This window comes from Rutilus rutilus (genome assembly GCF_951802725.1).
Source record: "Rutilus rutilus genome assembly, chromosome: 6".
Lineage (NCBI taxonomy): Eukaryota > Metazoa > Chordata > Actinopteri > Cypriniformes > Leuciscidae > Rutilus > Rutilus rutilus.
In genome coordinates this window covers 5,345,797-5,417,885 of record NC_140214.1, presented here as the reverse complement: position 1 = coordinate 5,417,885, position 72,089 = coordinate 5,345,797, and the positions used below count along the sequence as shown (strand labels likewise).

Below are 72,089 nucleotides of genomic sequence, written 5' to 3'. Positions count from 1 at the left end.
CTCAACTTCAAACTCACTTGTCATCCAACAACCTTTATGAATGTTTTCAATCTGGTTTTCAATCTGGCACCCTTCACAGCACTGAGACTGCACTTCTTAGGGTTGTTAATGATCTCCTTGTGGCCACTGACTCCGGCTCCACCAGTATTCTAATTCTCCTAGACATTTCCTCTGCATTTGATACAATCTCTCATAGTATTCTCATTTCACAACTGTCTGCTCTTGGTATTTCTGGAACTGCCCTATCCTGGTTCACCTCCTACCTGTCTGATCGCCAGCATTACATCTCCATCCGCCAGTCAAAGTCCACTTCTGCCTCTGTCCCGCACGGTGTTCCTCAGGGTTCTGTTCTTGGGCCTCTTCTCTTCATTATCTACATGCTTCCACTAGGTGATATCATCCGTCATCATGGCTTCAAATTCCACTGTTATGCAGACGATACCCAACTATACATCCATTCCCAACGCAATGCTCCTTTCCCAACGCTTTCCATATCAGCTTGTATTGATGAAATAAATGCTTGGATGACAAGTAATTTTCTCAAACTCAACACAGACAAAACAGATTTACTTCTTATTGGTTCACCTCATACTACATCCCGGGTCTGTGTTGACAATTTCAATATTGCTGGAGTTCCGGTTAAACCTTCCACCACTGTCAAAAACCTGGGTATAATCTTTGATTCCTCTCTTTCCTTTCTTCCTCACATCTCCTCTCTCACTAAATCTGCCTTCTTCCACCTTCGCAATATTGCACGCTTACGTCCATTTCTTACCATCAGTGATGCTGAGACCCTAGTTCATGCTTTCATCAGTTCACGGCTTGACTACTGCAATTCTCTTTTCTATGGTCTACCAAACTCATCATTAAATAAAATTCAATACATCCAGAACTCTGCCGCTAGAGTCCTCACTTACACTAAGAAATCTTCCCACATTACTCCCATCTTACGCAGTCTACATTGGTTACCCATCCGCTATCGCATTCAGTACAAGATACTCCTTATTACATTCAAAGCACTCCATGGTCTTGCCCCAAACTATATCTCTGACCTCATCCATACATACACACCTGTCCGCACACTTAGATCATCTGATACCGGTCTGTTGACAATCCCACGGCACAAACTATCTACATTTGGTGGAAGGGCTTTTTGCACCGCTGCACCAACTCTTTGGAATTCAATTCCACAACAAATCCGCAATCTCTCATCACTACAAGACTTCAAAACCCACATTAAAACACATCTTTTTGTCACTTGTTTCCCTGACCCCTGAATGTTCTGATTCTATATGTACTATACCTCTACTATGTTATCCTTCACAGTTTATATGTATAATGTCATGTTTCTATGTTATGTGTAATTGTAATTATTGTAAAGCGACCTTGAGTTCTCAGAAAGGCGCTATATAAAATAAACATATTATTATTATTATTTATTATTATTTATAACGCTATTTATAGCTTCATTATTTCACATTTATATTATATTTTAATAAATTGCATTGTCAGAAAAAAAACTGTAATTCGTAAATCGTAATTTGGAAAGAAGTTTTTTACCTGATTGTACCGTCAGATACAAATAATAACCAGCGTCTACAGTGCCAGAGCCACCAATCTCCACAGCGCACCAGTAATATCCAGAGTCGGAGATCTTCAGTTTGTCCCATCGCACTGTAAAAATACTCTGGTCTGGATAATCAGTGATGGAATATTTTCCTGTCTTTCCTGCATATATACGGCAAGTGCCCCAATCTCTCCCCCAACACAAATATTTGCGGTTTTCTTTATGTTGTTTATCATACACACATGGAATAATGCCAGATGATCCAGATTTCACTGCTATATTAAGTTCCAGTGTATTAACTCTAGCAGCACCTGTAGACAAGAATAAACGTAGGGGAGAAAACATAAAACACAAACTGCATATGATGTATATAGAAGAATTTGAACTTAAACCATTTTAAAAATTTAACAACAGACTGTACAATGGTTTAGTAATACTTTAAACAAAATTATATATATATATATATATATATTTTTTTTTTAACCTGAGATGTAAAGTAAAATCCCAGAGAGAATCAGAAGGTAAATCATGTCTATAGCGGAGTGTGTGTGCTATAGTGGAGTGTGTGTGTGCATGAGAGGAGCTGGTCACTTCTTGAACTGTCTCTGTTTCCTCCTGTTTCCGTTTCAGAGCAGAAATATCGCCTGAAACCACATAAGCGTCAGCAAGTGAGCAAAGTAGCAGCAGCAAACTCAAACTAGCCACAACAACAATCAACATTTTACTATGGCTAATTTGATTTGTGAACAGGTTAAAGCATGTTAAAAGATACTGTAGTAGTAGTATAATCTGAATAATCAGATTCTCTTGTTCAGTTTGATATAAAACATTTACTCAAAAATACTAAATAAAACAGTTTCTTCACCCACAATTACTGAACAAAATGTTACATTATTCAAGTCACCATTTTGACAAAACTGTGAAAGTGATTAACACAAACTGTTATGTTTAATTGCTATTTAGTTTTTTAAAGGAGAACTCCGGTCAATTTTAACATTGAGCTCATTTTTTTGTAAATTTGGAGTGCTGTCAGTACAAAGAACAACGACAAAAATCGGTGTTGCCTACACCTTGTTATCCTCTTTTTAAAATTTGCACCCTGTTGACTTCAATGGGGCAAGTTTTAAACCTGCTTTTAGCCTCTTAACATCCTTGATGTGTCATTACAAGTGCCCAGCCATGTGAGTGATTCCTTCAGAGTGAACACGGTGAATCTGACTGCAGTAGATGTGAAAGATAAAGTGATGTTAATTCAGCCAGCGCACATACCTGTATTTTCTTCCTGTTTTCGGTCGAAGTCCACATTAATCGCTTGTCGAGTTCACGCGGGTGTTCATAGGTAACTAAACCGTAGACTACTTAAGACGTGCTTATTGCTCGTGAGCATCCCTATGCCCTACTCCCTTGAAGTGGGGACTTTGGAGTGAGACACTTGTGTGCCATTATGTAGCGGTGCCACTTGGCGAAGTGAGCAACGAAAGACAACGTAATTTCCTCATTATTTTCACCTGGGATGTTCCTATGACAACGCAGACGGTGTCCATCAGCTGAATAGGCTGTTCTTACAACAGAAATTTCTTATTATTGCTGTTAACATTACTGTTGCAAATATACATTTTATATTTTCTTTATGCTTTGGACCCTGCATTACCTAACATTTCTTATGAAACTTGTTTAAACATAACATGACAAAATTTGTATAATGTAACTGATGTAATATCTTACCCTGATGTTCTATTTCTCTATCTTTTTTATTTCAGCTCATTGTTAACTATTTTTTTCATTTGTGTTTTGATGACATTGAACATTGTTAATATACAGTGGGGAGAACTGCCAATTTTGCAGGTTTTCCCACTTACAAAGCATGTAGAAGTCTGTAATTTTTATCATAGGTACTCTTCAACTGTGAGTGATGGAATCTAAAACAAAAATCCAGAAAATCACATTGTATGATTTGCATTTTATTGCATGACATAAGTATTTGATCACCTACTAACCAGTAAGAATTTCGACTCTCACAGACTTGTTAGTTTTTCTTTAAGAAGCCCTGCTGTTCTCCACTCATTACCTGTATTAACTGCACCTGTTTGAACTTGTTACCTGTATAAAAGACACCTGTCCACACACTCAATCAAACAGACTCCAACCTCTCCACAATGGCCAAGACCAGAGAGCTGTGTAAGGACATCAGGGATAAAATTGTAGACCTGCACAAGGCTGGGATGAGCTACAGGACAATAGGCAAGCACCTTGGTGAGAAGGCAACAACTGTTGGCGCAATTATTAGAAAATGGAAGAAGTTCAAGATGACGGTCAATCTCCCTCGGTGTGGGGCACCATACAAGATCTCACCTCGTGGGGAATCAATGATCATGAGGAAGGTGAGGGATCAGCCCAGAACTACACGGCAGGACCTGGTCAATGACCTGAAGAGAGCTGGGACCACAGTCTCAAAGAAAACCATTAGTAACACACTACGCCGTCATGGATTAAAATCCTGCAGCGCATGCAAGGTCCCCCTGCTCAAGCCAGCGCATGTCCATGCCCGTCTGAAGTTTGCCAATGACCATCTGGATGATTCAGAGAAGGAATGGGAGATGGTCATGTGGTCTGATGAGACAGAAATAGAGCTTTTTGGTCTAAACTCCACTCGCCGTGTTTGGATGAAGAAGGATGAGTACAACCTCAAGAACACCATCCCAACCGTGAAGCATGGAGGGGGAAACAGCATTCTTTGGGGATGCTTTTCTGCAAAGGGGAGAGGATGACTGCACCGTATTGAGGGGAGGATGGATGGGGCCATGTATCGCGAGATCTTGGCCAACAACCTCCTTCCCTCAGTAAGAGCATTGAAGATGGGTGGTGGCTGGGTCTTCCAGCATGACACCGACCCGAAACACATAGCCAGGGCAACTAAGGAGTGGCTCCGTAAGAAGCATCTCAAGGTCCTGGAGTGGCCTAGCCAGTCTCCAGACCTGAACCCAATAGAAAATCTTTGGAGGGAGCTGAAAGTCCCTATTGCCCAGCGACAGCCCTGAAACCTGAAGGATCTGTAGAAGGTCTGTATGGAGGAGTGGGCCAAAATCCCTGCTGCAGTGTGTGCAAACCTGGTAAAGAACTACAGGAAACGTATGATCTCTGTAATTGCAAACAAAGGTTTCTGTACCAAATATTAAGTTCTGCTTTTCTGATGTATCAAATACTTATGTCATGCAATAAAATGCTAATTAATTACTTAAAAATCATACAATGTGATTTTCTGGATTTTTGTTTTAGATTTTGTCACCCACAGTTGAAGAGTACCTATGATAAAAATTACAGACTTCTACATGCTTTGTAAGTTTGAAAACCTGCAAAATCGGCAGTGTATCCAATACTTGTTCTCCCCACTGTATTTTGTATATTGTATACAAAGTTGTATGTCATAAACATGTCATCTCTGTATGTTATGCAAAAAAAGAAAAGAAAAAGAAAGAAAAGAAAAGTAGACTTTGAGCTATAAGCATGTCCCAGCACTTTTTTCACTCCTCCCCTCACTGTAGCCGCATAGCCTACTCTTGCCTATATTTCAGGTGAGGCGCATCTCAAACTAGCCTTATGACTTTACGAGTCGGTTCTTTTGATTAAGTTAAAAGGCTTGTTCACACTGAAGCGGCGCTGCACAGACCGATCGGTGTATGACATGAATGTACAGCGAGAGCGATTAGCAGACGACACTGTATGCTTTTGAATCGCTCTCGCGGTACTTTGATGACATACACCGATCGGTCTGTGCAGCGCCGCTTCAAGTCGAACAAGCCTAAAACATACAGCAGAACCAATGTTGTCCGATTCCCAAACGGTTCTTTTTGCTGCTTCTTGCGACCATAGAACTTGCGACCATAGTTGGCTAACCACGGCTGTGTCCCAATTCAAAGGCTGGATCATTCGAAGGACTGAACGTTGTTAAATGGGACGGTCTAGCCTACGGAGGATTGTTCTTGTCGCCAATTGTGACAGCTGTCGTTGATGAGTGGCAGTAGCGTTTGTACTGGACTTTTTGAAAGTTATATTAAACTCTCTTAAAGGGGTTCACAAACTGTCTACATATGTTCGCCATGGTCCATTTCTATGATAAAGAGTATAAACTACATAATCTTATAAATCTGTATAAACTAACTAATTGCATCTTAGTAGTCAAAATTGGAATCACTTTGAATATTTAAAAAAAGTATTTTTTACATAAGTATCATTAGATATTTGAGTAAGTTGAAACCCAATACTTTAAAGGTGTAATTCGGTTTACTTGTGTGTACAGAAATACATATTATAACCCAACTGTCACAAATCAGCACAGAACAGACAGGTAAGTTGCAAGGATGTTTATTAACACAAAGCACAGTCACGGCAGGTGAGTTTGATGAGTAGTGAAATATTCTAGCAGAGTTTATGGATGCGGTGGATCTGACAAAGTCTCTTATCTGTTTCAGGTTGTAGATGACTGGATGAGGTTTGACGATCGGGAGCGGGATAGCTGAAGCAGACGGAGGATCCGGAGAACAGGCTGACGGCAGGTAAGTAGCTGAAGAAGGTAAGTAGCGTATTTGAGTTTGCATGAGAGAGTCAGAATGTTGAGTAGGTTTCAACGAGACCTGACAAGGGACTGAGGGAACTGGAGGTGAATGTAAGGAGTGCGGGAAGTGGCAGGAGATTAATGACAGGTGGTGAAGACAGGTGCAGGTGATTAGTATTCCGGGGATGCTGATCGGGTGGGCGGAGTGTAGAGAGCTGGCGCTGACGCTGATGTATCCGTGACAGTACCCCCTCCTCCCAGCCAGCTCCTGAGGGCAGAGAAGACCGACGACGGGGACGACCACGACCTCTCGGCGCCGGACGATTGGGATTAGCAGAGTGAAAGTCCTGTAAGAGTGTGGGATCGAGGATGTCATCACGGTGAACCCAGCATCTCTCCTCAGGACCAAAACCTTCCCAGTCCACTAGATACTCCAGTTGACCGCCCCGTCGTCGGGAGTCGAGAATGTCCTGGACCCGGTAGATGTTGTCGACTTCGGGATCTACTGGAGGAGGAGGTACCACATCAGCGCCAGACTCTGTGGAAGGAGGAAGAAGAGGATCAGTGTATGGCTTTAACAGGGAGACATGGAATGAAGGTGAGATGCGGTAGTGAGGAGGTAGTGATAACCGGTAGGTGACATCATTGATCTGCCTCTGTATCGCGAACGGACCTATGTACTTGGGACTCAGCTTGCGACAGGGCTGTCGGAGACGGATATCCCTGGTTGAGAGCCAGACCTTTTGCCCAGGTTGGTATAATGGGGTAGCTGATCTTCTTGCATCGGCCTGGCTCTTGTGTCTCAGAACAGCCCTTTGCAGATGGACGTGTGCTGAGTCCCAGACCCTCTCGCTTTCCTGGAACCAATGATGGACTGCTGGAACATCGGAAGGCTCACCTGACCAGGGAAACAGAGGCGGCTGGAAGCCGAGTATGCACTGGAAAGGCGTGAGACCAGTGGTGGACTGTTGAAGGGAGTTTTGTGCATACTCGGCCCAGGGTAGATACCTGCTCCAGCAGTCTTGATGATCATGGCAATATGACCGCAGGTATCTCCCGATTTCTTGTATCTTTCGCTCAGTCTGGCCATTGGACTGGGGGTGATATCCATATGTTAGGCTGACTGAGACTCCCAGAAGATTGAAGAAGGCTTTCCATACTCTGGAGATGAATTGTGGACCCCGGTCAGATACGATGTCTTCTGGTATTCCGAAATGTCGAAATATCTGAGTGAAGAGAGCCTCAGCCGTTTCAAAGGCAGTAGGCAGACCGGGCAGAGGAATCAGTTTGCAGGCTTTCGAAAACCGATCGACGACAACAAGGACACAGGTGTGAGAGTCAGAAGAAGGAAGGTCCGTGATGAAATCTACCCCTAGATGTGACCAAGGCCTGGTGGGTACTGGAAGAGGCACCAGTTTACCTTCTGGAAGACGTCGAGGGACCTTGGCCATGGCACAGACTGAGCAGCTCTTAACGAATCGGGAGATATCCTGGGTCATATTGGGCCACCAGTACCAGTGTTGCACAAGCGAGAGGGTCTGTTGGCTGTCTGGGTGTCCAGAGCCCGGAGATGTATGGATGGAGTCCATGAGGGACAGACGCAGGCGAGTGGGTACGTAAGTCCGTCCCTCAGGACCTCGCGGCGGAGCAGGTTCAGTACGGGTAGCATCAGTAATGTGATCGTCTAAGCTCCACTGGATGGGACTGACAATCATGGCTGGAGGGAGTATGGATTCTGGAGTAGAACTGACGATATCAGGTTGATGCAGACGAGAAAGAGAATCAGCCTTGACATTCTTGTCCCCTGGGCGATAGGTTACTTTGAAGTTGAAACGGGTGAAGAACAATGACCAGCGGGCTTGACGAGTGTTGAGTCTTTTGGCTTCACGGAGGTATTCCAGGTTGCGGTGATCTGTGATGACTTCAAAGGGGTGTTGTGCTCCCTCCAGCCAGTGTCTCCACTCTTCAAGTGCTAGCTTGATTGCCAGCAGTTCCCGGTTGCCGATTTCATAATTCTGCTCCGCCGGGGACATCTTCTTGGAGAAGAAGGCACATGGATGGAGTCGAGGAGGCTCCCCCTGCCGCTGCGACAGAACCGCTCCCACCCCGGTGCTTGAGGCATCCACCTCGACGAGAAATGGTAGATCTGGGTTGGGATGGACGAGAGTGGGAGCGGAACTGAAGGAGTGTTTCAGCTTCTCGAAGGCTAGTAGGGCTTCGGTGGTCCAGGACAGAGACTTGGCCCCTTTTTTCAGAAGAGAGGTGATGGGTGCACTGATTTGACTGTAACCTTTTATGAATCTGCGGTAGAAGTTCGCAAACCCCAGGAAACGCTGAAGTTCTTTCAAGTTGGAGGGTTGTGGCCAGTTGGTGACGGCATCCACCTTCCTCTGGTCCATGGTGATCCCATGAGGAGTAATCACATACCCCAGGAAATGGATAGAACTTTGATGAAACTCACATTTCTCCAATTTCAGATACAAGTGGTGTTTGCGCAGACGATGAAGGACAGACTGGACATGGCGGTGATGTTCAGACAGGTTGGCGGAGTAGATGAGAATATCGTCTATATAGATGATGACGAATTGATGCAGGAAGTCTCTGAAGATCTCGTTCATAAACCCCTGGAATACTGCGGGAGCGTTGGACAACCCGAAGGGCATGACCCTATATTCATAGTGGCCTGCAGGGGTGATGAACCCAGTCTTCCACTCGTCTCCCTTTCTGATCCTTATCAAATTGTAGGCACTGCGAAGGTCCAGTTTCGTGAAGATCTGAGCACCACGGAGTTGTTCCAGAGCTGCTGGAACCAGAGGAAGGGGATACCGATACTTGACTGTGGAGTTATTGAGGGTCCGGTAGTCAATACAGGGGCGCAAGCCTCCGTCCTTTTTGCCTACAAAAAAGAAACTGGAAGCGGCAGGGGACGTGGATGGCCGGATGTAATCTTGACGTAGATCCTCCTCAATATACTCCTCCATGGCCTTCTGTTCCGGGATGGACAGTGGATAGATCTTACCACGCGGCAGAACCGCCCCAGGCAGCAGGTCGATCGCGCAGTCCCATGGCCGGTGTGGTGGAAGCTTGGTGGCAAGTTGCTTATCGAAGACATCCTGGAACGCCCGGTAGACGGCAGGGATTTCATGGTGTTGATCAGTGGCTGGACTTTCGATGGAGGTCGAACACATGGGAATTTCCCGAGCGGAAGAAGAAGATGAGTGACGAGGTTTCTTGACTTGAGTCAGACAGTGGGAAAAGCAACGGATTCCCCATTGGCAGACCTCTCCCGTACCCCAGCTGATGTTCGGGGAATGTAGTTCCAGCCACGGGCGTCCCAGGATGATTTCTGCCGTAGAGCCCTCCAGCACCAGAAATGACAAATCCTCTTGATGAAGACAACCGATTTTCATAGTGATGGTTGGACTGCTGTGGCTGATCTTCCCACGACCGAGCGGTTTCCCGAGGATGGATTGGACCTGAAGAGTTTGTGGAATGGATCGTCTGTGGGTTTGAAGTTTTTGAAGAGTGGAGAGAGAGATAAAATTTCCAGCGGACCCAGAGTCAATTAAAGCTTGCGCTGAAAGAGATCGTTTGAGGTAAGAGATCTGGACAGTAGTATATTTAATTTGAGAAATGGGCGAATGTATTCGTACTGTACTCACCGCCGGTCGTGGGGGACGTACTGGACAGGTGAAGAGCAGATGACCAGCGGATCCACAGTAGAGACATAGGTTATTGTCCATACGACGCTTACGTTCAACAGATGATAGATGTGTAGAGCTGATATCCATGGATTCTGGTGCTGAAGGGCTGGCTGTAGTAGCAGGTCGAGGAGGAGGCAGTGCAGGGATATCGAGCTGACATGCGGTGCGTCGTTGATCCACCCGGATGGAACGCTGAATGAGATTTTCTAACCCAATGATGTCATCATGAATGGTCAGCTGTAAACGAATCTCGGGCTCTAATCCTTGACGGTAAGCGGTAATGAGAGCCGGTTCATTCCATCCACTGGAAGCTGCCAGTGTGTGAAATTGCAGTGCATACGAGGAAACAGAGGATTGGCCTTGTCTTAAACGGAATAACTGATCATGGATGGTTAGAGCATTGGAAACTGGAGAAAACACTTCCCGGAAATGGCTGATGAAATTATCGAGAGTTTGAGTTACACTACCTTTTGCATCCCAAAGTGCCCGTGCCCAAAGCAGAGCGCGTCCTGTGAGGAGAGAGATGAGAAAAGCGACCTTCGCTCTCTCGGTGGGAAATTGAGAAGCATTCATTTCCATGTACAGCTCGAATTGAAGTAAAAATCCACTGCACTCTCCCTCCTCGCCTGAGAAGGGCGCTGGCCGGGCCATGGGACTGACAGAGGCAGATGAAGAAGAATGAATGACGGACATGATCTGATCAATGATCTGACAAAGTCTCTTATCTGTTTCAGGTTGTAGATGACTGGATGAGGTTTGACGATCGGGAGCGGGATAGCTGAAGCAGACGGAGGATCCGGAGAACAGGCTGACGGCAGGTAAGTAGCTGAAGAAGGTAAGTAGCGTATATGAGTTTGCATGAGAGAGTCAGAATGTTGAGTAGGTTTCAACGAGACCTGACAAGGGACTGAGGGAACTGGAGGTGAATATAAGGAGTGCGGGAAGTGGCAGGAGATTAATGACAGGTGGTGAAGACAGGTGCAGGTGATTAGTATTCCGGGGATGCTGATCGGGTGGGCGGAGTGTAGAGAGCTGGCGCTGACGCTGATGTATCCGTGACACCAACAACACTTAGCCTACCTTTTACATTATCAACATTACATTATTATCTATGTTATTTATAGCTTCATTATTTAATTTTTATATTGTATTATATTATATTTATAATAAACATATACCCCAACAACAACACTTACCTTTTACATTATTTATAACGTTATTTATAGCCTCATTATTTCATTTTTATATTATATTCTATTTTAATAAATTGCATTGTCAGAAAAAAAAAAAAACTGTAATTCGTAAATCGTAATTTGGAAAGAAGTTTTTTACCTGATTGTACCGTCAGATACAAATAATAACCAGCGTCTGGGGTGCCACCAATCTCCACAGCGCACCAGTAATATCCAGAGTCGGAGATCTCCAGTTTGTCCCATCGCACTGTAAAAATACTCTGGTCTGGATAATTAGTGATGGAATATTTTCCTGTCTTTCCTGCATATGCCAATTTGCTGCAAGTGCTCCAATCTCTCCCCAACACAAATATTTGCGGTTTTCTTTATGTTGTTTACCATACACATGTAGTGGGTCAGGTGGTGAGTTTGGGAAGTGTACCTTTAAGGTTTGCTGATTATTGGGATCAGGTGGCGTAAGTGACATGTCCCTTTAAATGTGGGGAGATATGAACAGGAAAAACATGCGGTGTGAGTGGAAGGGTGAGTCTTATTGTGTATCAGTTGTGCAAACGGGAGGAGCTCGGTCTGACAGCTGCTTTTATGGTGTTCAGTAAATGGAACCAGCAGTGACTATCTTATAGAGACTTGCTTTCATAATAGCAAGTGATTGGACGCAGGTGTTGCAGCAACCTCGGGCTGGTGTCTGCATCTATGGTGTCCAGTAAATGGTACCAGCAGTAGAGCACGTACAGAAACTTGCTGTCATCATAGTAAGGAGTGATCTTACACAGGTGTTGCGCTCAACCTCGGTCTGGGGCCTGTGTTTATGGTGTCCAGTAAATGGCACCAGCAGTAAAGAGCTTACAGAACTAGCGTAGTGATCTTACGCAGGTGTTGCAGCAACAAGCAACAATAGAGAGTGTGCACAGCTTTCAGTCATCCACATCGTTTAATTAAATTGCTATGGGGCATACGACTTTGATGCAAAGAAAAATGAGGATTGCCCACGTTGGTCACTAGCCACTGTTTTTCCTGAGCTTAATCCTGTTTTATTTTGTATTTTTGTGTGTGCATGTGTGCGTCCTGAGGAGCGGCTACTACCAGTGATGACTTGGATCTAGTTGGGCTTAAGCCATTCTAACATTCGGCCTATGGGCATTGTGCAATATTCCACTTGGAAACAGTATCCATTTTGTAATGTAATGTTCACTAGTGAAGTGTGAAATGCTGTGTTGTGTGTGTCTGTATGGTAGTATTGGTTTGGAGTATTTCTTGCAGTGTTTGAGTGTTTTGTGAGCAGTACTTATTTAGTAGACTTTATGCACTGTAGATTTGATATTGTTAGACTTTATATCTTGTATCCATGCACTATGATGCTTTAACTCACTGTGATCTATTTATTGTAAAGTTGCTTACTGTTACCTGGAGGGAATATTTGTCTATTTTTACTGCCAATTATTATATTGATTGTTTAATAAATTTATAATTGAGTACATCAGTCCCATGTCCTTTCCTTCATTGGATACCACCTGCCTCAATATCTAAGAAGGGAGCGTGGGTTTTTGGGGTTTCTAGTCTACCTTTACAAATTTCGGTGTGAGCGCCCCCTAGGGGTTACACACACATGGAATAATGCCAGACGATCCAGATTTCACTGCTATATTAAGTTTCAGTGTATTAACTCTAGCACCACCTGTAGACAAGAATAAACGTAGGGGAGAAAACATAAAACATAAAACACAAACTGCACATTATGTATATAGTAGAATTATAACTTAACTGTAAGAGCCAATTTAATATTTCAATAATGTGTTTAAGTATTGTTTGCTTGGAGTGTTGATTTTGCAAGCACTAACTGAAGGTATCATATTTGTATCTTTATGTAGTAGAATTATAACTTAAACCATTTTAAAAATGTAACAACAGACTGTACAATGGTTTAGTAATACTTTAAACAAAATTATATATATATATATATATATATATATATATATATATATATATATATATATATATATATATATATATATATATATATATATTTACCCGAGATGTAAAGTAAAATCCCAGAGAGAATCAGAAGGTAAATTATGGCTATAGTGGAGTGTGTGTGCTATAGTGGAGTGTGTGTTCATGAGAGGCGCTGGTCTCTTCTTGAACTGTCTCTGTTTCCTCCTGTTTCCGTTTCAGAGCAGAAATATCGCCTGAAACCACATAAGCGTCAGCAAGTGAGCAAAGTAGCAGCAGCAAACTCAAACTAGCCACAACACAACAACAATCAACATTTTCCTTATGGCTAATTTGATTTGTGAACAGGTTAAAGCATGTTAAAAGATACTGTAGTAGTGGTATAATCTGAATAAGCACATTATCTTGTTCAGTTTGTTATAAAAATTTACTCAAAAATACTAAATAAAATACTTTCTTCACCCATTTCTGAACAAAATGTTACATTGTTCAAGTCACCATTTCGACAAAACTGTGAAAGTGATTAACACAAACTGTTATGTTTAATTGTTATTATTATTATTATTTTTAATCATGGGTTTTAATTTTTTTTTATTAAATGGCTTGAGGTGCTGGAAGGGGTTCATGGGGGGTTGGTTTAAAATAATTTTGAACAAGTAAATTTGATTGAAAAAATAAATGCATACAAAATCTAAACTGTACATGTTTTCAAACGTGGAATAACACAAAATATGTATCATCTTAAAGCTTAGAATCTCAGCTTTTTAAAGAATCTAACCACTTCGATAAACTCTGAACGAGTGCTGACTTGACTAGTCTCTCTAAACCGGAGTGTACCGCCCGCAGGCGCAACCTAGCTGCGAAAATATTCATTATCATATTTTTCAAAAATATTGCCTTGATTCAAACAAAATTGGTGTCATTTGAAAGCTTAGAGTCTGAACTTTACAGTGAATGTAGCCAATTTGAAAAACTCCTAAGTATTGCTGAGTTATTTGCTGATAAATATAATATTTTTTTCATAATCTATAAAATACTTTTTTGTACTATGTACTGCAATGTGTCAAAAACATCATACATCTCATGAAACATTCCAAAATCGTTGAAAATGGCACTTCATTTTTTACAGCATATTAATACAATTAAAATGAGCCCAAAATTAACTTTATCTATTGATTTATGACAAGATATTCTTCATGGTGAAACAATATAAAAAATGCCCATGAGGGGGCGTCAAGCTCTCAACAAAAAGACTATCTTGGTTCCAAATGCTGTAACTTTTGATTACTTTATCCAATCACCACAAAATTTTATCCAGATGCAGCTCATATGTAGAGGGACTTCCCCAAAAAAGAATTTTCCTCCTACCTTATTTCCTTCCTGAGTTTCCATGTCAAATAAGAAAGATTTGCATTATCATTATAAAAATTATATATATATTTTGCCTTTTATCAGCAGTTTCTTGGCAGGAGAATATCCAAATGTAATGTAATTTATATTTTCAAAAAACTTGAAAAGAGTTCTATCAAACGATACCTACCTTTTGACTCTCCTTGTTATAGTTTTGAAGTTATGAGTCTTTACTTTTTTGTGTGTCACTCAAACAAAACAACTCCAAAGATGGCCTCAGTGCTTAAGGGGTTATTACGTAGGTATTAATACGTAATTTTCAAAGATAGAAAACATACTTTTTGCACCTTTGGATATAGCTAAAACGTATGATATGGACGTATCTGCAACATTTAAACGTAACATTATTACGATTTTACAGCTACAAAACGTTAACTAATTACGAATCTTTCATATCATATCATATATATATATATAATTTCCCTTTTACCGTTTTATAGATTAATGTAAGATCCCTTAACCCTACTCCCATACCTAAACATACCCATTTTATACAGAATATAAAAAGGATCAAACGTAATGGACAGAGATGTGTAGGGAAATGGCAGTTTTATTAACAATATAGCATTAAAAGATACTTTGAGCCACTAATACTGTAGCATTCCAACCGGAATTTATTCAGACGATGCACTCAATGATCATAACTGATGGGCTATGGTGGGGTATTCCAACCCATTTATTCACAGTGTAACCATAGACACACCGTAAGAGCTGAAATCATGACATAAAACATAAAATCATTCACTTAATATTAACATGTTTCACTTTTAACTTGCTGGTACATAGGATGAGCATAGCACGCGCTAGCGCTAGCATGCTAGCTAACTCTGGAACTTGATAACATTCAGGAAATACATTTACAAATTATCTGAAAATTAAACATCACAAACTCCACAAATACCTGTTCGCCTTCCAGCTAGATGCTAAATCAAAGGATGGAAAACGATTCCTTTTTGATCAGTAACTTTCTTCCAGTAAACAAACAGTAGCGTTTCACTTTCCTTCTCATTTCTTCATTGAATAGACGCATGCGCAAATTGCGCATGAAAGGGAAACCACATCACTGTCTTCACAATAAAAGCCATGTGAACATTATAAAGTAAAATTCGCTTAGGGATATTAAATTCTGAGCAATATCATTTAAACCATTTACACTCCCACCAAATTATTGGTGTCTCAAATATCGCAGCTTAATGATCGTGGGAAGAGTGAACACCAATAATTTGCAAACACAAAATGACCAATATCCAGAAAAATGGTATACAAGGAGTGTCAGAAATTTCAAAAATAAAATTAAAACATTTCTCAAGGGGGAAAGGTATGCACACAAATAACTAATTAGTCACTATCTAGTAACAACACCAGTTTCTGTACTGGACGTTCAAGCACTGACTGCTTGGTGAGACGTTCACCATTTTTGCTGAGTTTTCTGTCACCGAGACATATTTTTACTCTCCTAACCAGTCCATCTCGGTCCATTGTCGTTTCTACGACTCTGCCCAACCTCCACTCATTTCTTGGCAAGTCTTCATCTTTCATCATGACTATATCTCCCATCTGTAGGTTTCTCTTTGGGGTGTGCCAGCATTGTCTGAGGGCAATGTTGGACAAATACTCTTTTCGCCAACGGCTCCAGAACTGCTCGGCCAAGTATTGAACGTGGCGCCATCTCTTTTTCGCATACATGTCCTCTCTGATGAACTTGCCAGGGGGGGGAAGGGCCAAGGTAGACTTCATGGTAAGTAGGTGGTTAGGGGTAAGTGGCTCAAGACTGTTGGGATCGTTGAGGTTTTCAACAGTGAGTGGACGGCTGTTAACTATCGTCATTGCTTCATAGAAGAATGCTCGGAGGGAAGCATCTGGGAGGCCTCCAGGAGAGAGCGCGAGGGTCGAGTTGAGGACACTCCTGACCGTTCTAATTTGACGCTCCCACACTCCACCAGCGTGGCTTGAACCGGGAGCATTCATGATGAAGTCACACTGACTACGTTTACATGCAGCCAATATCCGGGTTATGGTCGGGTTAGGGTCACTATTTGGGTTTCTGAAACATTCGGAATAACCCGTTTACATGCGTGAGCAGAGAGAGTTACTCCTGTATACATGGAATTTGTAATCAGTTGGGAATATCCCGATGTAAACGGCGACGCACGGTTAGCGTCAGGACGTACGGACAACCTTAAGACGCAATATGCGTCATTTCCAATTCTTCTTCCTGTATCCAAAGACAACAACAACAGCAGCAGCAACACGCGGATAATGAATAGGTTGGGGCAGATAGCGATCGCCTTTGTTTGCGCTTTCCTTCTCGCTCCAAAAGTGTGTTGCTGTGCTGCGTCTCGCCATGTTAACCTCTACTTCTTGTTTACTTCCGGTATACTGCACGCGGGTTTCTGTATGCGCCGTCTCTACTCAAAAGACCAAGATTCCTTGCGAATAGAACATGCGCAGAACACAAATCAATGTTCCTTTTGATGGGGATATGCCGATACGCGTTTACATGACCAAATATTCGGGTTAGAAAAGGGGTACCCCAGGGGTAATATCCGGGTTTTTAAAAACCGGGATATGAGCATATCCGGGTTTTTGCCGGTGTTTACATGGCCGTGCGCGACCGGGTTATTGCTAATATCCCGGTTTTGAACGGGTTATTGGCTGCATGTAAACGTAGTCACTGATTCTCTGAGAGATAGTTTGCCAGTTTGTCACCATCTACTTCCTTGAGAGCTTTCCTCAGTTCATTTTTGGCTCCTAGGAAATTGGTGCCTTGATCAGATTTAATCTGCCGCACAGCCCCACGTAAAGCAATGAAACAGCGAAGTCCATTTATGAAGGAGTCGGTTGACAGGTCCTCCAGCATTTCAATATGAATTGCTCTAGATGAGAAGCAGGTGAAGAGAAGGCCATATCTCTTGCGCTCACTGCGTCCTTGCTTGCTGAAAAAGGGTCCAAAGCAGTCCATTCCACAGTAAGTAAAGGGTGGAGATGGGTCCACACGCTCTCGAGGGAGATCGGCCATTTTTTGCTCTTCTGTATGTCTCCGGAGCTTTCGACAAATGACACATTGGCGAAGATGAGATGCCACCGCCCGACCGATCCCTGATATCCAGTAACCCTTTGTCCTGATCGTGTTGATGGTCATTCCCTTGCCCTGATGTTTAGCACTGTCATGACAGTGTGCAATGATCATCTTCGTGATGTGATGTTCCTTCGGAATGATCGAAGGGTGTTTGACTGCATAAGGGAGATTTGCATCACAGAGTCGTCCTCCCACCTTGATTACACCATCCTTGTCCAGGAAGATGTTAAAGCGATGTAGCTTATTGTGTAGTGGTAGCCGACCGCCTTTCTTCAGCAGCTTCAGTTCCTCTGAATAAGTTTGTTTCTGTAGGTCTTTGATGATGAGGCACTCTGCGTCCTCTCTTTCTTTTACTGTTGAAAGACCATTTGATTTATCCTTGTTGATCCATCGAAGGATGCGCGCCACCGCACGGACAGCCCGAGACCAGGATGAGAATCCTGACAGCCGATCCGTCAGAGAGTTTTGCTCTCTAGTTTCAGTGCTTAGGGTCTGAGCTCCCTTCACTTCCGGATCTCCCACTGGCAGTTCTGAGATGACTTCTTCCGAGAGGCCGATTTCCTTTTCCCATAAAAATGCTGGGCCAGTAAACCAATCTGATGATATCAGCTCATTGATGGAGAGGCCTCTAGAAGCATGATCCGCCGGATTTTGGTCAGTAGGGACGTATCTCCATTGCCCTTGAGTTGTGTTGAGGTGTATTTTCTGGATACGGTTGGCCACGAACGTGTGGAAACGCCGAGCCTCGTTGTTAATATATCCTAAAACAACCTTGGAATCGGTCCAGAAATACTCCTCCATGTCAGTGTATCCAAGCTCCTCCTTCAGAACATTGCTGGTTTTCACTGAGATGACTGCAGCTGTTAACTCTAATCTTGGGATTGTGATGATCTTCGTTGGAGCAACCCGAGATTTTGCCATGACCAGGGCACAGTGGATGTTTCCTTCATTGTTTCTAAGTCTTAGATATGAACACTGTCCATATCCAGTCATGCTTGCATCAGAGAAGTGATGCAACTCCCGTTTAGTAACCTTTCCGAAGTCTGCGGGTGCATAACTCCGAGGTATGTTTATCCTCTCAAGGTTGGCAAGGTCATTTTTCCATCTCTCCCACCGTGGACGAAGTTCATTAGCCAGAGGGTCATCCCAGCCCGCTCCACGTCGGCACATTTCCTGCAGCACTCCCTTTCCGATGAGCGAGAATGGGGCTATAAACCCTAAGGGGTCATACAAGGAAGCAACCATGGACAGAATACCTCGACGCGTCGCAGGCTGGTCCTTGAGATTGACACTGAACTTCAGGCAGTCTGATTCGACGTTCCATTGGATACCCAATGTTCTTTCTGAAGGTAGGTCATCAAAGGTAAGGTTGAGGTCTTTCATGTCTGATGCACGTTCGGAGGGTGGTATGCTTTCCAAGACAGCTCGGTTGTTGGACACAAACTTGTGGAGCCTAAGACCACCTAGGGCACAAAGTTTTCTGGCTTCTTCGGCCAGCTGAATGGCCTTCTCTGTACTGTCTGTACTTGCGACCCCATCGTCAACGTAAAAATCTGTCATAATGAACTGGGAACCTAGCGGATAGAGGTCTCTGTTCTCTGTGGCCAGGTGTTTCAAGCCATAGTTTGCGCAACCAGGTGATGAGGCCGCGCCAAAGATATGCACCTTCATCCGGTATTCTCTGGGCTGTGCACTGAGATCTCCTTTCTTCCACCAAAGGAAACGCAGGTAGTCCTGATCCAACTCTCTTACTTGGAATTGGTGAAACATTTTTTCTATGTCGCACATCAGTGCAGTGGAGTGCAGCCTGAAGCGAAGGAGGACACCGTTGAGATTGTTCATCAAGTCAGGTCCAGTGAGCAGATGATCATTCAGACTGGTTCCCTTGTACTTGGCAGAGCAGTCAAATACCACACGTAGTTTGTCTGGCTTCTTGGTGTGGTATACGCCGTGATGAGGTATGTACCATTTTTCTCCCTCCTTCCCTTCATCACAAACCTCCACTGCATCACCCTTTTCTATGACTTCCTCCATGAACCTGATGTACTGTTCTTTGTACCTTTCGTCCCTTAACAACTTCCTCTTGAGATGGCTCAGACGCATGACGGCGAGCTGTTTGTTGTCGGGTAAGGTGGGTCTCTCCTTAAAAGGTAGCGACATCTCATAATGACCTTGGCTGTTTTTCTTGATGCCGTTCTTGAGTTTGTCCAAAAACAGGATGTCTTCCTGAGACACTGGTTTGCCATCTTCTTTGTCATCCTTAAAGTCAGACTTCAGAATGCGAATGGCATCTGCAGGGGTGACTGGTGGGAGCTCCTTGACAACAACCCTGAAACACTGTCCCGCTATACTTGGAGTGTCAAGGGATGGTGAAGAGCACCCCACTATACTCCATCCTAGGTCGGTTCGAACTGCATAAGGCTCTTCATTTCCTCCTGATATTACGTCTCTTGGTGCCATTGCCTGTGCACAGTTATATCCTATTAACAGACCAACCTCACAATCCTGTAGTGGTGGAATTTCATCTATGACTTTGGAGAGATGATTCCATTTTCTGGCTGTCTCGCATGTTGGAATATGGGCGCGGTTTACCGGGATACAATCCTTGGTGTAAATGGGAGGAAGGTCGATGAGGAGGGAGGAGCGATAACCTCGCACACGAAGCCCTGAGACCCTTTGGCTTTTCACCATCACGTTGCGTCCAATCATGGTCGTTAACTTGAGTTTAACTGGACAGGACTCCACCTTTAGAGCATTGCTCACTTCCTGGTCGATAAATGTTGTGTCACTTTGGGAGTCCAGCAGGGCGTAGACCAGTTTTTCCGTTCCTGCATCATTTTTTGACACCCACACAGGCACAATCATTGATGTGTTGGTAGACTGCTCAGTATTCACTGACATTGAAGTCGCAGCAGCTTCTATTGGGCCAGTGTTTTCCTGAGGTGGGGCCCTTTCCCTCTTTACATAGTTGTTGTCGTGCAAACAAGTGGGATGTTTGCCCTTACAAGTGTTGCATGAATGTCGATGTCGGCAGTCCTTTGCACTATGGCCAGGTTTGGTACAGCCATAGCAGAGCTTATGTTGTCTGACAAATTCCCGTCGCTCCTCCAGGGTTTTAGCGATGAACTTGGGGCATCCATGTAGCCTGTGCTGATTGTTTTGACAGAAGGCGCAAGTCGGCCTTTCCTTACCGTTCACTGGCTGAAACTTGTCACCGTCTGCCTCAGTCTGAGTACTCAGAACGCTTGCCTTGTTCCTTTTAGGATCCCTGTTGCTTTGCTTTGTAGTGCTCGACTCGGAGTTGCGGAGGGCATAAGCTGAGGTGATCGGATTGCAAGCAATCTCTGCCTCCATCGCCATAAACGTGGCAAAGTCTTGGAAGCTGGGGAATTCTTTGTTCTTTCTTAAGGCTTCCGTAGCCTTCCTGTTCCAGTGAGACGCGGTCCACTCCGGTAGTTTGCGGACTAGCTTCTTATTCTCTTCACAGTCGTTCAGTATTTTGAGGCTCTTTACATGTTTCATTGCATCTTGACAGGCGTTTAAGAAGTCTGAAAAGTCTCTTAATCCTTCTGAATCCCTTGGTTGGATTTTTGGCCAATCAGCAAGCTTGTCTCTGAAGGCTCTCTGTATAATAAAGGCTTGGCCATATCTGTCATCCAGTTTGTTCCATGCATCCTTATAAGCCTCGCTGTCGTTTCTATAGAAAGTTCCTTCCAGTGTCTTACGAGCAGGGCCGCCAACATACTTCCTTAAATAATAAAGTTTGTCAGCTGGGGAGATGGCCTTTGTGTCAATGAGTGACATGAAAGAGGTTTTCCACTCTATATACTGGATGGGGTCACCGTTGAAAACCGATGGCTCTGGCACTGGAAGTCTATTTAAAGCCATACTATCTTGCAAGGCTCGGGCAAGGGACGACATGTTTACATCAGGTGATGATGCTGTGACGTTGGGAGTTTGATGGCTGATAGTAGGGAGGCCAGGTGGATTTTTTACTGAACTATTAGAAGAATGGACACTGCCTTCCTGTGATGCTCCCTGGCTGTAGACTAGCAGTCTGGCCCGAGCAGCCTTTAAATCCTTTTCTACCTGAAGGCGTTCTAGTCTGCGCTTTTCTACTTCCATTTTCCTTTGTCCTTCCTCTATTTGCCTTTGTTGATCCTCTATTTTCTCCCTTTGTTTCTCTACTTCCAGCAAGCCTTCAAACTCAACTTCTTTAGCCGCTAGCTCTGCCGCAGCATCCACCCGTTTGAGTGTTAAGGTGGTGCTTTCATGACTGCGGACTGATTTGGACGCTCGAGAAGCAGTGGATCCGTAGATGGAGCGTGCATAGCTGCTCTTCAATAGCTCTTTGAGGCGTCGTTGTACTTGGTCTGCATCATAATCTCCATCGATGCCTGACATTCTCTCATAGCTAACTCTCATAATTTCTGCTGTAACTGCCTCACAACTATCAACATGGCGTCTTAATTCTGGTGTAGGTGTGTTGTGGTTTCGTATTTCAAGGTAAGTGTTTAACACAGCCTCTTTTTCCTTCTCTAAAGTGTCCATCAAAGACGCCAGCTCACCTTTACTGATATCCGACTTGAGCTGCTCTCTTGACTCTCGGGCTCGAATCTTCCATCTTTCGTATGTTGAGATGAATTTTCTTTCCTTTTTCCTTGTCTCTTCTTGTTGCATTTCGAGCATTTTTGGAGTTGGGATCTTTGCTCGGGTTGAGCGTCGGAGGCCTTCTCTAAGTTCCCTTTGTAAACTACTCAGTGTTTCTTCTTTGTTTTGAATTTCCTTCTTTAAATGGTCTATCTCGGTAGTCTCTAGTGTATTCTCAAGAGAAGCTTTAAGCTTTCTGATTTTCTTCTGCAGGCTGTCTATTTGATTCTCTAGATCTGTTTGTGAAGATGAATTTTCCATTTCCTTCATATTTAGTTCTTCCATAATAGACCTTAGTTAATGAACTGTTTGTTTTTACTTTAACTTGTAGACTACATAAGCGAAGGAAAAGAGAGTTTTTGCCCTTTTTTTTTTTTCTTTATACCAAACTGACATAAGAGCAGATAACACAGAGCTCGGAAGAAAATAACTTAATAAACGTAAGCTGCCATCTGTTACTGACGGACATTGTAATATCAACCTCTTTTTCTAGATAAGAAATGAATTTACCATTAAGATTGTACCATTACACATTAAACCCTTTTTTTTTATGGTGAATAGAAAGGATAGTTGGGAATTGAACAGTAGTGATGGTAGATACAAATAAACAAAGTCACTTCACTTATTTTACCTTATGTCCGTAGTGTCTTAAATCAGTAAATGTCCTCAGTAATTGACATCCTTTTCTTCTTTAACCGCTACCGATGAGAGTCAATGTTCTTGTTGAAGAAGAATTGTTCCTTATTGATTAAATGAAATGTTCCATACCTTGTCTGACCGTCACATCAAACCATTAAGCCAGCTGCACAATGATCATAAAGTCCCTTTGTCTACAAGACCCGTAGAATGGTGCCGAGTTGCTCCATGAAATGTCCGTTGTCATCAACACCAGACGAATAGCAACACAGCCCCGTGACTTGTCCTTGTGGTTCCGTGGTGCAGAGTGGCAGCAGGATGATGCAGGGGGAATAAGCTCTTACTGTAGCATTCCAACCGGAATTTATTCAGACGATGCACTCAATGATCATAACTGATGGGCTATGGTGGGGTATTCCAACCCATTTATTCACAGTGTAACCATAGACACACCGTAAGAGCTGAAATCATGACATAAAACATAAAATCATTCACTTAATATTAACATGTTTCACTTTTAACTTGCTGGTACATAGGATGAGCATAGCACGCGCTAGCGCTAGCATGCTAGCTAACTCTGGAACTTGATAACATTCAGGAAATACATTTACAAATTATCTGAAAATTAAACATCACAAACTCCACAAATACCTGTTCGCCTTCCAGCTAGATGCTAAATCAAAGGATGGAAAACGATTCCTTTTTGATCAGTAACTTTCTTCCAGTAAACAAACAGTAGCGTTTCACTTTCCTTCTCATTTCTTCATTGAATAGACGCATGCGCAAATTGCGCATGAAAGGGAAACCACATCACTGTCTTCACAATAAAAGCCATGTGAACATTATAAAGTAAAATTCGCTTAGGGATATTAAATTCTGAGCAATATCATTTAAAACATTTACAAATACTCCTACCCCTAAACCTACCCATAACCATTTCTTAAAACTACATAGGCTACAATTATGAAGAAAAACAACAGACATGTGTAATCACAATAATTGATTTATTGCGAAAATGTCAAAACCGGTTCCAAAAGTCGTTCATATGACGATGTGTTGCAGTCGCAGTCCTCTCTGGCAGTATAAAAGAGTTTTGTATGAGGTACAGATCAGAATTTAAATGATTAATCCATGACAATGTTAATCCGGCTTCGCTCTGTGTGAACGTGCGCGCGCTTCTCCATTTCAAATGTAGTTCACCGACTAAAACACGGCATGTCGCAATTTGTGACGAAGCAGGCGAGAGCCAATGAGCGTTTGATATATCACTGCCGTAAAACATGTCGTAACGCTTCTTGAGGGCGCAATTTTTGAATTAGTAATTAATAATCAATAATCAGGGGGGGAAATACTGAAGCTTCCCCGGGGGCCGCCATTGATTAGCAGACCATCACTTGCTGTTAGCATTCCATTGACTCCCATTCATTTTGGCGTCACTTTGACAGCGAATAACTTTACATCTGAGGCGTTTAAAGACTCCATTTGTCCATTATTTATTTCTAAAGAAACACGAAAATGTATAAAAGGCTCCATTACCTTGTATCTTACGTTATGGCCCTGTAGAAGCAGTTTTTGTAAAAATAGGCTAACGATTGCGTCATAACCACACAACTCTCTGTCGCACAGTAGAGAGATAACCGTATGGACAGGAGGAGAAGCTCGCGGGCAATTGGGGGGACGTGGAGGCAAAATGACAAAATAATTTATCAGAATACTTAGCAAAAGTTTCTCCTGCTCCAAGCTCATGGACACCTCCTACTCACACTCTCCGTCTCTTGCAAGTTTCGGAGGGGAATGATTCAGATTTCTCTTGGCACAGCTACTAGAAGACAGACGGGTTGCTCACGTCACATCTACGTCGTCAAGCTCAGTTTGAGTCTGCACAGTACGCTCAGCCATCAGGAAGTGAGTGCTTCTAATTGACTTCACTTTTCTCCGTTGAATCCAATGGGGTCGCTGTGTCCATTTCTTTTACTGTCTATGATTGTAATTTATCACGAGCGCGGGATTTGACGTTTATGGTTGCTGCTGAGAATGGAGATGAAGATCGCTGGATAAAGGGCTGAATTTGGATCTCTTTCTTGCAAACAAAGATTTTTAAGGTTTTAAAGTGTATTCTTGTTTAACACCATGTAGGCTTATCCTCCGAAAGTTTGCAGCAGAAGGCACGAACAGAGCGAAATGTTATTATTTCTTAAAAGAGTAAACTGCATTTAATAAATGCGACTCAAAACGTAATTGATAAGACAATTGAATGCAATAGCGACAAAACATTAATGCCACGATTTTAATATGCATAAATAGGAACACGTACAAATTTGTACGTCAGTAGAGTTGTTCATACGTAAATATTTTACGTTTCTGTGTGTATAAAACGTAAGTAAATGTACGTGTGATAGAACTACACTTTACGTAAAATGCACACGTATTCTCATGAGATCACAGAATGAGTCTGTACCTTTTATCTTGGGTAATAATGGCAGACATTTTCTACAGCTTTTTGTCTTAATTCGAATGCCTTTCAAAAAAATAATTATAAATATCCACTGATCAAGTCAAAACCATAAAAACATGTCCAAAGTTCAAATTCAAACTAATTCAACAAGCAAAATAAATAATGACGAATGCAAATAAGACTCATTTGAATAACAGACTAAGTAAAAGACTGTTCAAACACGGTTTATTTAACTGGTCAGGTTCATATAGAAGGCAAGCATTTGTTAGTGCATTAAACAGATTTTTAAAGGGTATACACATTTCTCATGTTGAAAGACAAACTGAAGCTTTGTTTCCAGGCTTAAAAAGATCAAAAAGACAAGTAACCCTGCTTCACTGACAAAATAAAGCCCCAAAAAGCAAAGGGAAGCATTTGTATCCCTCATTGTTTTTCCAACCTTGCTTTTTTGGGGGGCAATATCATCCCACTCTTTCAATAAAAACACACTGATTCCTTCAACAGCCACACAAAGCACCAGCTGACTAAACCCAGCAAACATCTTCACCCCCTCCTTCTCCTCCAGGAACGCCACAATCTGAGGGTTTTTAAGGCTTCTCATTAACCTGAAACACCTGCCTCCACTGATCATCTCAACCCACATCATTAGCCCATTACAGGGGTGTAGATCCCAAACAGAACCAGAAGAGGGAGACAGAGACTCTATAGAATACAGCACAGTAGAACAACACACTCAAATAATGCCTGAATTACAAGTATATACCCAATAAAAACCATCATTAAACTGCTAAACTATGCTGGTCAGTAACAATATAAATACATCATATGATACACACGAGACTGAACTGATTAAACCATTTAACTTAGTTAATGTACCCATAATTGCAGAATATTACAGAGAACTGGCGCTGCATGATCTCTATAGCATCTAAAGGCAGATATTAAAGGGTTAGTTCTGAGGTTAATCTGAGAGCTTTCTGTCCCTCCATTGACAGCCAACGCAACTTCCACTTTCAACAAAACTGAGGTTAAACCACTGGAGTCACATGGATCACTTTCATGATGTCTTTACTACCTTTCTGGGGCTTGAAAGTGGTAGTTGCGTAGCTGTCAATGGAGGGACAGAAAGATCTCAGATTTCTTTAAAAAGAGCTTCATTTGTGTTCCGAAGATGAACGAAAGTCTACTGGGTTTGGAAAGACATGAGGATGAGAAATTAAAATTTTAATTTTAGGTGAACTATCCCTTTAAATAAATTCAGGACATTTCACAGCAGAACTTTAAAAAAAAAAACCGAAAACATCACTGAGATGTTAAAAAGTTACAATGAGAACATCACACATATGAGATGATTGTTGAACAGGTCAAGGCATCACGAATGATACATTACTTGCTTTTAAAAATTGTTGATATAAATTTGAGCAGATGAAGAGGTACATGGTAAAACTGTAGATAAAATTCACCATCAGATGGCGTCACACTTACAGGACAGATGTGTATTAGGCTATATGAGCAATTTTACGCAGAGAATTTAATGTCCTTATTTATTGTGCAATTAAAATTAATTCAAAATAAAAAAATAAATAAACTAAAAAGTAAAATAACTTTTTTTTTTTTTTTTAAATGAACTGTAATTTAATAACTACTAACAATATTGCATTTCCGTAAGCCTACAATTTATGTAGGTCTAATTCGGACTTGCATGAAAAGAAAAATGAAGGTTTCAGCTCTTTCTAACGTGTTGTTGTGTCCCTTTTGTCCTCCATTTGGTCAAGAATCCATTCTGGAATGTCCCTGTGATGTAAAGATGCAGAGAAATGAAATGCACTTCTATGCAAGACTGGAATTATTCATTTATAAAAGCCACACACACACACACACAGTTTTAGCTGCATACAACCTGTTAACTGTCAGTGTCCCACCAGTGGGAAGCTTAGTGCTCTTTTTTATCTTTTTTATTTTTTCCTATCACATATTCATATTGTATTATTCATCTTAAATTAGGAATCATTCGAAAGCTTAACCTACGGTGGCCGAGAGAGCTCAACTAAAGAAAACACATGCAAATAAAAAAACTCCAGCAAATTAAGAAAACGTGCTGCAAAAACTCAAAACGCACTCACAACGCTAAATACGTGTCTGTATTTGCAGCACGTGTGTGTTGTCAAACTGATGAAGTTTTCTTAATTTGCTGGTGTTTTTTTCTATTTGCTTGTGTTTTCTTCAGTTGCACTTGCAGCACATTGAGTGATCTCAGTATTCATCTTGTTCAACTCAGACATTGCCTTACGATGAAAACGGTAGTTCAGCGGTGTGCAGTCATTCAGAGCATTCAAAGACGACACTTACTGCCTTATGAAAGATCACAGAACTGTAAATCACCGTCACCAAACAGTCATCCACTGAGGCAGAAGACTGTGAAGAAACACAACAGAGTGTTATCATTAATGAAAGAAGCTGTTTGTTATGGGAGCCCGTTTCAACCACATAAGGAAAATGAATGCTTTGGTAAATCATAATTATGACATAAAAAGTTGACTTTATATCATAATTATGACTTTTTTTCTTATAATTTAGACTTATGTCATAATTTTCTGTTATAATTATGAATTACTAAAGCATGATTTTATACGTTTTTCATGCTTTTAAATGTCAATTTATTTTTTTGTCGTAATTACGACTTTTTATGTTATAATTGTGTCAGTCTCAGCATTTTATGTCATAATTATGACATCTATCTTATAATTTAGACTTTTGTCATAATTCTGACATTTTATAGAATTTCAGCTTTTTGTGTCTTAATTATGACTTTTTATCTCATAATTTAGACTTTTATGTCATAATTATGATTTACTAAAGCATCATTTTTTTGCGTATGTGGCTGAAATTGGCTTCCATTGTATGCAGTGCATCTAAACAACGACTGTCTCCAGAGTATTTTTTTTCTGATGGATAAATTATTACACATGTCATATCATAATTAATTAAACACATTAAAAATATTTGATCTGATTAACCCAGTTCAGCTGCTCCTTACTGATTATTATTTCATTCACACTTATAGGATTTCTGCTTGCAGATGTCTGAGTTGTGTACCTGCAAAACAATGCAAAAAGAGAAAGAAAAATGTGTTAATTCAAAAATGAAAGTACAATCGAGTCTTATCATTCCAAACCTGTCATCTGTATACTTATACTTTCTTTCTTCTGTGGAACACAAAAACAATGTAGGCTTGTGTGCTCTTCTCGTGTACTTCTTTCCTTAAAAAATATACCTAATCAGTCCAAATTGTGAACAAATCATTTAGACCAGTTTTGGGAACAGGATCAACAGGTTTTCGGGCTACAAAAGTATTTAGATGCATTTGATTCTTTTAAATGGTCAAAAAGTACACCTACTTGTCTGTCTCGGGGTCAGATGGTGTAGTTGTTGGAATATGTGTCACTGAAAGGAGAAAAACATGCAGATATTTGTAGGCCATTAAGAGTGTCACCATTTTTATAGCTGAACTGATTTGTGATCTTACCAGGTTTGGGTTCATTGACAGTGAGTTGAACAGGAACCTGCAGATCTCCTACAGAGCAGAGGTACCATCCAGAATCACTGAGTCTCAGTCCAGTCATCAACACAGTGAAGGAGCTTCTCCCATCATCACTGATCTGGACTGATGATTTCTGGGATGTTTTAGTCCTCTTCTTAGTGTAACAGCCCTCATCTTTATATCTGCACCACTGTTTGAGTTTATTCTTATATCCAGAACTGTAGAAACACTGGACACTGACATTATCACCTTCATGTCCAGATACACTGCTGCTCTTCACATACACATCAGGAGCTGAAAACAGTCAAAAAGACAATAAGATTTGTCCATCAATTGTCTTATTGGCTATAAAATGTAAATAGGCCTATCTAAATTCCCTTGATATTGATTTATTTGATATTTGTAAGTGTTTACTATATGGTTGGTAACGCACTTTATTCAAAACTGGTTTTATTAAACAGTTACAGTCACAGAACCGGAAAAATGTAAGGCAAGGCGGATGTGTCGGATTCTGCAGTTGATCTCCATATTAAACACGCTGCAAAAGTTCACAACACAATCACATATAGAAACGTGCTGCAAATAGCACAGAACACAACGGAAATGTTTCCAGGGGACCCCAATAAGTGACGAACCCGGCTGGGACATGCTTATTGCTGGTGAGCATCCCTATGCCCTACTCCCTTGAAGTGGGGACTTTGGAGTGAGACACTTGTGTGCCATAGCGGTGCCACTTTACGAAGGGAGCAACGAAAGACAACGTAATTTCCTCATTATTTTCACCTGGGATGTTCCTATGACAGCGCAGACGGTGTCCATCAGCTGAATATCTGTTCTTACAACAGACATTTCTTATTATTGCTGTTAAATACTGTTGCAAATTAGCCTGGGTTTGCCTTGCGCGCAGCGTGATTTTATTCACCATGGACCAGATTTTCCCCTCAAAAAAGGAACCAATCACAGAACGGGGAGGGAGCAAGACGATGACGACGTCTATGCGACACACCGAAGCAGTTTGTTTATATCTATGGATCCAACATGGCAGCAGACGCGAAGTTACCTTTCGATGCAGCCTTAGATAGTGTTCTAAGTAGTTTAGAAGGCAAGTTTATTTCGTCTTCTTCCTCGTCGAATTTCTGTCGCTCTACATATGTCATCTGGTATAATTGAAATGATTGGCTATGAGCTACGTACAGGCGCATTTGATAGACATTCGTAGCGCCCAATAAACGGCTCTGTGCATTCGTAAACCACGCCTCAAATACGATAAAATTAACATGTGGTTCCCAGACCACGTCTCAATGAGATGAGGTCTGACGTTAGCCAGGCTAGCTGCAAATATACATTTTATGTTTTGTTTATGCTTTGGACCCTGCATTACCTAACATTTATTATGAAACTTGTTTAAACATAACATGACAACATTTGTACAATGTAACTGATGTATAAATTAATATCTTACCCTGATGTTCTATTTCTCTATCTTTCTTATTTCAGCTCATTGTTAACTATTTTCTCATTTGTATTCTGATGACATTGAACATATTGTTAATGTATATTGTATACAAAGTTGTATGTCATAAACATGTCATCTCTGTATGTTTTGCAAAAAAAGAAAAGAAAAAGAAAGAAAAGAAAAGTAGACATTGAGTTATAAGCAAGTCCCAGCCTGGTTCGTTGGGGTCGCCTGGAAACATTTCCGTTGTGTTCTGTGCTTTTTGCAGTGTGTTTCTGTATTTGGTTGTGTTGTGAGTATTTGAAGCACACTTGTGCTGTAAAACTGATGATGTTTTCTTAATTTGCGGCCTTTTTTTTTTCTATTTGCATGTGTTTTATTCAGTTGCATTGTGCTCTGCCACCGTATGAACAAATCTAAAAATGTTCCACATATGGTTGAAAATACCATCATTGGCCTAGAGAGAGATACCATTCTGAGAGTTAAGACTATAAAAGAGGAAGGATGCCCTCCCTTCACTGTCACACTGCAGCCACTCTGTGTGACTGTATGACTGCTGGCCTTTAAGAGAAAATAAAATTAGTCAATTTGTCTCTTAATTAAAGGGATAGTTCATTTTGAAATTAAATTTTGGTATGTTTTAGCTTACCTCAAGGGCATCCAAGATGTGTCTTTTTTTCCGCAGTAGTTTCAATTTTGATACTTTTAAGTCAAACCGATCTTATCTGTCAGTCCTATAATGCAGGTCTATGGTCACTGTCTCAAAGAGCATGCACAGAGTCCAAATAAAAAATTCCCCATTGTCCAAATTAAACAATTCCCCATCGTAAGTACACATTGATGGCCTAAGACACGAAACGAGCGGTTTGTGTGAGAAAACGAACAGTATTTATATCGTTTTTAACTCTTATACACAGCCACGTCCAAGTGATCTGAGGGCGCGCGCGCATCCTGGTGTGTGACGTGTACGCACCTACTGGTGCATAGATATATATATACACTAGAATAGATGTCGCCTTGCCTACGGCATTCGTTTTACAATGAACTGGAGATGGTCCTCACTGCGGAACATGAAATCCACGGGGAGAAATCCCACCTTACATATACCTAAACCTACCCATCTCCACCCCTTAATCCCTAAACCCACCCCTAAACCTACCAATCTCCTACCCTTATATCTGGATCCAACTCCGCCCCCCGGATCTCGTGTACTGCATTGAGGTGCTACTGATGAACTGCCGTAGCCAAGGCGACATCTAGTGTATATTTCTATGCACCAGTCTGCGTACACGTCACACACCAGGATGCGCGCGCGCCCTCAGATCACTTGGACGTGGCTGTGTATAAGAGTTAAAAACGATATAAATACTGTTCGTTTTCTCACACAAACCGCTCGTTTCGTGTCTTAGGCCATCAATGTGTACTTACGATGGGGAACTGTTTTAATTTGGACTCTGTGCATGCTCTTTGAGACAGTGACCACAGACCTGCATTATAGGACTGACAGACAAGAACGGAATATCAAAATTGAAACTACTGCGGAAAAAAAGACACCTACATCTTGGATGCCCTTGAGGTAAGCTAAAACATACCAAAATTTAATTTCAAAGTGAACTATCCCTTTAAGCGAGGCGCATCTCAAACGAGCCTTATGACTTTACGAGTCGGTTCTTTTTATTAAGTTAAAAGGCTTGTTCACACTGAAGCGGCGCTGCACAGACCGATCGGTGTATGACATGAATGCACAGCGAGAGCGATTAGCAGACGACACTGTATGCTTTTGAATCGGTCTCGCGGTACTTTGATGACATACACCGATCGGTCTGTGCAGCGCCGCTTCAAGTCGAACAAGCCTAAAACATACAGCAGAACCAATGTTGTCCGATTCCCAAACGGTTCTTTTTGCTGCTTCTTGAGACCATAGAACTTGCGAACATAGTTGGCTAACAACGGCCGTGTCCCAATTCAAAGGCTGGATCATTCAAAGGCCACGAAGGTCGGACTGAACGTTGTTAAATGGGACGGTCTAGCCTGAGGATTGTTCTTGTCACCAACTGTGACAGCTGTCGTTGATGAGTGATGAGTTATTAAACTCTCTTAAAGGGGTTCACAAACTGTCTACATATGTTCACCATGATCCATTTCTATGATAAAGAGTAAACTATAATCTTATAAATCTGAATAAACTAACTTGCATCTTAGTAGTATAGCCTAAATCAAAATTGGAATTACTTTGAATATTTTTTTAAAGTATTTTTTACATAGGCCTATGTATCATTAGATTTTTGATTAAAATGAAACCCAATACTTTAAAGGTGTAATTCGGTTTACTTGTGTGTACAGAAATACATTTTATAACCCAACAACACTTAGCCTACCTTTTACATTATTTACAATGTTATTTATAGCTTCATTATTTCATTTTTATATTGTATTATAGTTATAATAAACATAACCCAACAACAACACTTGCCTTTTACATTAGCCTATTTATAACGTTATTTATACCTTCATTATTTATTTTTTTATATTCTATTCTATTTTAATAAATTGCATTGTCAGAAAAAAAACTGTAATTCGTAAATCGTAATTTGGAAAGAAGTTTTTTACCTGATTGTACCGTCAGATACAAATAATAAGCAGCGTCTACGATGGTAAAGTCACCAATCTCCACAGCGCACCAGTAATATCCAGAGTCGGAGATCTCCAGTTTGTCCCATCGCACTGTAAAAATACTCTGGTCTGGATAATCAGTGATGGAATATTTTCCTTTCTTTCCTGCATATTTATGGCAAGTGAACCAATTTCCCCCCCAACACAAATATTTGCGGTTTTCTTTATATTGTTTATCATACACACATGGAATAATGCCAGATGATCCAGATTTCACTGCTATATTAAGTTCCAGTGTATTAACTCTAGCAGCACCTGTAGACAAGAATAAACGTAGGGGAGAAAACATAAAACACAAACTGCACATGATGTATATAGAATAATTTTAACTTAAACCATTTAAAAAACGTAACAACAGACTGTACAATGGTTTAGTAATACTTTAAACAAAATTATATATATTTTACCTGAGATGTAAAGTAAAATCCCAGAGAGAATCAGAAGGTAAATCATGTCTATAGCGGAGTGTGTGTGCATGAGAGGAGCTGGTGACTTCTTGAACTGTCTCTGTTTCCTCCTGTTTCCGTATCAGAGCAGAAATATCATCATCGCCTGAAACCACATAAGCGTCAGCAAGTGAGAAAAGCAGCAGCAGCAAACTCAAACTATCACAACACAACAATCAACATTTTCCTTATGGCTAATTTGATTTGTGAACAGGTTAAAGCATGTTAAAAGATACTGTAGTAGTGATATAATCTGAATAAGCAGATTCTCTTTTACTCAAAAATACTAAAACACTTTCACCCAGAACTGAACAAAATGTTGTATTATTCAAGTCACAATTGACAAAACTGTGAAAGTGATTCACGAGTTCACATGTTGATGAAATCTGATGTAATATTAAAATGCGTATTTGGCTTGCTGTCCGGGGGGAGAGCTCCGAGCTCGGAATTCAGCCCGACCCCAGAGTACTCCCCCCTATAAATGTATAGATCATAGGTATCTATGAGCAGACCCAGCCGAATGTGAGGTGATGGGGTGGTGGCTGGATGCTGAGAAATTAGTCATGAGACAGGAGGTAAGGGAAAGCTTTATTTATACTGGCTTCTTGTGCTGATTGGATGATTACCTGAACATGCTCCTCCAGAACTGTGTTACATAAAACTTCATTTAACACAAACTATTATGTTTAATTGTTATTTAGTTTTTTAATCATGGGTTTTACAATATACATCAAATATTACAACAAAATATTTCAAAACATAATCCATAGCAAAGAATATGGGAAATTATATTAAAGTTTGAGATAAAAAGTATTGCATCCATCCCCAGTGTCTCATATTTCCTTAAAATATTCACAATTATGTACTTAAAATGTATTCAGGAATATTTAAAAATGTGTTGTGGCTACATTGGTTCCTGTAGTGAGTGTAAAATAATAATGTGTGAGTGTGAATCTGCACTGTGGCCTTTGGACAGAAACCAACCACACAAACACACGAGTCAGTAAAGAAGCAACACATTCACACAGAGACTGACCTCAGCTCCACTGGCACTGTTCACCACATGGACATCAGATACAGTGTGATACATACAGTATATGGGCAGACCAAAAAAACTGATGTCTCTGATAGCAATTCAAAAGAAAAAAAAGTGTGTATCAGAATATAGCAACATACTGTTATGACTTTCAGGAACGAACCCATGCGCAGACAGTCTTCAAAACAGTTTATTATAGACAGAAAAACAAAACCCACAAGGGGGCAAATAACATAGACTGGGGAAAAATACAAATCACAAAACTAGACTTAGACAATTAACAGACAGCAATCACTAGATGAATCTTCACAGAGAAATCACACAAGACTACTCACATGATAATACAAAACGAACCAGCAGGACAGGAAACACAAGGGGCTTAAATAGGAGAGAAAATGATAAGGACAACAGGTGATACTGATTAAACAATAATGACAAACGAGGAGAACAAGGGGGCAGGGTAAGGGATCGAGACAACACAAGCGCACAGCCCAAACAAAGGCCATGTGCTTGCACACAAAACATGGGTCTGTCATGATCCTGCCTCAAGACTAAGGAAAAAACAAGGACAAGAGGGCAGAATCATGACAGTCACTAATTACAAGTGTCAGCTATTAAATGACATGGCTGTTATCTTTGCAGCACAAACAGAAAAATGTGTGGCTTAGTTTCAAACAAGGAGTGAAATGTTTCAATACATAGTCCGGGTTAGTTGAAACATACCCAGAGGTGAGATGTAACATTATGATACTCACCGGGGCGATATGTAACATTAGGAAATTTATTACAAATTTATTTTGAAAGCTTTTTATTCAACACAGGCTTTTTAACATAATTGGTGTGTGTGTGTGTGTGTGTGTGTGTGTGTGTGTGTGTGTGTGTGTGTGTGTGTGTGTGACAAAGTGGAATAAAATGAGCAAATGTGCACCAGCTTCAACAATTGAACACTATTTGTGCTGTTCCTAGTTGGAAAAATTGGAAGCGTTACAATTAACATGTTACCGTCATTTCAGGTCTTCCCTACACATTACAAAACAAGATGAGATTTACAGCTGGTATTAAGATGTGCTTCGATCGGATCACAAGTAGACGAGGGAGACATAAATGTTTACACCTGATGTTTTAATCCGTCTCTTTTGTTCACTTTCAAAAACTTCTGTCCTGATTTCTTCGAGGGGAGGGTCTATGGGCGGGTAAATTTATGGACTTTTTCAGATCTTTCGATCTAATGGACGAAATAAACTCACAGAGAGCAGTAGCTTTCGTTTCTGCTCTGACAGCCACTAGACCAGCCGAATGTGTTGAGTAGAAATCAGGAATGATTGATTGAATGATGATACACTGACGCATACTTTTTTTCGTCTTCAAAGCAAACTTGGGTCTCCATCCAAACTTTAAATCTCGTCTGGCTAGCACACTTCCCATAATGTTAACGCATTATGTCAGTAGGTGGAGAGAAGACGGTCCGTTGAACAAGCATCTGGATGCAGTCTCAGGATAAAGACTTGATGCTTGATGACTTGATACTTGAATCAAGTTAAAGTTGCAATCAGTTTCTTCCATGTTAAACAAAGAAATGATGATGAACTTGCAATTTTAATTTGACTCTCTAATGGTTGAGGAAGTTACACATGTCTTGACTCTTGATGTGTTGAGGCCTGTGTCTTGATGTGGTGTGCCAGAATGTCCCCACAATATCAAATATTTCTGGTATTTTCTGGTACACTTTGTGCTCATAACATACCTAAACCACACACACACACACACACACACACACACACACACTGAAAAGTCCACAGAGGAAAGGAGTCAAAAGATTTTTTGAACTACAAAAAAAACTACTACTACTTTTATTGTACATGTGCATGTTTGTAAAAATGCACATGTAAACAGAAAGTGAAGAAATGATACGCACACAAATATATACCTACAAAATATGTTAAAATAGACTATCACATTTCAAAGAAGGCTAGTTATGAACTTGACTAATAGATTAATTTATGGTCCGTATAACGCTGTTCATATGGGTCCTTCTGAAAAAATGGGGCAGGGAGGGGGATCAAGCAAACCTAAAGTTAACTTAATGTGTTTATATCTGTGGATCTGTTAGATGTTCATGTAAAGCAAGCCTAAAAAAAAAAAAAAATTGTCTTGTGATAGTTAGTTCTCTTCTGTTCCTGTGTTATTCTCGCTGTTGTTGTTCACAAGTTCACACTTATATATAATTAGATGGAGTAAAGCTTTATGCGCATTTGGCTAACTAAAAGTGTGGAGAAGGGGTGGGGGAGGGATGCTGATAAACTGTAAACGAACAGAGGCAAGTCTGCTGTATATATACCTCTTATTGTTAAATACACTGAACAAAATTATAAACGCAACACTTTTGTTCTTGTCCCCATTTTTCATGAGCTGAACTCAAAGATCTAAGACTTTTTCTATGTACACAAAAGGCCTATTTTTCTCAAATATTGTTCACAAATCTGTCTAAATCTGTGTTAGTGAGCACTTCTCCTTTTCCGAGATAATCCATCCACCTCACAGGTGTGGCATATCAAGATGCTGATTAAGATCATACGAACCAGGCAGAACAGAATTTACACAAGCATCTTATTTCATTCTCCAAACTAAAATTACAATTCCATTCTTGTTTGGGTATCAAGCCCAACAAAATATCACTGACACACATTCAGACAAGAGTCAGGTGTGTAATGTAAAAAGCAGAATTGAGAACCTTTTCATACATTGTAAATTTCAGGGTGTTACGAACTGCTCAGAGACTTGGGGTGAAGATCCAAATGCAGATTTATTGGGACAATCCAGAATCATAATACATATTACAGGAAAAAGGTCAAACACACACGCAGAGAATCAAAAACCCAAGACACAGGAAACTAGGATAACGCTCAGAACTGCAGTGCAACAAGACATTTCACAAAGTAAGAGTGAATACACAGGGCTTAAATAGACAAAAGTGAACAAGATAATAACACACAAGTGGAAGTATCAGAACATGATTATCCAGGCAATGGGTTATGGGAAATGTAGTTCATGGTGAGATAAAGCAGAATGATGGAGTGCCCTCAGCTGGTGGTTGTGACACAGTGACAGTTATCACAGATATGTCAAATAAATGGATACATTTATAACATTGGATGGCCAAAATAATTTAAAAACGTTTTTTTTTCTTTGACGTTTCATAATCGTTTTACCATTTAAATTTTGCTTTGAAATGGCAGGTTCCATTGTGACAACATGCCCCACTAGATTGGTCATTGTAGAATGCAGCCTGGTCTCATTGTTAATACGTAGGTATTAATACGTAATTTTCAAAGATAGAAAACATACTTTTTGTACCTTTGGATATATGCTAAAACGTAAGATATGGACATATCTGCAACATTTAAACGTAACATTATTACGACTTTATACCTACAAAACGTTAACTATTTACGAATCTTTCATATCATATATATCTGTATAATTTCCCTTTTACCGTTTTATAGATAAATGTAAGATCCCTTAACCCTACTCCCAAACCTAAACATACAGAATATAAAAAGGATCAAACGTAATGGACAGAGATGTGTAGGGAAATGGCAGTTTTATTAACAATATAGCATTAAAAGATATTATACATAACCATTTCATAAAACTAAGTTACGTAGGCTACAATTATGAAGAAAAACAACAGACATGTAATCACAATAAAACATTTTTTGCAAAAATGTCAAAACCGGTACCAAAAGTCGTTCACATGACGATGTGTTGCAGTCGCAGTCCTCTCTGTCAGTATATAATAGTTTTGAATGAGTTACAGATCAGAATTTAAATTATTAATCCATGACAATGTTAATCCGGCTTCGCTCTGTGTGAACGTGCGCGCGCTTCTCCATTTCAAATGTAGTTCACCGACTAAAACACGGCATGTCGCAATTTGTGACGAAGCAGGCGAGAGCCAATGAGCGTTTGATATATCACTGCCGTAAAACATGTCATAATGCTTCTTGAGGGCGCAATTTTTTAATTAGTAATTAATAATCAATAATCAGGGGGGGAAATACTGAAGCTTCCCCAGGCGCCGCCATTGATTAGTAGACCATCACTTGCTGTTAGCATTCCATTGACTCCCATTCATTTTGGCGTCACTTTGACAGCGAATAACTTTACATCTGAGGCGTTTAAAGACTCCATTTGTCCATTATTTATTTCTAAAGAAACACGAAAATGTATAAAAGGCTCCATTACCTTGTATCTTAAGTTATGGCCCCGTAGAAGCAGTTTTTGTAAAAATAGGCTAACGATTGCGTCATAACTACACAACTCTCTGTCACACAGTAGAGAGATTACCGTATGGACAGGAGGAGAAGCTCGCGGGCAATTGGGGGGACGTGGAGGCAAAATGACAAAATAATTAATCAGAATACTTAGCAAAAGTTTCTCCTGCTCCTAGCTCATGGACACCTGCTACTCACACTCTCCGTCTCTGCAAGTTTCAGAAGGGAATGATTCAGATTTCTCTTGGCACAGCTACTAGAAGACAGACAGGTTGCTCACGTCACATCTACGTCGTCAAGCTCAGTTTGAGTCTGCGCAGTACCAGAGCCCGTCTACGGAGAGCCTGCCCACTCCCTATTAAGTCCAATTGTACCGAATTTTGCTTGTAGTTCCACCAGAGTTCCACTGGGGGCGATCGCCATGAGTGCAAAATGAATGGGAGTCTATGGAGCTAGACGGCTAAATGTGTCTCTTTCACCTGATTGCCGTTGAGAAATCTCAGATTTGAGTGTAGATTTTGCAAGTTCAACATGGGTTATAGGTCGAAAGTTGAATGAACGAGTACTTATGTCCTTTCGATTTCTTACAGGTTGAGTTGTTGTTGCCCATAACACGCTAGCATTCTGCTAATGAACGCTGATTGGTCAGTGAAGGACTGATTACGACCAGAGATACCACTTGATGGCATCGTGGCATCCGAAGCGGGACCAGAAACAAACAAAACAAAAACTCTTCTAGCACGTGTATTTACCTGTGTCAGCTGTGTTGTCGATGCCTCCAGAGAAAACAAAGTGCAGAGCGCGAAAGCACCAAAGTGACTGAAGGATTGCCGTAAAGCAGTATCTCTGGTCGTACGATGTGTATGACGTCATTGACACTTTAAAACATTTTTTAAGCAAATAAGTGACTCTAAAAAATCTAACACCCAGCAATGTGTAATTTCTTTGCATCTCCTTTCGAATACAATATTCAAATTACTAGACGAAAAATTATATCCTGAGAAAAGTGGATTTTGGTTGGTATAGCGCCATAGACCTCCATTCATTCTGCACTTGTCCTGTGAGCGCCCTTATATGGAATCAGAGTGGAACTGCAACCAGTTCAGAAGCCGGAAGTGTACTGAGAGTGAAACTTCTCGCCTTATTAGACATTCTCTGGCAGTACGCTCAGCCATCAGGAAGTGAGTGCTTCTAATTGACTTCACTTTTCTCCGTTGAATCCAATGGGGTCGCTGTGTCCATTTCTTTTACTGTCTTGTAATTCATCGCGAGCACGGGATTTGACGTTTACGCATAAAAAAAGAATATTTTATAAAAAATATTTTTATAAACATATTCATTTATTTATTTTGTACTCACTGTTAATGCCTGTAACCTTTCATTTGCAATAATAAAAAGACATGAGCAGACATTTGTCCATTACCTGTGTATAATATAAAATATGTATCTTTCTCTGTCTGAATTTACTTGTGCAGAGTCACACACAGTTAATTATTCATAAATTGTTTGGATAGTGACAGTATGAACAACAATAGTGACACTGTGTTGAGTGCAGTGCTTATGTTGAGGGAGTGTAATAAAGTAAACTGCAACAGAATAGTCTGGAAGGAAGGATTACAATAGATTTTTATTGAGAAACAGAATTATTTCAAGTGTGTTGGGGTTTAGACGATTCCTCTTCTCGGACAAAATCTCTCCAGCCTTGGAAAAGATCCTTTCACAAGGAACAGAAGATGCAGGGGAACATTAAAACGCCAGTGCCGGCTGGTATTGTAAGAACTGATTTTCCTGCTAAAACAAAACGCACCCTGCAATAAAGCCATAAAATGCACCCTGGACAGCAGATAGCAAAGACAGAGCACAGAACCTTGTCCTGCCCAAACTTATCTCATTGTCCCCTTGTTTGACTTCAACTCATCCCCCCTCTCCCTCCTCAAGGCACTGAAAGTTCATTAAGAATGTCTATATAACACATATGGTGTATCTTGTGAATATGTTGTTTTTCCTTTTCATGTTTGGTATCATTTTAAGTGTCGCAGTGCGATTGGTAAAGTGGTCTTAATTTCATTGCAGTCATTGGTTTAATGAGAAAGATTGAGAACTTAGGAGAATCCTGTATCTCTCTGGCTGATATCTCTTTACGATATCCCAAGAAACCAGGTGCTACCCCCCTCGGGTACATGGATTGGCCCAAATAACTCTAAACAACATTTGTTTAACCCCTGTTGTTCTGGTCTGGTATTTAAGGTGAGGGGACAGAGCAATCTTTGGGAATCTTTTACCAGGAGAATCCCCCGCACAGTAATACATGTCAGTATTTTCCTGTTGGAAAACCCTGACACATTACTGTGTGTCTTTGTCAGGAAAACATTACTTACTTTTAGAGTCATCTTTGAGTAAATGATGTCATATATTTTTTGAATTGGCTTTTAATAATTTACTTCTGTAATTGGCATGAGATATTTTTACCTGACAAATAAATGTTACATCTTGATTTATTCTGCATTCTTTTGAAATCATTATTTCCAGTAGATTAATGTGTAGTCTGGTGTTTCCGCAAATTTTGTCCAGAATAGATCAAACTGGAGGCACTTTGAATGGACCATGGGGCACATCTTAGGAAGACCTCCTGATTTCTGACTATTCCCTGACTTAGCATGTTGTACGCTGCAAATATTATAAAAAATTACACCTATGGGTCTGCAGTGAGCGGCTGCATTGGGTAAAATATTTGCACTGCACCCTCTGACTATTTCAGGACTGGCTAGTTTGTGATCGTGAGCGCGCAGTCGCGACGTGACGTCTCAAAGCGACACTAGGTCCGTGATGAACGAATAATTGAAAGTATGGGATAATCAGAATAATCAAAGATCTAAATTAATTCATAATCAATATTTATGATTATTTTCTAATCAGAAATACGATCTAAATTTGATTATCGTTTGAAATTGGAGTCAGATTAAGCGTAGAGCTAAAGTAATACTAAAACTAAATTCCAATAAATTAAGTGAACTTCACTGGAGCGCTGAAAAGACATACACGCTTTAAACCTTCGCCAGGCCGTTGGATTCCGTCATTGGGCCAATGGGTGGTCCTTACAAAGTGGTGACCCCGACGTGATTCTCCAGGTTGCGACTGTCTTTTCAGCGAAATATTGGGACTTGCAACAAGTAAGAGAAAAAAGATGTCCTTCTCTTTCTTCAGCCGTTTGGTAAGTCAATTCTCTTTTGCCTTTTAGAAGTGTCGAGGGAAAATTCAGACGCACCTCATATAGACACATTTGTAGAATGGGTCGGCATACCCAGTTAGACCGGAGAACGCAAAATCCGGTGGGGCTTGAGAATTAGATACAACCACATATCAGGGACATGATAGCGGCAGTGTAGATGAGAAAAGATATCCCTTGCTTTAACTTTAAATACCTCCTTGTTTGTCTATGCAACAAGTGATGAAACCTAAATTGGGATAACATCATCCACATTTTATTCTGGTACTCAACAGAGGGTTGAAAACTAAAAACTTAAATTCTGAGGTAAATAATGTTGTAACATTTAATTATTTGCTTTGCTGCAACAACATTGCAATAATGGAAATAAGAAAATGGTCACGCTAACTTGTGAAAAACCTTGTGAATTGATGAGCTAAAAGATAACAAGTAAAACTGTCTCACTTGAATCCTTTGTGTGTGAAGTGTAAAGTTGGACAAAACAGTGTAATTAAATTAGAACATTTCAAAAGAAATGATCTGAGAAATTGATCCCAGTCCTAGAGAACAGCTGCTATGCAGAAGTCCTAGAGGCTGAAATTTGGAAAAATACGCTAAATTCTAAAACTGATGCATATAATGACAATTATTGTGTTACTAGAGGCTTGTAACCAGGCCTGATAGTGTCAGAGGACATGCATAGCTTGTCCCTATCTTATGAGATAATTTAGACAAAGGCCAATGTGAATTACATCAAAGTAATCATTGTTCTTTGAAAATCTTTCAATAGTGTCAAAAAGTTCATGACTGATGTCCCATATATGGTTTAAACAACACCATTTAAGGCTCAGTCTTATAAAACATAGCTTTTAATTTGGTTTTATACCAGACTTTGCAATCACTGCATTATTGTATGCTTTCGAGGTCTCAAAAGAGACTGATAAAAGCAACAAACCATAAAACAATTTTGGCGCCCTCCATGAGACCTGTTTGTCCAACCTTTATTTCATATTCAAATAAGATTCTTAAAAGAATGCAACTGATAACATCTCAGCCTAAAATAAGATAATTGTGTCCAATTCTAAATTGTAGTCACAAAAATCTTTAAATTGAGCAATGATTTGACCCATGTTTCTCAATGCCTGCAGTCCATTGAATGTTCACAGCATCAAAGCAGCTGTAACTGGTTTCCAGTTTGGTTGTTGCTGTGTACACAATGATCATGCCAGCACAGCTGGAGCTGCAGGGCCAATCACCTTCTAAAAGATCAGTGAGAAGATAACAAGTCAGTTTGGACACATTACTCAGTAGAAACACCCGAGACCAGTAAATAAAATTGGTTTGATTTATACAATTTTATAAAATATAATTTATATTATGACCAGATTGTAATATATATTATATTGTAATGGCCAAGAATGGCTTTAATCTCGTGAGGATTCAGCATTGGGTTAGAAGAGAAAAGAATGTTTAATGAGAATTAAAAGAATCAGAATGTAGAAAGATGGTACGTGTATGTAGGGAACAAAAGTGTTGGGAGGAATGAGATAATAAATGGTTAGAGAAAGTATTGGTAAGAAAGGAAACTGAAAGGAATAATGAATCAGAAAGAACTTCTTTACCTTCTATTTGTGCAAAAATCTTTAATGAGAGAAATTACAATGCTCAGTATATACCAACTAAAATGATCAACCTGATTACCATGTCTTAAATATCCATCCAAATCCACAGGATGATTTAATTTTGATCTAATAGATCTTTAACCCAGTAACAAGGGGAGGTACAAATTTAAATTTTCTCTTGCAACAAAACCACAAACAAAGTGGTGCAAGTGTTAAAAAACTCCTCTCTGGGAGCTTCAGCTTACATGGAATCTGATCAGGAAAGGTATTTTACTGGACATGTAAGAACAGTTTGTGTGAAATGTAAACATCAGGCAGAAAATCTAAAGTCTTTATGGACCACAGAGATCCAAATGGTCAAGAGTTGAATGGCACCATAAATTCCAAAGGCTAAAACAAACAAGCACAGCACCACACCTGGTGATCTAATTGCTCTAAACACAGATCTGGCTAGTGTAAATAAACATCATCATGTAAAGAGATTGCCCTAGCAGACCTGAGGGTCCTAATGCTCACAACACAGCAGACTGTGTGAGTTTAGATGCAATAGCAGTCAGATCTGACCATTATCACTGTTTAATTGACCTTTTCTTTACTAAAACATGATCATGATAATGATGCATGTCTTTGTAAACTAAAACAAATTTTCTTCTAATGGCGTAAAATCTTAACAGATCAAAGCCATCAGTAACAACTGTCTGGCAAAGGCAATCAAATAAATATTGAGATCGACCATCTATCTTAATGCAATTTGTATAAAGGCTCAAGATTAAACTGTGTTTTCCTCTCTAGGTCTATTTCCCTTACAGGCTGACAAATGACTTTCTTTAGATCCAGATTCCACAAGGGTCTGGTCTCGCCTGCCCTAAGCAGGACACACAGCTTTACATTAGGAGATGGGGATGGAGAAACTTCAAGGGGCCGCTCACACCTCATAACACTACAGAAGTAGCTCCTGTATGTGGCCTCCCAGTTTAGAACTGGAACTAAATTATGCAACACAAATTATGGTAGGATAAAACACCACCCATCTCCTATACACAAACATAATACACACCATCACTATGATAATCTTAGAACATCTCTACCTGGCATAGATCATAAGACTATCCAGGCCAAAATTATTCACATCATGCAATACATCATTCACCTTCATACATATAGGACAAGGGAAATTATTTTAATAATTTCTTTTCAGCATTACAGTCTTGTCAACTTCCTGTATGTAAATACTGTGCTGTGCATAGGACATGCATGGCTGTGGTCACACATCAATTGATTTAAATCCACATAAAAAATCTTATTGAGACCTATTAATCAATGCAACTGGTCTATGGACAAAATATTTTTTATGTCCAGTCGTTAGCGTTGTTGCAAACCAGGAGGGCCCCCTAGTTTCCAACAAATGACTAATGACAATGATCTAAACAGCTAAATCTAAAATGCAGGCATTTCTATTTGTCAACTATACAATTCAGACCTGCACTATTGAGTGTGACCTAGCCTGTACATCAAATGCACAGAGGATAATTACTAAGTTAAACCAGAGAATTTAAATCTCTGTTTCTATACATTTCATTCTCTAATTGAATCGATTAAAAAATTTAGTTTCATTGATGATTTGCACTTATAACAACTAATCTAGACAATTTTATAATTATGAAATTGTGTATTTCCATGTTTAATTATGTGATATACTCTAATTACTCTAATTATGCATACAACTAAATATACTAGTTATGGTGACTTTCTGCTACCCGTCCTTGATTCATCCAGACCAAGTCTAAATCCCACTACCAGATCACTGCGGTAGTGAAGAATTTGGTGATCAAATTACACCTGTTCATTAAATATATGATTTTGAAAAAAGACCATATTTACCACTCGCACCTTTGACTTTTGGGGTTCATATTTTTGAGTACATCATGTTTTGTTATCTTGTGTTCTTGTGTTTATCCAATAACTTTTCCTCATCTTACAATAACCACAAATACATCAGTGTTCAATTATTGCATGGTCATTCAGAAGTTGTTCAGGTGTCTCACACGCAATGGGGCGTCATCAGTAAATGAATCCTTCAACAATGGAGTTCTGATCTGCCCGGCAAATGAAACCTTCTGCTTGAAGGTGACCGAGGACTTCTCAAAGGGTCAGTTAAAACATCCTAGGGAGGACAAAGATGTTTCCACAAAGCGTTACAATGACACTTTCTGATCATGCTGACCAAAGCAAACAGACTTGATACAACGAGATCATTCTACAGACTGAATACCAACGCAGCCAAGTGAAGGTGGAAGCAAACCCGGCCAAGAGGGTCACATGACACCCTGTCCAGCTGCTGCAGCATCCACGCATTCTGCCATGCTTTCATTTTAATGTTCAACCTGTCTGAATGCTGTTATTTCAGGTGACGACTGGATTCCTGCACCAATCGACTAACACTGCAAACTACAGTGGTCAGCCCTATGAACACTCAGAGAATAACACTGAAAATGTGGAAACAGGAAAATGTCCAAAAAATGTCCCCTTAGGCCTGATCTAAATCTGTCCCAAGGGGCCAGGGGCCGTCTGTAAGAACTGATTTTCCTGCTAAAACAAAACGCACCCTGCAATAAAGCCATAAAATGCACCCTGGACAGCAGATAGCAAAGACAGAGCACAGAACCTTGTCCTGCCCAAACTTATCTCATTGTCCCCTTGTTTGACTTCAACTCATCCCCCCTCTCCCTCCTCAAGGCACTGAAAGTTCATTAAGAATGTCTATATAACACATATGGTGTATCTTGTGAATATGTTGTTTTTCCTTTTCATGTTTGGTATCATTTTAAGTGTCGCAGTGCGATTGGTAAAGTGGTCTTAATTTCATTGCAGTCATTGGTTTAATGAGAAAGATTGAGAACTTAGGAGAATCCTGTATCTCTCTGGCTGATATCTCTTTACGATATCCCAAGAAACCAGGTGCTACCCCCCTCGGGTACATGGATTGGCCCAAACAACTCTAAACAACATTTGTTTAACCCCTGTTGTTCTGGGGTGCGTTTCCCGAAAGCATCGTTAGCCAACTATGGTCGCAAGTTCCGTCGTTACCAATAGAGTTCAATGGACATTGCGATGAACTTGCGACCATAGTTGGCCAACGATGCTTTCGGGAAACGCACCCCTGGTCTGGTATTTAAGGTGAGGGGACAGAGCAATCTTTGGGAATCTTTTACCAGGAGAATCCCCCGCACAGTAATACATGTCAGTATTTTCCTGTTGGAAAACCCTGACACATTACTGTGTGTCTTTGTCAGGAAAACATTACTTACTTTTAGAGTCATCTTTGAGTAAATGATGTCATATATTTTTTGAATTGGCTTTTAATAATTTACTTCTGTAATTGGCATGAGATATTTTTACCTGACAAATAAATGTTACATCTTGATTTATTCTGCATTCTTTTGAAATCATTATTTCCAGTAGATTAATGTGTAGTCTGGTGTTTCCGCAAATTTTGTCCAGAATAGATCAAACTGGAGGCACTTTGAATGGACCATGGGGCACATCTTAGGAAGACCTCCTGATTTCTGACTATTCCCTGACTTAGCATGTTGTACGCTGCAAATATTATAAAAAATTACACCTATGGGTCTGCAGTGAGCGGCTGCATTGGGTAAAATATTTGCACTGCACCCTCTGACTATTTCAGGACTGGCTAGTTTGTGATCGTGAGCGCGCAGTCGCGACGTGACGTCTCAAAGCGACACTAGGTCCGTGATGAACGAATAATTGAAAGTATGGGATAATCAGAATAATCAAAGATCTAAATTAATTCATAATCAATATTTATGATTATTTTCTAATCAGAAATACGATCTAAATTTGATTATCGTTTGAAATTGGAGTCAGATTAAGCGTAGAGCTAAAGTAATACTAAAACTAAATTCCAATAAATTAAGTGAACTTCACTGGAGCGCTGAAAAGACATACACGCTTTAAACCTTCGCCAGGCCGTTGGATTCCGTCATTGGGCCAATGGGTGGTCCTTACAGTATAAATGAGGATACTGATGCTTATGTTGAGCCCAGACAAGGGAGGATTCCCTCTTTCTTGCTGGCTCCATTACCAGGAAAAAGGAAGAGGTCACAAAAAGCAAACAAATCCAAAAGAGCAATCCAAATAAAAAAAGCAGTCCAGTCCAGATCCAAAAATCAAGAGCAATCCAAATAATCTTATCTAATTAATATAACACGACTATAATATAGCTAGGCCTACTATAATTAATAATAACAATATACTATAACTATTCTAACCTGATAATGCAATAATATTGTACGAAAGCCTGTCCTAGAAATCAGTTGTTGGCCACACGGACTGATTATAGTGTGACACGCAGGAAGACAATTTGGTGAATGTTCATCTCTGCACGCTTGTCTATGCTCTGTATAATGCGTCTATGCCTTGATACCATTAATACAGACATCAGAATAACTGGTTCAGATGACAACTCAAAGACTGTTCAATAAATCCATCTTTGTGAAGAATCTATTCTCCGACCCTTGATTCTCTGACCGGAATCCCGTCCATATTTGGCCGCCTCAATCAGCATAGTAAAGTTGTAGCACGTCTCCGCTACAAAGGTGGTCCTTCGAGCCGGATTGAGAGCAAGATCGAACCAATATGGACAAAGCAGAAAGTGACCTATCTGAGACAACGTCCAGACCTCGACGCAAGATTAATCTGCCTACACATCTGGATGATTACGATGTTGGCTACCACCCTGCTGGTGACCTTCCTCCAAAGGCTTCCTCTCACTGTCCTAGTCAGCCCCGAAGCAGCTCGAGGAAAACGTCTCATAGTGGTGTCAGCTCTCAATCCAGGAAAAGTAGGCGTTCCATCACGTCCGCTGGCGTTTACGTCGCACCAGAGCTCTCTAGCGTCCAGACTGCTATGTTGGAGGAAAAGATTAAACAGAGACAATATGACAGTCTAAAGCGGTAAGTAGAAGAGGACTCACTGATTGATCTGGAATACCAAAGACTGCGAACACAAGCTAAAGAAGCCCAGCGCATGCAAGAGGAAGCGCTAGCCGCAAAGGAGGCCCTGTTGAAACAACTAGAACGACAGCGCAAGCTTCAAGAAGCAGAGACTGAACTCGAAGTAGCTAAGCTTGTATCCTCCATGCTCTCTGTAGACTCTAGAGCGACCACTCCAGTCCCTACAGACTCTGGTTCTCCAAACGCTCAACAGCTTGCATCACGGCACAGCCAGGCTTGTTCACCGCAGCTCATGTCTTCCGAAACTCAGCAGCCCCTCTTCCAGTCGCCCGCTGTGACGTCAACGCTGCTGCCCTGTCTTACAGCACTGCCTGATCCTGATGTCTCTGCAGCGTCACCTAGACCGCCACATTTGGTCTCACCTACTCCTCACTCTGCGGATGCACCCATGCCAGCTGCATTTGACCCAGGGCCACAAGCATTCTCACGGCCAGTCCCTGACATTGAACCATTGGTTCCTACTGCTGTTCCAGTACACTGTGTGTCATTACCGTCGAATGTGGCCTCTCAGCCTTCAGCAGTGTTCACCATCCCGACCTCTGCTGCGTACCCCATGAGCAGCAGCATGCAGCGTGTGACACAGCAACCTGTTACTGCCACACTACCTACCCTTCGCTACAGGCTACAACAGACAGCAACAACGCCAGTGACAACACTTCCAGGTCCATCACAGCTCCCTGTCTTCAGCCACCAAGCATCGGCGACAACACTTCATGCTCCTGGTTACGGTAAAGCATCTGTGCCTCTCCCCCCAACTGCCTACTCACCTAAACCGAGTCCAGAGCTCCTGCTCGCATCAGCCTATGGCATTCCACGACCCACGTTACCAGTTTTCGAGAGTGGTGCTGAGAGTGACTTTGCTTTGTTTAAGTTAGCATTGGACAATTTGTTGAGTAATCACCATCATATCAGTGAACAGTATAAATACCATGTTCTCTTAAGTCATTTGGAACTTCCTAGTGCCCATCAGCTCGCTAAATCCTTCATGTATCATCCCCAGCCTTACACTGCTGCTCTGCAGGCACTTCAAGACAAGTATGGACAACCGAGACAGCTTGTTCAGTCTGAGTTGGGTGCCATCCTAAGCACTCCACCTCTTAAGTTCGGTGACGCTAATGCCTTCGACTCATTTGCATTATCAGTACAGTCTTTAGTGGGTATGCTGAGAACTCTTGAAGGCCAGAATGGTTACGAGCTTTTGTGTGGCTCACATGTGGACCGTCTCTTGAGTAAACTGCCACCAGCCTATCGCGACAGTTTTGTTGAATACTGCCTAAGTCGGGGCATTCTCCAGACCGGCAGCGACAAGACCTACACACTACCTGATTTTGCAGACTGGCTCCAGATTAAGTCCCAAGCGAAACGTATCTCTAGCAGAGCTGCGGCTATGTTCCAGAGTGAAACTCTGAAGCCCCCTGGTAGAGCTAGAGGAGCACCTCATCCAAGAGGGCAATCAAGGCCAGTTCTCCTGACACGTGAAAGTGTAGCTAAGACTCCTGAGTCGACACCCCCTAAGTCCAGCTCCAAGCCCAAGCCATACTGTCCCCATTGTGACAACAGGGATCACTACCTCAACTCTTGTGAGGCATTCAAGAAGTTGACTACCTCCCAGATTGTATCTTGGATTAAAGATTGTAAACGATGCTGGAGATGTGGACGGTCCCACGGTGTAGAGTCTTGCAACCTCAAACGTCCATGTAGAATCTGTAAAGAGCTACATCTTACAGTTCTTCACGATTCCATTAAAGATACCACCAGTGCTGTCCTCACCGTCAGCCTCCCATCAACCCGGGTTTACTTGGACAGACCGAACCGTACACCCAGAGTCATGCTGAAGGTCGTCAAGGTCCTCCTTCACAATGGACACCACACAATGGAGGCACATGCCGTTCTTGATGATGGGTCAGAGAGAACACTTGTGCTTTCCCCAGTTGTTGAGCAGCTCAAGCTTACCTGTACCCCCAGAGTTACTTCATTTACAGACTGTTCAGCAATCTCACACAGAACTCGAAGGTTCGTCCGTTTCTTTCGAGGTCTCAGCAGTCACCAAACCCATGCAGAGGTTCACTATCCCCAATGCCTTTACTGCGACCGGTTTGAGTCTTGCAGAACATAACTACCCAGTGGCTGCGCTCCAACGAGCTTATCGTCATCTGAGAGATCTTCCTCTTCCCCCTGTTGACAAAGTCAAACCACTACTCCTCATTGGTTCTGACATGCCACACCTCTTAATGCCGATACAGCCTGTATGCAGAGGACCAGACGGAGGTCCAATAGCCATCAGAACACAGCTGGGATGGTCTCTTCAGGGTCCCATGAGCCCCAAGCAGCCCTCACGGTGTTATCAGCAGTGCCTTCATATCATCACCACTCCGCTTCATGATGATCTGATTCGGCATGTCGAACGTCTCTGGCAGGTCGACACCTTCCCATACAATGAGAAGATGGTCATCAGGTCCAAGCAAGACAAAGACGCTCTCGCTATGCTCCAGAATGCCACCACCACTGTGAACGTAGACGGCGTTCAACGTTATGCCACACCATTGCTCCGACGCATGCCCATGACTATGTTCCATACCGATAAGGATGCTGTCCTTCCTAGTCTTCGAAGTACAGAGCGCAGATTGGCAAGAGATCCTGAACTAGCAAAAGCCTACTGCACTGAAATCCGCAAGTTGGAATCTGCTGGATATGTAGCCAAGATAACCACAGAAGAAGCACACAATACCTCAGAATCTTGCTTCATTCCGCACCATATCGTACAACACAATGGCAAGAACAGGATCGTCTTTAACTGTTCATTCCAACATCAGGGTCAGTCCTTGAACAGTCAGCTGCTTCCTGGTCCGATGCTGGGACCCTCTTTGTTAGGTGTGCTCCTGAGGTTCCGACAACACACGGTGGCCGTAAGTGGGGACATAAAAGCTATGTTCCATCAGGTACGTTTGTTGCCCAGGGACAAGCCAGTGTTGCGGTTTCTTTGGAGGAACATGTGCAGAGACCAGGAGCCTGAGATATATGAATGGCAGGTTCTTCCGTTCGGAACTACCTGCAGCCCGTGTTGCGCCATCTACGCCCTCCAGCGCAGTGCCCAGAACCACCAGAACGAGCAGGTCAGTCTGGTTAACATAGTTGAGAATTCCTTCTATGTTGATAACTGCCTGCACAGCACTTCGAACTCTGATGAAGCTAAGGAGGTAGTTGATGGACTTCATCAACTACTGTCTGAGGGAGGCTTTGACCTAAGACAGTGGGCCTGCAACATACCCTCTGTCATCGAACATCTTCCCGCAGAAGCCCGGTCTGCTAACAGTGAACTGTGGTTGACCAAAGCCTACAAGAACCCACTCTGGGCCTACGGTGGGACTGTCTCAGTGACACCCTAGGCTATAATTTGCGATCAACCGAGCCCTTAGAACCTACCATGAGAAATGTATACAAGACCTTGGCCAGCCAGTATGACCCGCTGGGTTATATTATCCCGTTTACCACCCGGGCCAAGGTTCTCATCCAAGACCTCTGGAAGCAGAATTTGGGCTGGGACGATCCAATAACACCTTTACAGCTAAGAGAGAAGTGGCTAACATGGATACAAGAGATTCCTAATCTGCTTCAGCTGCAATTTCCTCGACCTTATGCCCCAGCCTGTGCTGATTACCCTAGTGCTATCCGAGAACTCCACGTATTTTGCGACGCGTCAGAAAGATCATACGGCTCAGTGGCCTATTTGCGTACTACTGATGATCAAGGCCACGTCCATGTCGCCTTTGTTCTGGCCAGATCCAGAGTAGCTCCCAGAAAATGCCTCTCCATGCCACGTTTGGAACTGAGTGCAGCCCTGACTGGCGCCCAGTTAGCCAAAGTGATCCAGACTGAGTTGTCTCTTAATCTCCATACAGTCACCCTCTGGTCTGACTCAACAACCGTGCTGAACTGGCTCACCTCTGAGTCCTGTCGCTACAAGGTATTTGTAGGGACACGCATAGCAGAGATACAGACCCTCACAGACACGGCTGAATGGCGGTACATTGATTCAGCTCACAACCCTGCTGATCACATTACAAGAGGCCTGACACTGACCCAGATAGCAAGACCCCACCAGTGGAGTTCAGGACCAGACTTCCTCCTTCAACCTTCTGACCAGTGGCCATCCACACCTGTCACTAAGGTAGAATCGGAGATCAGTGAGTTGAGGAAAACTGCATTCATCGGCACTGTCCAAGTCTCCAATAATTTACTTGTGGACCCCAATCAATTCCACACATGGCTGGAGCTTGTTGAGGCCACTGTCAGGTCCCTACACGGGGCGGCTGCTGCAGACAGTGACTCTTCACTGCAAGCTGATGACTATGTCGAAGCAGAGAAACTTATCCTGGCCCAAGTTCAGCAGGACTCATTCCCACTTGAAGTCCAAGCTTTGAAGACTGGACAGCCGATTCCAGCTACCAGCCGTTTGGCATCCCTTGCACCAGAGTATGATAAGGACACAGGTCTCATCAGAGTAGGGGGACGGTTACGCAGAGCGAGTGACCTCGACCTTGATGCCATCCACCCGATACTGTTGGATCCTGGTCATTCTACAACGAAGCTGTTGATTAAAGAGACGGACCGCCGACTTCTGCATCCTGGTTCTGAAAGGGTGCTAGCGGAATTGCGTCGCCAGTATTGGATACTCCGGGGCAGGGAAGCCGTCCGTACGCATCAACGCAAATGCCAAGATTGTCAATTCTGGCGAGCCAAGCCTGAAGTCCCCCAAATGGCCGATCTTCCATCCTGCAGGCTGCAACTTCACCAACCGCCGTTCTATTCTACTGGGGTAGATTGTTTCGCCCCCCTTTCAGTCAAAGTTGGTCGTCGCCATGAAAAAAGATGGGGCATCCTTTATAAGTGCATGACAACACGATGTGTGCACCTTGACCTGTTGGAGCACCTTGACACTGATGCATTCCTGCTCTCTCTGCGTCGCTTTATAGCAAGACGAGGTAAGCCCATGGAATTGCTCTGCGACAACGGTACCAACTTTGTAGGAGGAGACCGAGAACTACGTGACACTTTTGATGCAATGGCACCCAAGCTTCAAGAGCTGCTTGCTCCACAGAAGATCAGATTCCGCTACATTCCACCTAATGCTCCTCATTTCGGAGGAACCTGGGAGCGTGAAGTCAAGTCTGTAAAGACTGCACTACGGGTCATTCTGCGAGAGCAAACGGTGCCAGAGCCAGTGCTGCAGACGTTGTTAATGGAGGTTGAGGGTATTCTAAATGCCAAGCCCCTCGGCTACGTATCTTCCGACGTAGCAGACGTTGACCCAGTGACTCCGAACCTACTCCTAATGGGCCGTCGTGATGCCTCCCTACCTCAAGTCTTTTTCGACTCTACCAACCTGCTCGGAAGACGCCGATGGAGACATAGCCAGGTGTTGGCGGATCATTTCTGGACTGCCTTCATCCGAGATTACCTCCCAAGTTTACAGGATCGGCAAAAGTGGAGAAAGGATGGCAAGGAGCTAACTGTGGGTCAAGTGGTTCTTATTGTTGATTCCCAACTTCCTCGTGCCCTCTGGCCTGTGGGCACAGTGACTGAGACGTTGGCTGGACCTGACGGGAAAGTTCGCACTGCTCGTGTCAGAGTTAATGAGAAATCCTACACTCGCCCAGTTGTTAGGTTGATTCCACTTCCACACTTAGAGGATGAGCCTCAGACACTGTAGACAGACTTTTTTGGTGTTTACAAATATCCTGTCAGATAATTGGGGGCGGCTGTGTACGAAAGCCTGTCCTAGAAATCAGTTGTTGGCCACACGGACTGATTATAGTGTGACACGCAGGAAGACAATTTGGTGAATGTTCATCTCTGCACGCTTGTCTATGCTCTGTATAATGCGTTTATGCCTTGATACCATTAATACAGACATCAGAATAACTGGTTCAGATGACAACTCAAAGACTGTTCAATAAATCCATCTTTGTGAAGAATCTATTCTCCGACCCTTGATTCTCTGACCGGAATCCCGTCCATATTTGGCCGCCTCAATCAGCATAGTAAAGTTGTAGCACGTCTCCGCTACAAATATACAGCCCTAACACATAGGCCTATATGACACAATAATGACAATGACAATGATAGTTATCAAACTCTCTAACTCTCTGACACTACTACAACTGCTTCTACTTCTCTTGACAACACCCACAAGGTGGCGCGAGTTTCGAACCCCCTTTTATCCGGAAGCGACACTCGGACCGAACCGATGACGTATCCACACACAAACCGAGGCCTCGTTTGTCATTAGTCACGTTATTTTCACGTTAACAACACAAGCCTCGAATCGTGGCTTCATCTGGCACGCCCATTTTTTCTCGACACAAGCTCCGACGCCTCGGTTCAAATGTCCCATCACTAGTTGCTGCTGAGAATGGAGATGAAGATCGCTGGATAAAGGGCTGAATTTGGATCTCTTTCTTGCAAACAAAGATTTTTAAGGTTTTAAAGTGTATTCTAACACCATGTATGGCTTATCCTCCGAAACTAGTTTGCAGCAGAAGGCACGAACAGAGCGAAATGTTATTATTTCTTAAAAGAGTAAACTGCATCTAATAAATGCGACTCAAAACGTAATTGATAAGACAATTGAATGCAATAGAGACAAAACATTAATGCCACGATTTTAATATGCATAAATAGGAACACGTACAAATTTGTACGTCAGTAGAGTTGTTCATACGTAAATATTTTACGTTTTTGTGCTGTAATACGTCAGTATTATACGTTTCTGTGTGTATAAAACGTAAGTAAATGTACGTGTGAGTGTGATAGAACTACACTTTACGTAAAAATACACACGTATTCTCATGAGATCACAGAATGAGTCTGTACCTTTTATCTTGGGTAATGGCAGACATTTTCTTAATTAGAAAGCCTTTCAAAAAAAGGAATTATAAATATTCACTGATAAAGTCGAAACCATAAAAACATGTCCAAAGTTCAAATTCAAACTAATTCAACAAGCAAAATAAATAATGACGAATGCAAATGAGACTCATTTGTATAACAGACTAAAACAACCCATAAAAGACTGTTCAAACACGGTTTATTTAACTGGTCAGGTTCATTTAGAGGGCAAACATTTGTTAGTGCATTAAACAGATTTTTAAAGGGTACACATTTCTCATGTTGAAAGACAAACTGAAACTTTGTTTCCAGGTAAAAAAAAAAAAAAAAAAAGACAAATAACCCTGCTTCACTGACTCTTTGAAACTAAACAAAATACATGTAAAGCCCAAAAAAGCAAAGGGAAGCATTTATATCCCTCATTTATATCCCTCACTGACTACGTTTACATGCAGCCAATATCCGGGTTATGGTCGGGTTAGGGTCACTATTTGGGTTTCTGAAACATTCGGAATAACCCGTTTACATGCGTGAGCAGAGAGAGTTACTCCTGTATACATGGAATTTGTAATCAGTTGGGAATATCCCGATGTAAACGGCGACGCACGGTTAGCGTCAGGACGTACGGACAACCTTAAGACGCAATATGCGTCATTTTCGATTCTTCTTCCTGTATCCAAAGACAACAACAACAGCAGCAGCACCCGGATAATGAATAGTTCGGGGCAGATAGCGATCGCCTTTGTTTGCGCTTTCCTTCTCACTTTCCTTCTCGCTCCAAAAGTGTGTTGCTGTGCTGCGTCTCGCCATGTTAACCTCTAGCACTTGTTTACTTCCGGTATACTGCACGCGGGTTTTTGTATGCGCCGTCTCTACTCAAAAGACCAAGATTCCTTGCGAATAGAACATGCGCAGAACACAAATCAATGTTCCTTTTGATGGGGATATGCCGATACGCGTTTACATGACCAAATATTCGGGTTAGAAAAGGGGTACCCCAGGGGTAATATCCGGGTTTTTAAAAACCGGGATATGAGCATATCCGGGTTTTTGCCGGTGTTTACATGGCCGTGCGCGACCGGGTTATTGCTAATATCCCGGTTTTGAACGGGTTATTGGCTGCATGTAAACGTAGTCACTGACTTTCCAACCTTGCTTTTGGGGGGCAATATCATCCCACTCTTTCAATAAAAACACACTGATTCCTTCAACAGCCACACAAAGCACCAGTTAACTAAAGCCAGCAAATATCTTCACCCCCTCCTTCTCCTCCAGGAACGCCACAATCTGAGGGTTTTTAAGGCTTCTCATTAACCTGAAACACCTGCCTCCACTGATCATCTCAACCCACATCATTAGCCCATAACAGGGGTGTAGATCCCACACAGAACCAGATGAGGGAGACAGAGACTCTATAGAATACAGCACAGTAGAACAACACACTCAAATAATGCCTGAATTACAAGTATATACCCAATAAAAATCATCATTAAACTGCTAAACTATGCTGGTCAGTACACTGTAAAAAATTTGCTGTAGTTATGCAGCTGTTTGCCAGTAACTTACTGTAGATTTAAATTTATGTTATTTACTGGCAACAGTTTGTTCAAAGTTAAATGAACATTAAACATTAACAAGTCTTTGTCTTTACAGAATAAAATTATAAAATAACAATCTAATGCAAAGCATTCTGGGAACCAGAAATCATCATCAACCTTTTTCTGGTTTTTTTTTTCCTTCAGATTTTGGTTCCCAGAATGCTTTGCATGAGGCTGTTATTTTAGTTTTATTCTGTAACGATAAAGACTTGTTAATGTTTAATGTTCATTTAATTTTGAACAAATTGTTGCCAGTAAATAACATCAATTTAAATCTACAGTAAGTTACTGGCAAGTAGCTGCCAGTAATACTGTAATTTCTACAGATTTTTCTAACAGTGTAACAATATAAATACATCATATGATGCACACGAGACTGAACCGATTAAACCATTTAACTTAGTTAATGTACCCATAATTGCAGAATATTACAGAGAACCGGCACTGCATGGTCTCTATAGCATCTAAAGGCAGATATTAAAGGGTTAGTTCTGAGGTTAATCTGAGCTTTCTGTCCCTCCATTGACAGCCAACACAACTTCCACTTTCAATAAAACTGAGGCTAAACCACATGGATCACTTTAATGATGTCTTTACTACCTTTCTGGGGCTTGAAAGTGGTAGTTGCGTAGCTGTCAATGGAGGGACAGAAAGATCTCAGATTTCATTAAAAAGAGCTTCATTTGTGTTCCGAAGATGAACGAAAGTCGAAAGGGTTTGGAACGACATGAGGGTGAGAAATTAATGGCAGAATTCAATTTTTAGGTGAACTATTCCTTTAAAAATTTCAGGAAGTTTCACATCAGAACTTAAAGAAAAAACGAAAACATCACTGAGATGTTAAAAAGTTACAATGAGAACATCACACATATGAGATGATTGTTGAACAGGTCAAGGCATCACGAATGATACATTACTTGGTTTTAAAAATTGTTGATATAAATTTGAGCAGATGAAGAGGTAAATGGTAAAACTGTAGATAAAATTCACCATCAGATGACGTCACACTTACAGGACAGATGTGTATTAGGCTATTATGAGCAATTTTATGCAGATAATTTAATGTCCTTATTTATTGTGCAATTGAAATTAATTCAAAACAAAACATAAATAAACTAAAAAGTAAAATAACTTAGTTTTTTTTTTTTTTTTTTACTGTAATTTAATAACTACTAACAAAATTGCATTTCCATAAGCCTACAATTTATGTAGGCCTAATTTGGACTTGCATGAAAAGAATAATGAAGGTTTCAGCTCTTTCTAACGTGTTGTTGTGTCCCTTTTGTCCTCCATTTGGTCAATAATCCATTCTGGAATGTCCCTGTGATGTAAAGATGCAGAGAAATGAAATGCACTTCTATGCAAGACTGGAATTATTCATTTTGTTTCAACTATAAAAGCCAACTATACATTTAAACACACACACACACACACACACACGCACACACACACACACACACACACACACACAACGCTGACACATTTACAGTTTTAGCTGATACAACCTGTTAACTGTCAGTGTCCCACCAGTGGGAAGCTTAGTGCTCTTTTTTATTGCCTTTTTTTCCTATCGCATATCTTATTATTCATCTTAAATTAGGTATCATTCGAAAGCTTAAACTACGGTGGCCGAGAGAGCTCAACTAAAGAAAACACATGCAAATAGAAAAAAACACCAGCAAATTAAGAAAACGTGCTGCAAAAACTCAAAACGCACTCACAACGCTAAATACGTGTCTGTATTTGCAGCATGTGTGTTATCAAACTGATGATGTTTTCTTAATTTGCTGGAGTTTTCTTCTATTTGCTTGTGTTTTCTTCAGTTGCACTTGCAGCACATTGAGTGATCTCAGTATTCATCTTGTTCAACTCAGACATTGCCTTACGATGAAAGCGGTAGTTCAGCGGTGTGCACCTCAGCATCTCTAGGGCTGAATCCGAAATCGCCCCCTAAACCCTCATCCACTATTCCCTACGTTAGTCCACTAACACTGTTCACTTGAGGGAGAGAATGAAAAGGAGTGAGTGAATTCGGACAGCCGTTGAGCGTACATCGGTTGTACACTCTTTATTGCACTAATCGCGGTGCATTATGGGATTGAATAAGTGCACTCAATAACGTCCACTATGGTTTCGGACACCACTACAAATGGCTCTCCCCTCAAATAATGCCCTTTTTGTGGGTAGCCTATAGGGGGCGATTTCAGATTCAGCCTAGTACTTTCTCTCTTTGTTCAGTTTGTTCGGCCTCGTCAATACTTTGTGGAAGTTTATCCTGTGGTCCTGTTGCTGATATTAAAGACTTTTGATCCTTCATCTTCATACGCGTGTTTACAACAAACCGTGACACTTGGTGGCTATTTTTAGGCCTATAGCCAACTTTGGAGCACAGCTTGGTTAGCATGTGGCTTTGATGTTTTAGCAATTTCAGAGTCCAAATTGTTTTGTAAAATATATATTTTTGCATAAAATAAGTTTAGTACAGAACATTTTCTTTACAGTAAACTTAAAGTAACTTTTTTTTTAAGTGTTTTTACTTCAGCAATCTTATTCCAAAGTGACATTTAACAGGTTTACACAAACTAAAAACTGGAATGGTACAAATAGATTTATTATTAATTTACAATCAATTACTTTAATTTGCTCATAACGTCATTAAGAAGGAGCAGGGTGTGTATGGATATGAACTCACAGCCTTTCGAGGTTTTTTCACAGAGCTGTAGATCACGTCGCCCTCTGGATCCACTGACGATAAAGCCTGTGAATAAACATGATCAGCTTAAGAATAAGAATTCTGGGGATTTCCATTTATTTCCTTTTTAGCATTTAGTAATTAATTTGCAATAAACACTTTAAATATAAATTGTAAGTGGGAATTAAACCCAGTTCTTTCCAACTAGGATTCATTTCATTTAGCATGTGATGTTTTCTTTCTCGAAACTGGATAAGCCTATCCCAATCCTTCCTCTCGTGTCAGACATGAGCTGTAAATGATGTGAAGAAACTGAATCTCAAAATAGAAAATCCAAGTCCACCTTCAATGTTCTGCAAGGTAGGCAAAAATTTTTTGTGCTAATTTTAATTTCCTGTCGCTGTGGATGCACTTTTATTGTATGTGACAGTGTAAACAACAGCTCAAAACCCTTTTATTTAAAGGCAAAATTTACTTCCTGTAGACAATTCCCATTGCATTATTGCAAGCAGTATCGATGATGTCACTAATGTTATGTGCAGTTAAATATCCCGGTGTGTATTTTTGTGTAACAAGTGTTCTTCTCACCAATACGCTTGTTGTGCATCGTGGAGTTTGATGTGTTTTATAGACACGATATTGTTTCTTAATCAAATGTGTTGACCCCCCTCCTCCAGCACCCCATCCTAAAACAAGTTTCCCTTTTGATTTGGACAAACGGGACGTCCCAGCCCAAACTGCAGTGTGACTCAGTCATTCAGAGCATTCAAAGACGACACTTACTGCCTTATGAAAGATCACAGAACTGTAAGTCACCGAACAGTCATCCACTGAGGCAGAAGACTGTGAAGAAACACAACTGATGATCATTCATTTTCAATCATCATCTCAGTAAATGTCTACAGAGAGGACTGATGACTTACAGTAGCGGCTGCTGGACTGATGGATGTCATCTGGTTTTCAGAGGCGGTCTGCATCAAACACAAACACAGATTTAGATTATTTTCTGAAGATTTCTGAATTCCATCAGTTTGTAAACTACTTACTGTATTTCTGGTGGTGTTAAAATGTTCTTCTTCTCTAATGTGAGCCCTCTCTGTCAGAGTGAGATATGAAGATTAAATATCATAATATTTTCCATAGACACTGTTAAATTTTATTTATTTATTTTTTTTTGTGAAAACCAGCTTTTGGAACCTTTATTTTTAAGATTTTACAATTACAGTTGACAGGGTTTATGAATGGCATATACAAAATCTATAAAATACTTGATTCTGATTGGTCATTCGTATCATTTTATTGTCAGATGTGTGTGTATCATGATGCAAAACTGTCAATTTAACCCGGTTTTTGTCCCTGTTTTTGTAATTGTGCTAGTTTGATGCCTCTCGAGTCACTTTACAGCCTCTTTCTTCTCACATACTGTAATCCATATATACAGTATATTACAGTATGCCCATTTATTGATTTCTTTATTAAATAGCTGTAAATGAAACACAATAATATACTGTCAGTCCTCCAGAAGTGTAAAGAGAAAACTCACCCGGCTTCTTTCTCAGCCTCCAGGTTATTATTACAACGAGAAAAACAAGCAGGAACAGCACAAGCGTCGCTACAAGACTCATGAGCAGAATCACATCATGCCTGCAGTGATGGAGAGACATATTTGTGTTTATCATACAGAACTATTCTCACTTTTAATGTGCAGCAAATTCATCTGTTAAAGCTTTGTTTCTAAATTAGAGATGCAATATAAGCAAATCACTGAGGCTGTTGTTAGAGATGGATGAGCTTCATCTCTGCAATTAAAATTAACATTACATTATGTTGACATGTAATAGTTTGGTATCAGTTGCTATGAATGACTGAATAACAATGTTCACACTTACATGCGTGTCTCAGGTCTTGAATCAGATTCAGTAATCATAACTGCTGCCAAAAACAGAAACAGAGAAACAAGTTTCTTAGTTTGATCAGAGTGTTATCATTAATGAAAGAAGCTGTTTGTTATGGGAGCCCGTTTCCACCACATAAGGAAAAAATGAATGCTTTGGTAAATCATAATTATGACATAAAAAGTTGACTTTATGACTTTTTTTTCTTATAATTTAGACTTATGTCATAATTTTCTGTTATAATTATGAATTAAGCATGATTTTATACATTTTCATACTTTTTAATGTCATAATTAAAAATGTTGTCGTAATTATGACTTTTTATGTTATAATTTTGACTTGTGTCATATAATTTAGACTTTTGTCATAATTCTAACATTTTATAGAATTTCAGCTTTTTGTATCATAATTATGACTTTTTATGTCATAAATTCTACTTTTATGTAAAAAATATGATTTACTAAAGCATTATTTTTTTGCGTATGTGGCTGAAATTGGCTTCCATTGTATGCCACTAGTGCATCTACAATGACTGTCTCTAGAGCATTTTCTGATGGATAAATGATTACACATGTCATTTCATAACTGGTAATTAAACACATTTAAAATATTTGATCTGATTAACCCAGTTCAGCTGCTCCTTACTGGTTATTATTTCATTCACACTTGTGGGATTTCTGTTTGCAGATGTCTGAGTTGTGTACCTGCAAAACAATGTAAAAAGAGAAAGAAAAATATGTTCACTCAAATATGAAAGTACAATCGAGTCTTATCATTCCAAACCTGTCATCTGTATACTTATACTTTCTTGCTTCTGTGGAACACAAAAACAATGTAGGCTTGTATGCTCTTCTCATGTACTTCTTTCCTTAAAAAATACCTAATCAGTCCAAATTGTGAACAAATCATTTAGACCAGTTCTGGGAACAGGATCAACAGGTTTTCGGGCTACAAAAGTATTTAGATGCATTCGACTTTTAAATGGTCAAAAAGTACACCTACATGTCTGTCTCGGGGTCAGATGGTGTAGTTGTTGGAATATGTGTCACTGAAAGGAGAAAAACATGAAGTTATTTTTAGGCCATTAAGAGTGTCTCCATTTTTATAGCTGAACTGATTTGTGATCTTACCAGGTTTGGGTTCATTGACAGTGAGTTGAACAGAAACCTGCAGATCTCCAGCAGAGCAGAGGTACCATCCAGAATCACTGAGTCTCAGTCCAGTCATCAACACAGTGAAGGAGCTTCTCCCATCATCACTGATCTGGACTGATGATTTCTGGGATGTGTCAGTCCTCTTCTCAGTGTAACAGCCCTCATCTTTATATCTGCACCACTGTTTGGGTTTTTTCTTATATCCAGAACTGTAGAAACACTGGACACTGACATTATCACCTTCATGTCCAGATACACTGCTGCTCTTCACATACACATCAGGAGCTGAAAACAGTCAAAAAGACAATAAGATTTGTCCATCAATTGTCTTATTGGCTATAAAATGTAAATAGGCCTATCTAAATTTATTGATATATTTGATATTTGTAAGTGTTTACTTGTTACGGTTTGTAACACACTTTATTCAAAACTGGTTTTATTTTTAACAGTTACAGTCACAGAACCGAAAAACGTGGAAGTTTGGTTCCTGTACTGAAAGTTTATTCTTTCACTGATATGCAGGAACGCTGTTCTAAAATACTAAAAATTAACACAAAATAACATAATTTTTGTTTCCGTATTCAAAAAAAGTCTCCTGCACTGATACCGCTTAACTGCTTTTTTAAACCACATTCAGCGAGTAATATGATCCAGAACGAATCACTCTTATGAGACGGTTCTTTTCAGTGCATTAAAAAATAGGCTACAGAGCAACCAGTCCAACTCCAGAATAAATAGGCTTGTTTGAGAAGAGCAAAATCAGCGCAGAAGCGATCACCGGTGATCACCGCGAAATGCCGGTTAGAAAGTGTCCGAGTGTGGTCCTGTACCGTAGACTGTATAAAAGGCTCTGATGTCCTGCTGACGTAGGCTATGTAAAAAAACTCTTGCGAAGGCGAGGCGGACGTGTCGGATTCTGCAGTTGATCTCCACCGACTGCGCTGAGTAAAAGCGATGGGAAACGATTTGCTGACGACACAGCTTAATGTTCATTGGTTTAAACAACCGTAATATATTGTTTTCTTTTACAATGTTTGATTTTAAAACCCTGATATCCTGCTTTTATGTGTATAAATGATGTGTGACTATTCCTAAACTTTCTGACAGTGCGATTTCTCTATGGGTTATGTGATTGTTGTCATATTTAAGCCTGTAAAAATAAATAAAAACATATCTGTGGGCCTAATAAACATGTCTTTTAAATGGAAATAAACTAGATGTACCGCATGGCGGTACAAAATATGACCGCCGCTCAGGCCTGCACTGGCTTTCCACAAAAATAAATGACGTGGAGCAATTTGGCTGTATTGCGTGTTTATGTATATACCTAAAAAAAGTAGTAGTATGTGCATGTCTGTCTGTGTGTGTGTGTATGTGTGTGTGTTTGTGTGTGCGCATGTGTGTTTGTGTGTGTGTGTCTGTGCATGTGGATTTGTATGTGTGTGTATGGGTGTGTGTCTGTGCGTGTGGATGTCAGTGTGTGTGCATGCTTGCGTTTGTTTGTATTCCTGCATGTGTGTGTGTGTGTGACAGTATCATCCTAAACCAGCAACCCTTCGCTCAACAGCACCATCTACAGGCCGATGAGTGTACAGTCACTAAATGTGCACATAAATGAATTTATTTTATACCCCCCCATGGATGAAATTCTACGAAACTTAGCATACCCCCCGAGGATGTCAAGTTAATCATACACATGAAATATGGTGCAGTTCTGAACATCTCAACTGAAGATAGGGGCGATTAAAGCAGAATAATATTGAATTTTCATTTTTTATGGGAGGGGCGCAAATCACAAATGAGTGATTATGGGCTAGGTTGATGTGGGCCCTTAAGACCAACATACTTTGCAAATTTCTTCATCCTCGGTACCACGGTTCAGGTAGTTATTTAGGAAAAACTGCATTTTTTGGGTTTGGGGGGGCCCAGCGCGGGGGGGGGGGAGTGGCCCCCGGGGACCAAACGAAATTTTTCCGTAAAAGTCTAGTGGGGCTACATGCCCACCAAATTTCATGTTCCCCGGTGTTTCGGTGTCCCTGGTATCGTTGACATAAAATTCTGTAGATTGACGAAAAAAAAAAAAAAACCTTTGACAATCCCTATATGACCGCTTTCGCTAGCTACGCTAGCGGCGGTCATAATAACAAGTACTTTGGGTGTCTCGTTCATCATATTTATTTTCATATAAAAGCAACAGAACATCAGCAACAAAGCGCACGAGTGTGAATCCTGCGATATCCACCCTTGATATCAAAGATGTCTGATCCACTACGAGAAGTTTTATCTTTAAGATGTGTGTGACCATCATATGGACAGTAAAAGAGCACACACAATCCCTATTCTAATTGGAATGGAATGGTAAAAGCGTGTTGGTACGTGACAGGAGGCCCTACGGTGGCCGAGAGAGCTCAACGCGCGGCAACTGAAGAACACACATGCAAATAGAAAAACACCCGCAAATGAAAGGGGTGGTTGATTATGATTTCAATTTTCTAACTTTAGTTGGTGTGTAATGTTGCTGTTTGAGCATAAACAACATCTGCAAAGTTACAACGCTCATAGTTCAAAGCAAAGGGAGATATTTTCTTTTAAAGAAATTACTTTTTAAGGACTACAACAAACGGCTGGTAGGAACTACACGACATTCCTCCCGGGTTAGTGACATCACCAACCCGAGAATTTATATAAACCCCGCCCCTGAACACGATTTATAGATTATCAAGACAGAATATGCTAATCAATGAGTCTGACTAAAAGATAACTACACATAAGTTACATAAATTCACCAACTAACCATTCAGAAATGTTGTCTACATGTTGTCACTTCTTCTTTAGTCTCTCCATCTTTCTGACTCCGGTTTGAACATAAAAGGATAAAAGTTTTTGAAATTTTCAGTGCGTGTCTGTGTGAGGTAAAAGGACACAAGCTCTTGAAGCTCCGCCCCCTGTGCTGGGAGCAGCAGCTCATTTGCATTTAAAGGAACAGACACAAAAACGGTGCGTTTTTGCTCACCCTCAAAAAGTGACACCTTTAACATGCTATATAAAATATATCTGTGGGGTATTTTGAGCTAAAACTTCACATACACACTCTGGGGACATCAGAGACTTATTTTACATATTGAGAAAAGGGCATTATACCACCCCTTTAAGAAAACATCTTCATCAGTTTTATAACACACGTGTACTCCAAATACTCACAACACAACCAAATATAGAAACGCGCTGCAAATAGCACATAACACAAGGGAAATGTTTCCAGGGGACCCCAATAAGTGACAAACCAGACTGGGACATGCTTATTGCTCGTGAGCATTCCTATGCCCTACTCCCTTCGAAGGGCAGAGCGCTTGAAGTGGGGACTTTGGAGTGAGCAGGGCACTTGTGTGCCATTATGTAGCTGTGCCACTTGGCGAAGTGAACAACGAAAGACAACGTAATTTCCTCATTATTTTCACCTGGGATGTTCCTATGACAACGCAGACGGTGTCCATCAGCTGAATAGGCTGTTCTTACAACAGACATTTCTTATTATTGCTGTTAACATAACTGTTGCAAATATACATGTTATACAAAAAGTTTTAGATGTTATATATCTGTGTGTGAGTGAGTGCCTCAACTTTAAATCTTGCCATCTCATCTTTGGACCCTGCATTACCTAAAGTTTCTTATGAAACTTATTTAAACATAACATGACAAAATTTGTACAATGTAACTGATGTATAGATTAATATCTTACCCTGATGTTCTATTTCTCTATCTTTTTTCATTTCAGCTCATTGTTAACTCTTTTCTCATCTGATGACATTGAACATATTGTTAATGCATTTTGTATATTGCATTCAAAGTTGTTTGTCATAAACATGTCATCTCTGTATGTTTTGCACAAAAAAAAAAGAAAAAAAAAGAAAAGTTGTGAACTTTTGCACCGTGTTTCTGTATTTGGTTGTATTGTGAGTATTTGGAGCACATGTGTGTTAAAAAAACTGATGAAGATGTTTTCTTAATTTGCGGCTGTTTTTTTCTATTTGCATGTGTTTTATTCAGTTGCATTGTGCTCTCTGCCACCGTAGGGCCTCCACTCAAGGGTAGAATATGATGAACAAATCTAAAAATGTTCTACATATGGTTGAAAATACCATCACTGGCCTAGAGAGAGATAACACTCTGTAACATTGAATGATAACATTAAGACTATAAAAGAGGAAGGATGCCCTCCCTTCACTGTCACACTGCAGCCACTCTGTGTGACTGTATGACTGCTGGCCTTAACTTAAGAGAAAATACAATTAGTCAATTTGTCTCTTATTCAGAATTGTTTATTTGTTTATTTGCCATCTCATCTATCTTGCCTGCACTTTTTTCACTCCTCCCCTCACTGTAGCCGCATACTAGTCTTGCCTATATTCAGGCGATGCGCACCTCAAACGAGCCTTATGACTTTATGAGTCGGTTCTTTTTATTAAGTTTTAGGCTTGTTCACACTGAAGTGGCGCTGCACAGACCAATCGGTGTATGACATGAATGCACAGCGAGAGCGATTAGCAGATGACACTGTATGCTTTTGAATCGCTCTCGCGGTACTTTGATGTCATACACCGATCGGTCTGTGCAGCGCCGATCAAGTCGAACAAGCCTAAAACATACAGCAGAACCAATGTTGTCCGATTCCCAAACGGTTCTTTTTGCTGCTTCTTGCGACCATAGTTGGCTAACAACGGCCGTGTCCCAATTCAAAGGCTGGATCATTCGAAGGCCACGAAGGTCAGACTGAACGTTGTTAAAGTCCGCGTGAACCGGAAGTTGCAAACGACTTTTGTCCAGTGCTGTGACGTATTTCCCAGTGAAAAGGAATATTGAACAGATGGCAGGGTTTTACTCTAGCGCTCCTCCTCTCCATCTCTCGCTCATTACAGACTAAAGCCTGTTTTATACTTCAGCGTCGGACCTACGCCGAAGCCTCTACGCTGTAGGCAACGCGTTGGTTTTCATTTATACTTCTGCGTCGTTGTCCGCGGTGACGCACAATTACACTTGCAGAGGGAGCATGTGAAACTCGAGGGAGGGGTTCTAGCAGACCAATCACAGCGCTTGTGTCCGCGTAGAGTTGACGCGTTGTTACATTTTTGGAGAGGTGCACGAAGGGTATGTGCGCTACACACAGCCTACGACGTAGCTACGGCGTGAGTTTGACGCAGAAGTATAAAACAGGCTTAACGATTTGAGGGGAGTGGTTAAGCATTTCCCAAACCAAGCCGTCAAACCTACGTCATCAGGGAAGGTCCTCCAATGCAGAGGGGAGGGGCATTTTCAGATTTTGATTAAAGATTACGAAGCCAAAAAAAAAATTTTCTGTGTATTAACTTGCACGGATTAATTGTTCACCACAAGACTAGTAATATGCGCCAACAAAGTAAATAGGGTCCATTTTGATTTCAGTTGGACTTTAAATGGGACGGTCTAGCCGGAGGATTGTTCTTGTCGCCAACTGTGACAGCTGCCGTTGATGAGTGGCAGTAACGTTTGTACTTTATATTAATTAAACTCTCTTAAAGGGGTTCACAAATTATACACTACCATTCAAAAGTTTTGAATGTTTTTTGATTTTTGAATGTTTTTAAAAGAAGTATCTTCTGCTCACCAAGGCTACATTTATTTGATAAAAAAAAAAAAAAAATAATAATAATAATGTGAAATATTATGACAATTTAAAATTACTGTTTTCTATTTTAATATATTTTAAACTGTAATTTATTCCTGTGATCAAAGCTGAATTTTCAGCATCATTACTCCAGTCTTCAGTGTCACATGATCCTTCAGAAATCATTCTAATATGCTGATTTGATGCTCAAGAAACATTTATGATTATTATCAATGTTGAAAACAGTTATTTACATTTTTATTTAATGATGCTATGATGAATAGAAAGTTCAAAAGTACAGCATTTATCTGAAATGGAAAGCTTTTGTAACATTAAACACTAGGCTATACCCTTCAAAAGTTTGGGGTCAGTAAGAATTTTTATTTTATTTTTGGGGGAAATAAATAAAATAAATCAATACTTTTATTTATCGAGGATGAGTTAAACTGATCAAAAGTTACAGTAAAGACATTTATAATGTTAGAAAATATTATATTTTAAATAAATGCTGCTCTTTTGAACTTTCTATTCATCAAAGAATTTTGAAAAAAATGTTGTACACAACTGTTTTCAACATTGATAATAATAATGAATGTTTCTTGAGCATCAAATCATCATATTAGAATGATTTCTGAAGGATCATGTGACACTGAAGACTGGAGTAATGATGCTGAAAATTCAGCTTTGATCACAGGAATAAATTACAGTTTAAAATATATATATTTTATATATGTTTTTTTTTTTTTTTTTTTTTTTTATCAAATAAATGCAGCCTTGTTGAGCAGAAGATACTTCTTTTAAAAACATTTAAAAAAATCTTACTGACCCCAAACTTTTGAACGGTAGTGTATGTTCACCATGGTCCATTTCTATGATAAAGAGTATAGGCTAATATATAAATCTGTAAACTAACTAATCGCATCTTAGTAATATAAGTCAAAATTGGAATCACTTTCAATCTTTTTTAAAAGTATTTTTTTTTTACATATATCATTAGATATTTGAGTAAGTTGAAACCCAATACTTTAAAGGTGTAATTCAGTTTGCTTGTGTGTACAGAAATACATATTATAACCCAACAACACTTAGCCTACCTTTTATATTATTTACAATGTTATTTATAGCTTCATTATTTCATTTTTATATTGTATTATATTATTGTATTATATTATCTTTATAATAAATATATAACCCAACAACAACACTTACCTTTTACATTATTTATAACATTATTATTTTAATAAATTGCATTGTCAGAAAAAAAACTGTAGGCTAATTCGTAAATCGTAATTTGGAAAGAAGTTTTTTACCTGATTGTACCGTCAGATACAAATAATAACCATCGTCTGGGGTGCCATAGTTACCAATCTCCACAGCGCACCAGTAATATCCAGAGTCGGAGATCTTCAGTTTGTCCCATCGCACTGTAAAAATACTCTGGTCTGGATAATCAGTGATGGAATATTTTCCTGTCTTTCCTGCATATGGCAATATACGGCAAATGCCCCAATCTCTCCCCCAACACAAATATTTGCGGTTTTCTTTATGTTTTTTATCATACACACATGGAATAATGCCAGATGATCCAGATTTCACTGCTATATTAAGTTTCAGTGTATTAACTCTAGCAGCACCTGTAGACAAGAATAAACGTATGAGAAAACATAAAACACAAACTGCACATTATGTATATAGAAGAATTTTAACTTAAACCATTTAAAAAAATTAACAACAGACTGTACAATGGTTTAGTAATACTTTAAACAAAATTATATATATATATATATATATATATATATATATATATATATATATATATATATATATATATATATATATTTATTTTTATTTTTTTTACCTGAGATGTAAAATAAAATCCCAGAGAGAATCAGAAGGTAAATCATGTCTATAGCAGAGTGTGTGTGCTATAGTGGAGTGTGTGTGCATGAGAGGAGCTGGTCACTTCTTGAACTGTCTCGGTTTCCTCCTGTTTCCGTTTCAGAGCAGAAATATCATCATCGCCTGAAACCACATAAGCGTCAGCAAGTGAGAAAAGTAGCAGCAGCAAACTCAAACTAGCCACAACACAACAATCAACATTTTCCTTTTGGCTAATTTGATTTGTGAACAGGTTAAAGCATGTTAAAAGATACTGTAGTAGTGGTATAATCTGAATAAGCAGATTCTCTTGTTCAATTTGATATAAAACATTTACACAAAAATACTAAATAAAACACTTTCTTCACCCACAATTACTGAACAAAATGTTACATTATTCAAGTCACCATTTTGACAAAACTGTGAAAGTGATTAACACAAACTGTTATGTTTAATTGTTATTTAGTTTTTTAATCATGGGTTTTACAATATATATATTTCAAATATTACAACACAAAATATTTCAAAACACAATTCATAGCAAAGAATATGGAAAATTATATTAAAGTTTGAGATAAAAAAGTATTGCAATCATCCCCAGTGTCTCATATTTCCTTGTCATCCTTTAAAATATTTAACAATGTGTTGTGGCTACATTGGTTCCTGTAGTGAGTGTGCAAGTAAAATAATAATGTGTGAGTGTGAATCTGCACTGTGGCCTTTGGACAGAAACCAACCACACAAACACACGAGTCAGTAAAGAAGCAACACATTCACACAGAGACTGACCTCAGCTCCACCGGCACTGTTCACCACATGGACATCAGATACAGTGTGATACATCCAGTATATGGGCAGACAAAAAAACTGATGTCTCTGACGGCCATTCAAAAGAAAAAAGTAGTGTATATCCAGAATATATCGCAACATACTGTATGCACCAGACGACAGACCAGGGATGGCTGTAACATTTTTGACATTTCTGTCTGTATCTTGGAGTTTTTTAAGCCAGTTCAAAATGTGATTCAGGAACTAGTTACAAGTGTCAGCTATTAAATGACATAGCTGTTATTTTTGCAGCACAAACAGAAAAATGTGTGGCTTAGTTTCAAACGAGGAGTGAAATGTTACAATAACCCCGCATAGTCCGGGTTAGTTGAAACATACCCAGAGGTGAGATGTAACATTAGAAAATGTATAAAAAATGTATTTTGAAAGGTTTTTATTCAACACTTTTATTCAACAAGGCTTTTTAACATAATTGCTGTGTGTGTGTGTGTGTGTGTGTGTGTGTGTGTGTGTGTGTGTGTGTGTGTGTGTGTGTGTGTGTGTGTGTAACAAAACTGAATAAAATGAGCAAATGTGCACCAGCTTCAACAATTGAACACTATGTGTGTTTGAGTGTGTTGTTCCTAGTTGGAAAAATTGGAAGCGTTAAAATTAACATGTGTTACAATCATTTCAGGTCTTCCCTACACATTACAAAACAAGACAGGACAATAGAACATGAAGCCAAAGGCAAACAAAACAGAACACACACACACACACACACACACACACACACACACACACACACACACACACACACACATGTTAGGTTTCAGTATATTTGGCCCTGTTTACAGCTGGTATTAAGATGTGTTTTGGTCGATTGGATCACAAGTAGACGAGGGAGACACATACATGTTTACACCAGGTGTTTTAATCCGTCTCTTTTGTCCACTTTCAAACACTTCTGTCCTGATTTCTTCGAGGGGAGGGTCTTTAGGCGGGTACATTTATGGACTTTTTCAGATCTTTCAATCTAATGGACGAAATAAGCTCACGCAATTTACATATTAACAAATGACCGGAGAAA

General features: G+C 40.4%; 2 protein-coding genes across 3 annotated transcripts; both read right to left on the bottom strand.

The window, feature by feature from the left end:
* Window positions 1-26,943: 26,943 nt before the first annotated feature.
* Window positions 26,944-61,301, bottom strand: LOC311292316 (uncharacterized protein). 2 transcript variants are annotated; one of them, XM_084411959.1, is made up of 6 exons: window positions 61,207-61,295; window positions 60,710-60,759; window positions 60,587-60,634; window positions 60,447-60,506; window positions 59,664-59,729; window positions 26,944-26,990 (listed from the first exon to the last, which is right to left on the bottom strand). In XM_084411959.1, the coding sequence occupies exons 1-6, from the start codon at window positions 61,286-61,288 to the stop codon at window positions 26,967-26,969; spliced, it is 330 nt and encodes a 109-aa protein (XP_084268085.1). In that variant the 5' UTR covers window positions 61,289-61,295; the 3' UTR covers window positions 26,944-26,966. The 2 variants fall into 2 exon arrangements, with proteins under 2 accessions (XP_084268085.1, XP_084268084.1); XM_084411958.1 differs by lacking the exon at window positions 26,944-26,990 and adding an exon at window positions 58,126-58,292 and having other exon boundaries at window positions 61,207-61,301.
* A 1,255-nt stretch (window positions 61,302-62,556) lies between these two features.
* Window positions 62,557-71,074, bottom strand: LOC311291449 (polymeric immunoglobulin receptor-like; the record flags this gene model as incomplete). Its single annotated transcript, XM_084410484.1, has 4 exons — window positions 62,557-62,606; window positions 62,689-62,997; window positions 69,664-69,987; window positions 71,011-71,074. The coding sequence occupies 4 exons, from the start codon at window positions 71,072-71,074 to the stop codon at window positions 62,557-62,559; spliced, it is 747 nt and encodes a 248-aa protein (XP_084266610.1).
* Window positions 71,075-72,089: the final 1,015 nt, after the last annotated feature.

Coding starts and splice junctions, on each gene's coding strand:
- LOC311292316 (XM_084411958.1), bottom strand. CDS start 61,288: ATGAGTCTTGTAGCGACGCTTGTGCTGTTCCTGCTTGTTTTTCTCGTT. Junction 59,730..60,446: donor CTGTGATCTTTCATAAGGCA/GTAAGTGTCGTC, acceptor GTTTATTCACAG/GCTTTATCGTCAGTGGATCC. Junction 58,293..59,663: donor TGAAAAAACCTCGAAAGGCT/GTGAGTTCATAT, acceptor TTTACATCACAG/GGACATTCCAGAATGGATTA.